Source organism: Gossypium raimondii, chromosome 9, assembly GCF_025698545.1.
Source record: "Gossypium raimondii isolate GPD5lz chromosome 9, ASM2569854v1, whole genome shotgun sequence".
In the NCBI taxonomy this organism is placed as follows: Eukaryota; Viridiplantae; Streptophyta; class Magnoliopsida; order Malvales; family Malvaceae; genus Gossypium; species Gossypium raimondii.
Genome location: NC_068573.1, coordinates 32,836,182 through 32,905,784, shown reverse-complemented (window position 1 = coordinate 32,905,784; position 69,603 = coordinate 32,836,182). Strand labels below are relative to the sequence as shown.

Sequence of the window (69,603 nt, the reverse complement as noted above, 5' to 3'; positions counted from 1 at the left end):
GAGGATCTTAAATTTTATAGTCTAAAAAGTACAATGATTGAATTCTTGAATTAGATGCCTCCAGCCTTTTGCCTTTTCTTTAAAGATTATATAACAATGGTTAAATTTTATTTAGTCTTTATACTACGCCCAAATTTAATACTTAATCTATATACTTCAATTTTGGTATAATTTTGTACATAAATGTCATTATTTAGTCTAAATATTTTATAAAATATTGACATAATTTTTAAAAATTGTTATTATTGTTAAAATTATCTGTTAAATTTAAACCCATTGCAATATCATCTTTTGTTTGCTATTGAATGGTTTTTTTTATATATTTCAAAATATCACACCAACTAATTTAATAGAATAATTTTAATCAAGTGAACAATTACACTTTTAAATTTTAAAATTACAGATATTAATTCTTTAAAATAAAAGTATAGGGACTCAAATTCAAATGTACGAAGAGCATATAGGCTTGAAGCATATTTTTAACTTCTAAATATATCTTATTAACCAAAAAGGTGAACAAGGGAAGTAGATGTGATAGAGAATGGAGGAGAGGAAAATGAAGGTTACAGAGTGATTTCAATTTTTAGGAGAGAGTTTTAAGATTAAGGAGAAGGGGTGTCAACGTGAATCTCTGTGTAAGTTGTTTGCATGGCTCTTTTATAGTGGTGGGACAAGTCTGGATATGTGTCCTGATGTCAATGATGTGGAAGTCTGATTTAGTACTCTTAGTAGCGACGGTGATTTAATGTCTTAGGATGAGATGTCTTAGAGCGATTGACAATCAATTTCTCTAATCTTCCACATGGTCGCTACATAGTCTTAGTGGAGACACCTTGTTTTGAAGTTCGCCAGGTTGGCAAACTAGCTTTGGGGTTCGCAGACTAACTCTGGATTTGCGGTGTCATTGGTTCTATTGGAGGACACGTGTCAAGCTCCTTTATAGGTACGTTGTGAGGTCCTCAAGGTTCACTATTCAAAGTATAACAATTACCCCCTCTAGGCAAGGGAAGATTATAAAGTGATCTTCGCGGGTCTGCTAGATATGTTTGCAGTAATATGTTGGAGTATTTTATATTGGATAAAAAATTTATTTTGTGAAGGGATATTCTTGAAACTTTGAAATTTGAATAATTGAAATTTACAAGCCTGATGAATTTAGGGCGGGATAAAAAGATTTGTATATATATTTAATTATGACACTTAATGAAACTTACGATATGTTGCGACGTATTTATTGGGTTCCAATGAAATTGTCATCACTATTACTATTTGTATACACATGTTGAGCTCTGGCTGGGGCATCTTTTTGTGTCTTGATAACAGAGCACACATGAGCACATGATGACTTACTTGATAAGTTTCGAAGTAGTTGAAGAGTCTTGTTTGAACTTATAAATAGGGATAAAAGTTTGAAATTTTATCATCTCTTTCTTATTTTTCTAAATTTTGCAGTTTGCATCTTTTATTGTTGCTGCCATTATTGACATAACTTCTTTTCTTGTATGTTTTCGTGGTGCAACTATTATTGGTAGGTTTCCATTGTCTTTATTTTCTCTACACTATTCTTAATTTTATTTTATCCTTATTAAAACATGGCTTTGAGATCGACTAGCGTTCTAGCTGAGAATGAAGAGTTTATGTGCTCTACATCATTAGAGGAGATGTGAAAACTATTAGCATGTAGGGGGATTACTTGTTTCAATAATTTCAAGTACAAATTTGAGATTGTGACGAGGAAACACTGGTTGAGTGAAATGGAATATCATAAAAGGTTGAATAGTTGAAATCTCCTACCTTTTTATGTATTTGAAGCAAGTTTTCACTTACCTCTACACCTCTTTTTTGTCAAAATGTTGAATTCCTATAGAGTGGTTCTCGGGCAGTCGATGGGTTCTTCTTGGTGGATCTTAAAGACGTATTTTTTGAACTACTACTTACATGGAGAAGAAGCCTTATGAACCTGTTTAAAAGGATATATATAGTAACCGCCGCTAGTCAGACAAATCAAATGGGATTCGTGATGTTTACTACTCGAATGGGAAATAAAGCCATTGTTGATAATACAACAAGTAATTTGTGTTCAATAAGGGATAAATACATCAAGATTGAACAGACCAACGGTGGAGAATGTAACACCCCTATACTTGGTTCGACTCAAGGAACTTAATATAAGAATATTGCATTTGGTGTCAAAGTGATTTTGGCTAAACACTAATAAATTTGAACATTAGAAATAAAAGTTTTCACTAAATTAATTCAATATTATCATTCTCAACGTTTAGGGACATTACCAGATTTTCCACTATGCCTGGAAATGTTTAAAAATATAATTTTTGCACAAAACAAGGGCAAAGTATCGATACTTTTCCTTCATTATCAATACCAATCTAAAAATCGATACTAAAAGTGCATTTTGTTTTGGAATATTTCAAAACCAAGTTTTAGGTATCAATACATTGCCCTTAGGTATCGATACCTTGGGTAAATTTTTGGACAAAACACTTGGAAAATTTGCTAAAAACCCCCTGCACTAATTTCAAGCCATTTCAAAGTTTAAAATCAATTCAAAATAATCCTAAATCAACCTTATTTAACATATATTCAATTAATTATGTATGTATGCATTTAGATTTTTATAATTCAATGCAAATATCACCAAAGTTCTTCTTTAGACCCTAAAATAAGTAAGTTTTTAATAACTTGCATTTTAGTCTCTACTACTTGAAACACACTTGATTTTCCTAAGTACATGTCATTCTATTCCAAATTATTAAACATACCCTCTTGACACTTGGAGATGTGATGAGATGGATGTCCACGACCTCAACTACGACTCTTCAAAATCACTTTAGTTACGCGTTGAAAATAAACGCGTTAAGTCGGTGAAGACTTAATAAGTACCCATGATATTTAAATCCTATTAAATTTCTTAATTTCCAATATCTCATTTCTTTGTTTTTTTATCATATTACATCTCAATTACTTATTATCATATTCATTTGTAACCTTTTTACTTATTTTACAATTTAGTCCTTAAATCCTCAAATCAATCTATAAAACTTCTTTTTTTTTAGTACATGTATCATATTTCATCATTTAGTGTAAATTTTCATAATTCCTCACAATTTCTTTCACAAATTATTTATTTATTATTTTACACATTTAACTTACTAGTCATTGTCTTTCTTATATTTCCTCAAATACATTCAATTACTTACATCTTCACTTTACTGATTCAATATTTTGAACATTAATCGGAGATAAACCTTTACCTTGTAACGGAAATTGTTTACCTTTTTAGCAGAGGCCCAATAGATTAAATAGAACACTTAGGATATATAGAACTGATACAGAGGTGCATTACTATGCACTATTGAACAGAGAACACTAATGTGCTAATAATCAGATAGCACTAACGTGCTAATAATCAGAGAGTGCGCTAAGGTTCCTTAATGGCATGCCACTAATATCTCAATAGTTCTAATTTCGTCTACTTGGACAAATTATATCATGCACACATATCACTTTTACACTTTCACATAATGCTTTTACATACTTTACGATTTAATCCTTATAACAATAATCCATATACTTATATCTTCACTATCTTTAATACATGTAATATATTTCTAAATTCAATATTCATCCATAATTCACTAATAATCCTTATCATGTATTTCACATTTCACTTTTATATATTTTGTAATTTAGTCATTAGCACAATATTTAGTCCAAAGAATATATGTTACTTTTAATAACACATATAATTTAATTCAATACTTATTAATATTCCAAAATTTACTACAACATCAATCTTTCACATTTTAAGTGTTATACACTTCACTTTTCTATTTCTAATATAAATTTTCCCAAATTTATGATTTAACCCTTAATTTCCACAACTTAGGAAATAATTGTAATTTGGATTACAATATTCACATTTCTTTTATATTCCATTATATGCTTTATTATCAATGTTTCTTTGTAAACTTTTTATAACTTTCCAATTTAGTAACTTTTTTAAGTCTTTATTCATTATTAAATAATTTTTCTTTCACAACTCACTTAATTCACTTAATTAATTCCACTATCTCATTTTCCAAATCAAATTTCTATGTATTTCACTTATATTATTTTCACCACATGTATTTCTCAAGTCTTTCAATTTAGTCATTGTTTCCATAAAATTTCACATTTTCCCATGATTTCACTTATCTAATCTTGTGTATATTTTTCACTAACACATAACTCAACTATTATACTTTTATTATAATTTCCTACTTCACATTGTATATCATTTCGACTATTTTTATTTTTATTTACTTAATTACCACTTAGTTTACAAAGATCACATTTTAATCCTTAAATAACAAGGAAGTTCATGGGTACTTGCCTCTTTTTTATCAAAATCTCTTGTTTTTCTCTTCTCCTACCACTTGATTCACTTACTCAACTTCTCTCTTCATCAGCATGTCAAAAACACAATATTTCCTCATGAGAAATCTTTACTTTAACAGCGTTTTTATGCTTTTCTATCACTACTAAACTTAAAAATAACATAAATCCTTAGCATCCATACCTTATTCTCTTAGAAACCAAACTTTAACTTAACTTTCTCTCTCCTCCAACTTCTATTTTCTTCAATCTAACTTGATATTCTAGCTCCCCAAAGTCTCCTTATTATTTTTCTCTCTTGGTGGCTATGAAAATTCTTTTGATTTCTAAGTGAAAATGGTAATTTTTTGGTGAAATGACCAAATTGTAAAGAAAATAATTTTTTTTTCTTTCTTCTTCTTCTCACATTGAGAACATGGAAAGATGAAGAGAATTCTTCATCTTTCTTTCCTTATATACTAAGTAAAATAATAATTAAATATAATTAAATATCAAATCAAAATATTGATAAACTAATATTTATTTATTTAATCTAAAATATCACCAACATTATCATTACTCTTCAAAATATCTTTCTTATTAGATGACCATTTTGCCCTTATGATCTTTCAAAATTCCTCTATTGAATCATCACTCATTTTAGTACTTATTCAATTTGCCCTTCATACTTTTTCCACTTATTCAATTTGGTCCTAATTCATCTATTTTCCTTAGTTTCTAGATCCTTTCACCCTTAAAATATTTTCACTATTGGTCCTTCAACTTTTTCATATTTACACTTTAACCCCCCAAATTTTGAGTATTTATTCTTGGACCATAAAACTTTTCTCACTTTTACAATTTAGTCCTTTTTTGAAAACTTTTCTCACTTTTACAATTTAGTCCTTTCTTGAATTAATACATCACAATATACTTCCTAACCAAATTTTGTTGACACAACTCAAATTTTCCCTTTTTATCACTTTATTTCTTTATTTTACTATATCAAAGATAATATCTCACTTTACAGAGAATTTCTTTTCCTTTTAGCTTGGGTGAAACCTTTCACTGAATGAGTACTTGGGATTCTTATTCATTAAGCAAAGCAGAGGAAGCCCAACTGAAAAGGTTGTGAACAAATCTGTTTATAAGAAATGTGTAGAGGTTTTGTTTGATGGAAAAGAGCCCTAATGGATTTGATGATGTGGACTTTGATACTCTTAACGAAAATCAAGTCACTGGAGTGAAGCTGTGTAATGAAGCTTGGCCATATGGGGATGACATTGTAACAATAGAGATTCTTTTGAGGTTATGCGAAGAGCCTAAGGATTGGTTGTCTTCCAATGCACTTTGTCCTAAGCAAAAATGGAACTATAGAAGTAACAAAAGGGAAAGCGGCAGTGCCACTTGAAGGTTTCTAAGGCTCCAAGGGCTCCAACATTATTCAATCTAAAAGGCATGGCTTTGTAACAAAACAAGTCATCTGCAATTAGGAAAGCCATTTTCTCTTGATCTTCTAGGGTCATCTGTATCTAATTATGTCTTAAAAAAGCATCCATAAAGCTCATATACTTGTGACCTACCAAAGTGTTGACTAATCTTTCGATGGATATAAGTGGAAAACTATCTTTAGGGCATGCATTGTTAAGATGGGTGAACTCAACGCACATTCTCCACTTCCCATTAGACTTGAGAACCATTACTACGTTAGGAACTCACTCAAGATATGAAACTTCTCTTATGAAGTTTGCAGCGATGAGTCTCTACATCTCCTCCCTAGTTGCTTGGAATTTTACTTCTAGGAACTTCCTTTTTCTCTACTTCACTGATTTTATTGTGGGATTGATGTTTATACAATGTTGTATCACTATAGGATGAATTCCTGGCATATCCGTTGCAAACCATGCAAAAATGTTCGCATTATTCCTCAAGAGACTCATCAACGATCTTTTTTCTTGCTTCAATAACATGGAGACAAATTTTGTAGTTTGCTCCCTATCTCTAGGGGAAAATTCAACACTTCTGTCTTTTCTTCCAATTCAGCTTTACTAAGCCTCTTTTCAGTCCTGACATCTAAACTTTCTAGATTCATCATTGACTTGCTCAAAAGATCAACCACTGACTTGCCCTTAAGAAATCTTGCTCATTTTTCAGTGTGCACGTGACCTTTTTCTTCCTCTACCATATGACACCTTATACCCGACCCAGTTGTTGGATTCGAATATAAAATGTCACATTTTGTTGCCGAAGCAACTCACTTTTCCATTTTTTTGAAAAGGAAACGTAGTGGTAAAATTATTTTATAAAAATTTTGGCAGCATTTCTGCCTATTTTACATAAAACCCCTATAAAATTTAGATTTTCACAAAATATTCACATTCAAATTATCTCCCAAATCAATTCCCAGCACTACGATTTCTCAAAACATATCAATAAACTAGATTTCTATGTTTTACTATTTTATCAAAACATTAGTTATAAAATACTAGTTAAGAAAACATAATGAAAATATTTAAATTAAGTTTACGATATAATATTGTATATTTATAAGCCTAGGTACATGCCATTTACATCAACTATAAAGTAAACTCTTCACCAATATTGTTTGAGCTGAACTTCGGTTCTTCGGATGCTGCTAAAACGATCTAACGAACCTAACTACCTGCGCACGAAAAAATAAACAAATCGTACATTGAGCAATTTTTATGCTCAGTGGTGCTAATATCATATAAATCATTACATAAGTATTAGACACAAATTAATTGATAGAAATAAACTAAAACATGATTATAAATATCATTAATAACATCACAATAAAAGAAAATTCTAATATTAATAAACTTTAATATTTTGATATTGACAAATTGAATAAAGAAAATAAATTTTTTAATTAAATTCAAAATCGCGTAATTAATTTAATTTGCACAATATGAAAATTCAAATAAATTCAAGTTTTAATTTTGCTTTTCTTTCAATTTAGACCTCGTACTAAAGTTTAGACTCATAACCAGATACACGAATCCGCCACCCTGAGTTGTTCAGCAACGATGGCTATCAGAGTAGTCCACGACCCTCTGAGAATTGGGGCTAACAATAATAACAACTGACTGACTTGGCCTTTTCTCCCTCGACCCTCTGGGAATTTGGGAGATCTAAATTCTCTGACATAAAGACTCTATGGCATGCCAACTATATCTGATTTAGTCTAACTTAGTGAAACGGGGTAAAAATCAAATTTCATGATCCATTTCAATTCTATTTTCATATAATTCTCATTTCAATTCTGTTTCATATTCAAATCACATATCGCCTAATGTAAAATAGGCTTCCAATTTGAAACATATTAAATATTTTCTTACTCAATCATCTAAAATCATAATACTCAAATCCAAATAATAATCATAAATTCGCTAATTTAGTCTTATGAAAACATAGTAATCATCTCAAACATAATTTATAAATATTAACTAAATTATTCAAGCTCATCCAAAACTCATAAAAATAAAATAAAATAAATATAACTAGTCATATTAAATTAAATATTCTAAAGCTTTATGTAATGAAAATAAGATATTAGCACAAACCGAAGTTTTAATCCTTTACTCCTTTTCTTCGCCTTTCTCCTTCAAGATGTTCACTTCGTTATTAGCTACAATAGGAGCAATTCAATACAAAATAACACAATTTATCCATTCTAAAATTAAAACTAATAAAAACAAACTTAAATATGCATGATTATTCATATTGGCAACTTAAGTTTTCTAGTCCGAAATTCGCAAATCTTTCGACTCGATTTTCTGTTTTCAATTTCGTCTTCACCAGACTACTCACTGCTTCACAAGCTATCATTTAGCACCAATATTACACAAAGTGGCTAATGTTCTCTACTTCCCTTTTAACATGGCCAAATATACCAAATAAACTTTTCATCCATTTTTGTTTCTTTTTCACACTTCTAACAAGCTAGAACTCATCTTCTAATAATTTCCTATCCAAAAATATATTTATTTCACTTATGTTTTCTAAGCTTCCATCACTTGTCCTTTAGTGGCAACTTTCAAAATACTTGATAAAATCAAAAACTATTGGTATATATATATATGTAAAGCAAGCTTTAAAGATTCAAAATCTAAAAAAGTTTGAAAAAAACCATACCTTACACTTGAATTTGAAGGAAAATGATGGAAGAAATTTCTTTCTTTCTTTCCCCTTATTTTGAAGTGAAAAAAGAAGAAAAGAAGATGAGTTATATTTCTCTCTTTTCTCTTTTTATGTTTTATAATATTAATTAATAAAATATTATTACTTATTAAAATATTATTACTTAATTTAAAAATTATTTAAAAGCCATCATGAAACCATTGATTTTTTAAAGTAATGGAAAATTTGCCATTAAGTTCTTTCCATCAAAATAAAAATAGGATAATTGCACTTTAGTCTCTATACTTTTCTAACTTATTCAATTTAGTCACTGAACTCGATACTAAATTTATAACTTAACCTTATACTCCTACTAATAATCATCTGTGTTTTCATGTCTGACAGTTTTCTCTAAAAACGATCACAATTTCTTATATTACTATTTATTTATAGATCATTTATTCAAGGACTTCTACCATAAATATTCTTCTTCTCTTTTTTTTTAAGCGGGGATGTTACATGCCAACTGTAAAGAAAGATTAATTGTTGATCAACGGCTAGGGTTGGTGGCGGTGGCTGATGGTGACCGAAGGCGGAGGTTGACGACGCGAAAATGGCGGTGGAAAGACGACGACGACAAAAACGTGAACCGGTACAATAATAGAAGCCCATGGTGACAAAATTGAAGTCCCAAAGTATGCTTTGGGTGAATTTTATAATTTTGCAATTTTACTTTTCTAGGATGGAATCATAGAAACTTTGGTTGGTCCAAATCATTTAAATTTTATACTTTTATTTATGAGACAAGCATGATGATATTTATATGACTGCAAATGTATGTTCATGCATATATATGATAAGCATGCCATATAGTTTAGAGAAGAATATCGCATGTACTTGTCATACATATATTGATCATTCATGATTGAAATTGAATATTAAAAAAATCTTGAATGTTTTTAAAAGATTGAGTGGGAGAAGGTAGTGGGAGGAGGTCCCTAAACAAGACCTGCAGTCTCCATTAATGGTCTCTTGTGATGGCATGACAATTTAACTACCCCTCGGTAGGATTGTTATGTGGATCTCACTGAAGAGATTTCTTAAAAGTAAGTAAAACTCTCTTGTGATCATATGATAGTTGGATCGGCCTTTGTGGCAAGTACTATCATGCGATATTTCAAGTTCTGTCTTTAAAGAGGACAGTTAGTCATAGCGTGCTCTTTGTGAGGTTATCTCACGATAACTCATTTGTGGTGCATGATGCAAAAGTTGTTGAGTAGATGGTTATACACCCAAGATCTTCTAGTTAAGTAACTCCTTATGAAACTGTAAGATCGTCAAAGCGATTCTAGACAAATTACAGTGTCGCTAGTTCTATTGGGGGCACGTGTCAAGCTCCTATGAGTACGTTGTGAGGTCCGCAAGATTTACTATTCAAGGTGTAACATATAACATATCTCTATAATTTAATCTAACAAATAATTAATGTAATGCGAAGCGCGAGTCAAAGACCATACTAGTTAGATAAATAATTAAAACCAATGATTGATTTTAATTATTTTCAAGAGTTTTCATTACGATAATAACGAAGTTTGCATTTTTTTGTTTTCGCCATTGAAAGTTGAAGTTCCCATCTTCAATTACATTTAAGATTTTTGTTTTAATTTTTCCTCATTAATAGAAAAAGAATATCATATTTCATTGATGTAATATAAAATATATTTTTAATTGGATATTTATGCTTTTAAATTGTTTAATATAATATTATTACTATATTTCAAATGATGAAATATTAAATTAATAGATTAATTTAGTCTTTATATTATTAAAAAGAATTAAATAAGATTAAATTTTAATAAAGTTAACATGTTTAATAGAATTAATACTTACAAAATTTTTATATTTCTACAAATGAAATTTTTGTTTGGAATTGAACTGCAATTAAAAATAATTTATCATTTTTAAGCAGTAGCGTTAATTTTATGAAATTTGTTCGGTTCTTTTACTAAAATAAGAATTAAATTAATCCATGTAATAGTATAGAGATTTATTTAAAGTAGTCCTGATATAACAAGTACTTTCACCGATTTAGTTGGAATTTGAAAAAGAAATTGAACTAATGAAATCTCTTCTTGAAATTACCCACAATTTTGAAATCCTCCAATATTTTTATCCAAACAAGTAAATTTATTTTTAAAATTTAAAACCTTGATATAAATAAAATATCTCATACAAATCTTTCATCTAAACATATCTTTAATATCATTTAATGATTTATTTAATCTTCAAACTCGAATGAATAAAAAATACAAAATATTGAACCTCATGTGATGGCCTAATGGTCAAGGATGTTCACCCTAATATGGTCTGGATTCGAGTCGCGCTAATCGCATTAATTGTTTGGATTTTACCCTGTTATTGTAATTCACCAAAAAAATATACAAAACATTGCTTTAATATATATATTAAATTAAATTTATTACTAATACATTGAACTAAAGGTATACAACCTAAAGCCTTTAAAAGACCCAAGGGAAACAACAAAAAGCAGGCTTTGCGTTTACCGAAAAATATCCGCCAAAACGGCAGCGGCAAACCAAATTCAACCCTTGGCAACGTTGATTGCAATATTTGTATCTACGTGATTAAAGAGAATAAATTCGAGTCTCTCAAAGGAGCAATTATAGTTGAAAATTTCTTTTATCACTTGCACATGCCTCAACGTCTTAATGGAATTTATTGAATTTTAGTTTAATTGGCATCAATATTGTCGTCAGAATAGAAAGACATGGGTTCAAGTGCGCTGAAACGTATTATTCTCTTATTCAAGAGTTGGAGAGGGGCTCTAAATAGTTTTAGACGTTGTTTTAAAAAGAGCAGATATGATAATAACCTATAATAAAATTAATGTTAAAGAAAAAAATACGAATGGAAATGGATAGTATAGATCTTTTTTGAGATCAAATTTTGTTATCAGTTAGGTAAGTACTCTAATTTGATCAATTTTAGTATTTGTATTTTTTAAAATTTGAAATTTCAATCCTAACTAAAACAGTAGTAGTTAAATATATTAGGTTCAAATTATGTTATGAGTATCGCATTATGCATTAGTTGTGGATTTAATTTCTATTCTCCAATTTGATCATAATTAGTCCTATACTTTTCAAATTTTAGATTTCATTCTTATCTCAAACAATAGTCGTTAAATCTATTTACTGAAACAAAATGGCTTTTTATGAGTATTACATAAAAACAATAAATTAACATGGTATTACACATGTACTAATATATTTGACACATAAGATTTTGGGAATAGATGGATTTAACAGCTAATGTTCGGTTATGACTAAAATTTCAATTTTTAAAAAGTATAATGACTAAAAATATCAACTTAAAGTATAAAGACTAAATCCTCAACCTATGCAAAATACAGGGACTAATTAAAATTTTAACTTTTTTAATTCTGTTCGGCAAACATTCAAGCATGCAAAAATATTGCCAACACCTACACCGGCCTACAAGAACCTAAAACAAAAAGAAAAAAACAGGTAAACTCAATGCACACTGTTCAATATATACGTCTATATGTGTGTAAATGCTTTGCATAATTAAGCACTTGATTAATCAAAGGAAGAAGTGAAATGGGTTCCGAAACTCCGACTCAACTTCCGGTGATAGATTTTTCGAATCAAAACCTAAAGCCAGGATCTTTAGAATGGGATTCAGTGAAAACCCAAGTTCGTCAAGCACTCGAAGAGTATGGTTGCTTCGAGGCATCGTACGATAAGGCTTCATCGGAGCTCCGGAAAGCAGTATTCGAAAGCTTGAAAGAGCTTTTCGAGTTACCGTTAGAAACCAAAATGAAGAATGTGTCGGAGAATCCCTCTCATGCCTATATTTCACCCCATCCTAGTGCACCACTTTATGAAAGCATAGGGATTGAAGATCCAGATATTGGTGAAAATGTCGAGTCCCTCGCTAATAGCTTTTGGCCCCATGGAAACACAAGTTTCAGGTTCGTTTTTCGATTTAAATCTATAGTTATGGACGTGGTTTTAGTTGTTTTATCGTAGCTATAGACAAAACTTGACACTTTTTCTTAAGTTGGTGCTTAAACTTTTTGAGGGTCTAATTTGATATATAAACTTGACTCTTTTTCCTAATTTGGTATTTTGTACTTGTCAAACATTTTACAATTTTTTTCAATATACTAACAATGTTATTTTATTTTTATGAGATAGCAAAATAATCAATGTATGGTGACATGTGACAGATGATATGATATTTTTTGTATTTTATATGTTCAATTACTTTCAGTTTTATTTAATTAATTAATTATTTTATTAATTTAAACAAATGAATTTCTTTTAATTTTGGGTTTTAAAAACCTTTTTTCTTATTTAATATAAATTTGTTAAGCATAGTTCAATACATATTTTTAACATAAATTTCCTCTAATACTAACAATAAATTTGTAGCATAACAAAAAAATTAATACTGTTAGTGTTTTATGTAATTTGTATAACATTTAATAAATTTAAGTACCAAATTGAACCTAAAAAAAAAGCTTAGGTACCAAATTAGGGAAAAAAATGTCAAGTTCAGGTACCAAATTGAGCCCAAAAAAAGTTTAGGTATCAAATTAGGAAAAAGTGTCAAATTCAAGTACCAAATTGGGCCAAAAAAAGTTTAAGTACCAAATTAAGAAAAAGTGTCAAATTCAGGTACTAAATATTATATTAAGCCTTATTATTATTTATTTCCTTGTCTAACCGGATTAGGTCAAGCAGAGTCATGTTAAAAGCTAATTTCACTATTTAAAATAATATTAATAATAAAATATTTCATATTTATATTCAAATAAAATGATATTAATTAAACAGTAAATCAATCATTCAAGCGGAAACTATCCCAATTTCTTTTGACACAATTTATTGTAAGTTTTAGTAATTAAAATTAAAATTATAAAAATCCTTTTACTTAATGATTTTTATGTTTTAATCTCTATGAATTTATTGTAAGTCACGGTTGTGAGTTTCGCGAGTCGGTTTCAAAAAATTTAAGGTTTATTGAGAATTTTCAACAAAAAAAATTAGGGATCTAATTAAAATATTTAAAAGTTTTGAGGAAACTAACGAATTTTTTAAAAAACTTGAGGTCCTAAGTAAAAGTTTTTGAAAGGGTTAATGACAAATTTTCAAATTCTTGCCCGCCTCGGGCTCCTCAAATATGGATGATTTAGATAATATATTTAAATCTATGATCACTAATTAAAGAATATTATATATATAGATTTATAGGATTGATGGTAGAGCAACTGTCAGAGTTGGACGGGGTGGTAAGGAGGATGATATTGGAAAGTTTTGGGATCGAAAAATACATGGAAGAACACATGAATTCAACTAAATATCTTTTGAGGGCCATGAAATACAAGCCACCAAATACAAGTGAGAAAAAGCTAGGGTCAAGAGATCACACTGATAAGAACATTGTCACTGTTTTATGCCAAGGCATTCAGGGATTGGAAATTCAACTCAAAAATGGTGAATGGATCACTGCTAAACCCCATTCTTTAACTGTCTTCATTGGGGATTCTCTCTTTGTAAGTTCTTTTTTTTGAATAACTTTAATATAAAAATCAGATGATAATGGAGTGGGATCGAGGCAGTTGGTATGGTCTGGTTTGTTCATTAATGGATCTTGGGATTAAGTTTTCGGGTTAATTAAAATTTTTAAAAATTTTAGGAGTTTAATGAATTTTTTAAAAAAATTGTGGGTCTAATTAAAGTTTTTAAAAAGAAAAATTAAAAGACATAATGAAAATCTTCAACAAATTTCAAAGGAAAAATGAAATTTTCAAAATATTTGGGGGGCTTCATTACGGTCCACCCTTGGTTTTGTTATTGTCTCGCTCTGTTATGAAGGTATAATTTTAAAAATAGGGCCAAAGTCGGAAAAATATTTGGAGAGACCGGAATTAAATTATATATTTTTATTTTTATAAGAGCTAAAATGTAATTTCATCATTATATTAGTTAATATCTTTATAGTTTTTAAATGATTAAATCAAACTTTATCATTTTTGGAGGGACCAAAGTGTAATTTTACTATATACAAATTTATACTTTTATATATTTTAGAGGGTAAAAACTAAAATTTTCCCATTTAAGGGAAGACCAATGCCCTTGCCTGTTTGCCTTAACGCCACCCCTGCTTGAAAATCATCACCATCTCTGAAGATTTGTGTAACGAGTTTAATGTTGATGCAGGCATGGTTAAATGGCAGGTTACACACTCCGTATCATCGAGTGATGATGAAGGGAAACGAACCGAGATACTCGTTCGGGTTATTTTCGAACCCGAAAAAAGGGTATATAATAAAGGCACCAGAAGAGTTGGTTGATGAAGAACATCCATTGATGTTTAAGCCCTTTGATTTCCATGATTTTTTGAGATTTTTCCACTCTGATGCTGCTCGTAAATCTCAATCTGCCTTCCACACTTTTTGTGCTCTCCACTCTAACACTTGACTTGGACATTATTGCAAATTTACCATTTTCCGGATACCTTTTCTTTTTCATGTAATAGAGTGATATTATGTGGGTGGAATAAATTATGATTAAATTTAAAATATATATATATGGAAATTTTAATATAATGAGGAGTTTTTGTTCCTTTTTATTTTGATATAATAATGCTAGAATCAGGTGCAATCGAGTCGAGCTTGACTAGAAATTTAGAGCTTAATACTCGATTCGAATTTTATTGAACATCTATTTTTAAATTGGAATTTGATTAAGCTTGTTTATCAATTATTTTACTTAGCCTTGAACTCAAACTCGATCAGATAATCAATCTTAGGATTAACATATATATTAAGGGTAATAATTTAATTTAATAATATAAAAACATGAGTTGAATATTGCTAAATTTGAATTAAGTTCAAATTTTTTTCAAGCCAAAAGATTGTGAGTTCCAGCATCTCTTCTGCACTCCTAGTAGTCCACAAGGAAGTCAACCCGAAGCTACTATGACAATGTGATTCTAAGACCCTCAAGCACTCTCTTGGTGACATGGTTTAATCAAGGCTTGACTTTTATGATGCCTCATTGTCACGACACTGGAGGGTAATCACAATCAGCTTCATTACACTAACAAACTATAAATTAGTTTGCTACAGAATGAACTGCAGTGTTGAATCCATGATCGGTGAAATTCTACAAGGTTTCTAATGCAGAGGACCCATCGGGATGACAATTACAAAGCATACGACTCATTGCTTACTATAAGATCAACAAAATATTAGCCAAGAAGTGAGGAAGAAAGTAACCAATACAAGGGTTTTTTCTGGAAGGAACTTAGAATCTAGAAAGAAACGAAGAGTAGTATGCTGCAAATACAAACTTGTTAAAACGTAAGACTCGAAAATACTGAAATTAAAAATAAAAACCGCCGTTGCCGGGGATCGAACCCGGGTCGCCCGCGTGACAGGCGGGAATACTCACCACTATACTACAACGACTTGTTTGCTTAAAATCATCATAATTACAAATCAAATCTATATTAAAAAATTCGTAAGATTATTCGAATTATTCTTGGATTCCATTGTCGCATACTTTAAAATCTTGGATTTTTTTAAATTGACTTTTATAGATTTTATACAATATATAAAAAGATAAAACACCATTAAAATAATATATATTGCTTTGTAAAAGAAAGAAATTTTGTTATTTCCTGATTAAATTGATATCCGAGCTACTGTAATTTAATTAAATTACAACTGGAATTAAAACATTTGGCAATTTCAATGTCTTACTCAAATTCAAATAATAGTACTCAAGCTTAATATAAATAATAAATATATAGGATTTCACTGAAGGAAACAGTTTACTGATAAAATTTGATAACAATGATAAGGTTTCCGCGACAAAGATTAAACAAACAAATCGCACAACACTGTAATAACTTTCTTGAACACTAAAATTACAACCAATCAACCATTTTTTAAGGAACAAATCAAATGCCGAGAAAACTAAGAAATAACAATGAATTGGAACACCCTTTCTTCCGATGCATGTATATCACAAAACCAAACAAAAACAATATATTGTTCTCGAGAAAGAAAAATCAAAGGGTTTAGGAATTTGTTTATGCAGATCCGAATTCCGAAAACCATTTTTCGTGTTTCTCAATATCGGCTTGTGAAACACTTCGCTGGACTTTCGCCAAGGCTTCTTCGAAGTCACACATTGCAACAGGGTCTTTTGAAATCTCATCTTTCGACATGTTCTTGATCTCATCTCGTGTCTTTCCTGCTATTTTTCGTCTCATGCCATTCAAGGAAGCGTCGCGACAAACATTTGTGAGATCATCCCCACTGTATCCCTCTGTTCGACGAGCCACTTCATCAATATCCACATCAGCAGCCACCTGCCCAATTTACTACTAGTATCATCACATAGAACACAACATACATACATACATATATATATATACACAGACTTTATTTGGCTCCAAGAGGCAACCAAAAGCTGGATTTTTATTCCATCATATCATGTGAATAACTTATAGCTAACATACAAACAAATGAAATGCGGCATAACAAAAGTCACAAAAGCCTCAAAAAATAACAAAAGATGATTCATAGATTAGTGAAGAGTAAATTACCTCGACTGTTTTTAAATTGATCCGAATAAGCTCCTTACGACTCTCAAAATTAGGCAGAGGAATGTAAATACGCTTTTCCAGTCGCCTCCTACATTGCACGAAGAAGTACAATGAGACTTTGACCTTGTAACTTGACTGATCCAATCATTGAGAAGAACCAAAAAGACAAAACCTAAACACATCAAACATAAAAAGACCTACCTGAGAGCCTCATCTATGTCCCATGGGAAGTTAGTTGCAGCCAAAACCATCACAATCTTACGGCTACCATCTTCGTTTGTGCCAGTATTATTTACACCATCTACCTGAACAAGAAGTTCGGATTTAACCCTCCTAGATGACTCATGCTCACCAGAAGCCCTAAACGAGAATATTGCATCAAAGTCAAGTTTCAGAGAACATTTAGCGAAGAATAAATCTGTGGGCACAGAACCATGACTTCATTTAACAGTATAGAGAAACTAATGCCGTAAAGCAGGAGGAAGAGAGTGTGTTCGTTAATGCATAAGTAAATGAACGAATGAATATCTAGAGAAAAAGGAAGAATGTCTATCAATCATGAATTATCAAGATAAAATTAAAATATCAGCACATACACGTCCCCCTTCTCCTTTCATGCTAGAAAGAATATGCATATGCATATATGACTTCTAATTGTCAAGAATAAATCAAAGCTAACGGCCAAACTCTACAGCAACAGGCAGCAAACTTACCCACGGGCATTGCAAAGAGAGTCAATCTCATCAATAAAAATTGTACTGGGTGCATAAGCTCTTGCAAGATCAAACAAGCACCGAACCATGCGTTCACTCTCCCCACGCCACTTTGAGGCTAAAGTAGCAGAAGAAACATTGAAAAAAGTTGTTCCGCACTCAGTGGCAACTGCTTTAGCCAGGAGCGTTTTGCCAGTTCCAGGAGGGCCAAACATAAGAACACCTTTCCATGGTCTCCTAATTCCCTAAAGACAAAAAGATACTATATAACACATCTGGTCTGACAACTCACATTAATAAACATATTTTGATGTGGCAGGAAAATATGCAGAAAGTTACTTCTTCTAATTTTCTAGAATTGTGGAAACAGAACTCTACTAATGACTTTGCCATTTCCCCTAGAAACATATGAATAGAACTTACACTAGATTGCTGTTTTTACATTCCTTTATTGAATGCAAAATCAAACTGATAGATTCATTAGTAACATATTTAGTATTTACAATACGCTGTAATATGTGACAGAAACAAGAAAACATCTGGCAATATCATATGCCCTCTACAAAACCAAACTTCATGGTAATTCAGCTGCAACTATGGCAAGTACCTGAAAATACTCAGGCATCCATAGAGGAAGAACAACAGCTTCCTCTAAAAGCCTTTTTGCTTCAGTCAAACCAGCAACATCATCCCACCGCACTCCAGGAGTGGTTTCTAAGACATCCCTTTCCAGCATTTCAGCTAAATCTGGATCAGGCCCCTCATACTGTGACCTCTTCAACTTTCCATCTTCAGCATCACCATTCTAAAAAAATGCACAAACAAGTCAAACACCAAAACTTTGAGAATATCAAACTAAAATAATTTAACTTCAGATTAGCAAAAATATTTTATGTCACTACAAGTATTTAGAATTACATTTAAGATATTAATAGTACATGGGGATGTGAATGACAAGTGAACTTAAATATGTTAAGAACTTAAGCTTTATATTGAAATTTCCAACTCAAAAGATAGCAGTAAGTCAAATATAGCATAGATAAGAATTGGGTCTTTTTTTCCAACTAGAACTTACTGCCGAATCGCCTTTGCTAGATTTCCCAGAACCAGTACCCTTTTTTCCAGTGGTAGATCCTCTGACCCCCGTGTTAGTTCTACTTGAAGCACCAGCCTTAGCACCACGTCCAGTTGCAGCTGTTCTAGTATTACCACGACCCGAAATCCCATCTTGGGGAGACTTTCTCATTCCCGCTTGACCACCCCTAGCAGGTCTTCTAGTTGATGTGTCCCGACTTGGAGGCCTCCACACATCAGGATCATCCATTGGAGCACCCGATGAAGTTGGGTACTCATCAAGAGGTTGAAACACAAAAGATGATTTTGCATGAATCGGTGGTGAAGAAGGACGCCGCCCATTTGGAGCTTCCTTAAATGACCTTCTCTCAGCATCCAATTGCTTCACAACTTCTGTCTCCTCAGACAGTGCTTTCTTCACATTCATCCATTTGGATCGAATTAACGGGTCATCAAGTGTGTTTAGATGCCTAAACGCATAAAAAAATGAATAATTTTAGAGTAATAACTCAAAAGAATAGCTAAAAAGCTAATTTCTTTTAATTCAGTAACAAACATATAACAATGCTTATTCTGATTCATGTTAATTGCGTTTTCCATTTATTTCGTGTATAACACTGACATGATGCAACATAAATCATAAAGATAAAAAAAGTACTCAAAAGAATAAAAAATTATATTACATAGAATTCAAGATTTTGAAAGCGATAAAGAAGTAAGCCCCAATAAAATGAAGATTAATAAATATATATATATATATAAGTGTTTTGCTATAACAGGCAACATATATATATAAAAAAAAAAAGAAACTCAGCTGATTAAGTTAACAACTATTTTTCTTAGAATACTTAATATTAAAAAGATATATACATGAATCAAATTAAACAAACAGTTTTTCTAGAACTAATCAACAGTCTAAGTGTCTAACTAACTTAATTGTGAATCAAATCAATGAACAAAAATTCAAACATTAAGTGCCGAAAGAAGTAAAGGAGAAAGTTTTGTGAATCAAATCACAGAAAACGAAAGCGAAGTAACAATAGGAAGGAAAATACTTGTTGATCTGAGCAATGGCGCCATCGAAGAAAATAATTGAAGTGTCGTAGAGGCCTTCAAGAGCGTATTCTCGAGCCAATTTCAAGTGATCTTGTAATCCAGCAAGCGAATTTCCTACCATTTCGAATTCAGCATCAAATCCCCAAAAAAAGAATTCCCAAATTCTAGGGTTTTAATTTAAAAAACAAAAACTTTTGCTTTAAACTTTTTTTTTCTGGCCCTGTTTTCTGGTTAGATTGGTGGAATAGAGTGCCTTGACGGCGACGTTTAAACTGTGGAAGGAAATTACGTCTTAGCCCTTGTTGTTTTGGGCTTTTCATTGCTTTTGAAGTTTTAACTTTTAAGCCGTTGCTAACGGTTTACACAAATTGAAGCTTTCAATTTTTCGCAGCTGACATGACATTTTTCTTTTAAATTTTGATATTATTTTATTCTTTTTTTCCTTTTTCTTTTTTTCTTTTTAGTTATCTCTTTTCCTTTTCCTTTTCTTTTTCTTCTTCGAACCCTGGCCGCCACCGGTTGGAGAGTTCCACCACCGTGCTCCGACGGGCACAAAACCACCACCACACAATAGGTTTCCACACCCTCTATCCATCATTTGGTTTAGATTTTCCCAAAAAGCAACCAAAACCTACAAAACCCCAAGCAAAGGTTTGACGTTAAAAACCTCGATTGCCGGCGTCCACCGTTGGATCGCCACAAGCCCCAAAAGATAAGTAAGTTCTCTTCTCTATGCTTTTTTTTTCCCTTTTTATTTTTTCTCTAATTTTTTGCTTGATTTTTTTCATTCTTCCTCTGCTGCGGAGGCTTTTTGATTTTTTATTTGCTCTTTTCAGTTAGTGTTTGATGTTTGCCGGTGTATGTGGGGTGAGGATTGCTCGCGATTTGGGTTTTTAGTTCTTCTCAAGTCGGTCGTGCTTTGATTCTCCGAGCCTTATTTTACTTTCTAGAAAATTTGCTTCTTAATGGAGGATTGCTCGCAAGGCTATGAATTTTAATGAAATCGGAGATAGTGAGCACTCAATTCCAAGTGCTTATAGGACCATCACCACCGCCCTTAACGTTTTGCGATTTAATTTGATGTATGTTTTCGGCGAAGTGAAGGAATTAATGGAGTTGGTAGAGAAGCAAGCACGGAAGGCAAGAATCGAAAACGACCCCAACAATGAACAAGCCATGAGACGAGCTCTTTGGGTTTTGGACTAAAATGAGAATTTATTACATAATTTTTGTAGGGTTATATATACCTCATTTAAATTAATTTAAAAGTTCGAGGACTAAAATGATAATTTTTTAATGAATAACAAATACATGAATTTTACTTTAATTACTGAAAAATTAAATTTTCAATTTTAATGAGAGTGACCAAAATAATTAAATTATGTAACTAGTTGTTTAAATTGTAAATTTTTATTTTGAATACCTAAAATGATTTTTTTATGATTTAGGAATATCTGTGTAGTTTATCTTTTAAGATTTTATTTTTAATATGATTAAAATTTATTGTTAGTCCTGTACTTTTCTAAAATTTAAGATTTTGTCCTTATACTTTAAAAGTTAAATTTCAATCCTTCTATTTTTTTATTTTAAAAATCTTAGTCCAATTATTATCGTTATTGGTAGTTTCTATCGAAACTTATACAATTTTGTTTTTCAATCATATGTCATGCCACACGAAGATAACTTGATCAAAATTTCAAGTTGACAAATTTTGAGAGAAAATACGTACAATTTTAATGACTGAATTGAAATTTTAAATAAAAAGAGAACTTAAAATTTAACTTCTTAAATAATGGACTAAATTTTAAATTTGATCAAATTACTCGAACTAATAGTATATTTTAACATTTTTAATACACTAGAACTTGATATACTCTATTATTTTTAGCAAAACTTAGTAAATGATGACACACTAATAAAGTTATATGATAAATATATTTATTAAAAATTTCATAATAAATAAAGCTTTGTTTATAATAAAGTTCAATATTTAAAATTTTATAATATTTTTATTCAAATTTTATTATAAATAATTTTGATTGATTTATAAAAGATAAAACATACTCATAATAATATAATTTATTTTACAAAATAAATATTTCTTTTAATTATTTTTAACCGAATTGATATCTAATTAACTCGTGACACCAATTCAATCAGATGCTTTATAAATGAATGGCTTATATAAAAAATTTCACAACATTACAAAAATCTAGAATAAACTTATTTGAAATAACACCAAATTATAAAGAGAGAAAAGGTGGGAGCGAAAAGGAGAGTAATGGTGAGTTTAGATGGGTGATACTTTTACCGACAGTTAGTAAAAACAACAATAGTGGTAAAATTAAATACTATAACGATATTGTAGTGTGAGATAAAAAGTAAGCTAAACACACTACATCGCACAGCACCCTACCGCCCATTTAAACTCACCCTAAATTTTACATTTTTAAAGGAAATACAGTAAAGCTTTTCTCTTTTCAATCTGTATACAAGTGGTGGGTGATAAGAATTCTATTAGACCAGGCGTCCATGGTAATTGATTCACTGCTCTATTACATATAATCTTGCATGGTTATGTACTGATTGTTGGTGATTTTTTAAGTTTATGCCAAATCATACATTGTTTTACATCTAGTCTTGTCACTTGTGGCCCAGCCTGAACGTTTTGAGAAGGTTTAGATAAAAATATAAGTTTAGAAAATGAGTTTGGGTAAAAAAAATTCTATTAGAAAACAGGTCGAATTTCAGATAAATTATTTTGCTCAGGTTTGGTTCGGGCCAAATACCTTAATAAAGTATTGGTACCTTTTACAAAAGTATTGATACCCTGCTTGGTATCGATATCTTTTTAAGGTTCGATATTTTGAAAATTAAAGAAAAATTATTTGAGTATCGATACCTCATATCAAGTATCGATATATTTCTTTTTGCATCGATACTATAAGTTTTAATATAGGTCTAAATTTACCAGACATAGTTTAGACCGGGCTTGAACAAAAGTTCAGATCAGAAAAGATAAAGAAATTAGAAATGAAATTGAAGAAATTAATAAAAGAAAAATAGATGAGGAAAATTGAAATTGAAATGTTGCAATATTGGAAGCTTTTGTTTGGGGAAACAAATACGTGTGTGTTATTATTAATATTGTTCTTTTTTGTTATTTTATACGATTTAACACGATTGAAAGTATAATTGCGTGTAGGTCTGGATGGATGGTGTGCTTATTTATAATTAATGTAAAAATAGTGATGGTGATAAGATTAGATCTTCGTAACATGAGACAAAAAATAAATTAAACGCATTATTGATCTAAACCCATAAATATGAAAGACAGGTAAATCTTATTTGAAAAATCTTCATATTCTATTTCATTCTCTAATACTTGATTTCAACATGAAGGAGGTAATTACATCTTATTGATTTATGTTTAGAAATTATGTAGTAAAAATTAAATATTCAAATTAATATTTTATTTAAATATAAACTAAGAATTAACTTTTAATTATTATAAGAGTTGAACATTGATTGTGAATTTTGTCATAAATTTTAAAAATTCATTTAATTAATAATTTCAATTTTTTGAAAATTGAAAAGAAAGATTCATTTTTTTCTTTACAGTAAATAGATTAAAGAGAGAGAGTCAAAAGGCCAAGAGCTAAAAAGATTATGTTGTTTCGTCCCATCATGTGCTGTCTAAATCAGGTAATAATTTAATATGTAATAAAAGTTGCAATTTTTGTTTTCATTTAAATTTTCAAATATTACATTCTTATTCAATAAATAAAATTGATTTTTTATGTTGTATTTAAAAAAATCAAATATTTACATTATTGGTTAATAATTTAAAATTAGATTCATTAATGTTCTAAATTATTATTTATAATAACATTTTTTATAAAATTTATAATAACATATTTTGTTTGCTCTTTTATTACTATAAATTTTTTCCATATTTTATTTGTTTATTATACTTTTTTAATTGATGTTGAAGAAAATTAGAAAAATATTTTGAACCACCCGGCAACAATGCTTGTTACGCCACCCTGGTTTTTGGTACATACTATTAAAGTAAAATCAATGCGCAATTCAAAATCATGTGCCCGACCCAACTGTCCATATTTATCACCATTTCTCTATTTGAAAAAAAAAAGCCTTTAATCTTATAACATAGATCTAATCATTTTAATGTAAATGTTGTTATCTTAAGTTTTTAATATGATTTTTTTTTACTTTAAAATTTTTAATTTATGAGAATTTTATTTTGTAAAACAATAATTCTTGAGAAAGATGAACATTCGATAAATAAGTCGCAACTTAAATTTTTACTTAGATTTTATACTATAATATGAACATATAATAACTTATAGATATATGGATAGTTAGTGTTTGGTTCACGGGATATAGTATTACTTTTGGTAATAAAATTATGTTGTTTGATTGGCGAAATGTAATATTATCTAAAGAAATATTTTACTAAATCCTCATTGAAACATGTAATATTTTATTGTACCGAAAATTCTTATGTTTAGGTTTCAAATACTACTTTGGGATTAATTTCAAAATTATACATGAATTTTGATTCAATGTGTAATTGTATACATGAACTTTAATTTGGTGCAATTGTATCGTGAAACTCTAATTATGGTTCAAATATATACTTGAAACTTCAATTTTGATTTAATCATACACGTTTAAAGTAATAAATACATCAATTTATTTTTATATTGAATAAATATAATTATTTATGTACGCCATATATAAACATAAAATGATGTTATATCAATAATTGTGTTAATAATTTAAAAGAATTTGATCAAATTTCATTTTACATTTTAACTAAATGAATCAAACAAAATAGTGTAAGATATCCAGTAATGTGTTAAAAATATTATATTTAGGTATTTTTATTACAATAGGTAATTTTATTTTTATGAACAAACGCCGAATAATAAAATTACAAAAATACAAAATTACTTAAACAGTTACATTTCTCGATTTGATTCATCCATTTGGACATGAAGTTTTTCTATTTGACCAAATGAATGTAAAATTATCTAAAAACTCAATTTACTTAATTATTTTCTTCACAATTTTTGTTGTTGTGTAATGTGTACTACACAAATGTTTAAACTTATTGAAATTTATTTTACGCATTTCTCTAGTTTCTCGAATAAAAAAGTTAGTTTACTTTGTAAAAATAAAAAAATATTCTTAATATTTATATTTATATTTATAATTAAATTAAATAAATATATTTTTTATTGTCTTTTGACAAACAAGACATGCCATTAGGACGGGCTGAACTTAGGCACATAGCTTTTTTGGAATCCCATCAGCGCCTCTATTTATTATGTTTATGGGTAAATTTAATGATAAAAAAAAAGTAGAACTACAATAAAATTAATATTTCAATATTTTAAATGAACTGTGATAAACCAAATTTAATCTAATAGATTAAGGGTGGGTTTAGATAGACGGTGCGTTTATTTGTGGTTAGTGTAAAAAATAGCGGTGACGGTGAAATTAAATATTGTAACATGAGATAAAAAGTAAACTAAATGCACTGCACCCCACTGTCCATCCAAACCTACCTAAAGGGTTTGAAAAGTATTTACTAAAAGTGTTTTCGAAAAGTTTGATTTAATATTTCAGTATTGTTATTAAAAAATGCTTTTAAGAATTAAAATGTTAATTTTAAATATGATGTTATGAAGTAAAAATATGCATTTAAAGCAGGGACGAAGTCAGAATTTTTTTTAGGGGCTGAAATTGAATGATATATCCGTAAAAATATAATTTCACTATGTTAATAGCCTATATATTTATAAATTTTAAAGGATTAAATCTATTTTTATCATTTTAGGGACCAAAGTGTAATTTTACTATCATAAATTTAAAATTTTATAAATTCTATAGAGGGCTAAATGAAAATTTTTCTATTTTAGGGATCCGGGACCCCTACCAACCCTTAGCTCTACCATTGATTTAAAGAATGTTCAAATTCATTAACATTATGATATTGTAGCAAGAATATAAAAATTAATTTATTATAATATATGAAATATAAATTTTAAATATATTAAACAATCAATATTAATTTTTGTAAGATTTAATTTGAATATATAAATTATATTTTTAAATATTAAAACATAACCTTTATAAATGTAAATATATAATGTTATATAAAACTTTCAATAGGTAAATAATTGTATACCTAATATAAACATTAAATAAAATCCATTACATTATAGATAAAGGTTAAAATGTCATTTGACTCTAAAAATATTTTTCCTAAACGTAAAAGTTAAAATGTGTTTTTTGGTTTAAAAATTAGAATTTGGGCACTTTTTATACTTTGATCTCTGAATTTGAATTTTATTAAAATTTGATAACATAACATTGTGGCAAATAAGAAAATATTCGTTAAAACCTCGAAAAGTTATAGCTCATTAAACACTTTTTCGTAAATGATAAAACAAAATTTGAGTTATCTATTTAATTTAATATTTTATTAATTACATGGTGATCAAATTTTGAGTTATCTCCTCTATTAATTAAGTTTATTTTTGTCGTCTCTAGCATCAAAATTGAAATAATAAAACAAAATCGATATGGTGGTTACGATTAACCCCCTGCAATTCAATTCTAGTCCGTGGGTTTCCCATAAGATAAAACGAAACATCATCTTCCCCAAAAGACAAATATTTGAAAATTAAGTTATAACTTATTTTTTAGAAAATTTAAAGAAACTCGTTACTAGAAACCCCTTCTGAAACAAAATTTGATCATTGCAAGAACAGAAACCAAACAAAATTAAACTTGAAAAGAAAAATCTGCTAACCTGAAAGTGTATTGTTGTGATAAAAGCAACTTTGAACGCGTTTGGTAAAGGAGATTCTACAAAGAATTTTCTTTATTTTTATTCGGCAATGGTCGGAATGGCTATTCAAAGCCCTCACCATTAAATCCTTATTACGCATTTGAGAGAATAGGAAGGCTTTAAGTAATTCGGCCGAATGAAGAGATCGGTGAACCAACCAACAACATCACTATTCATCCAATAATAAGGAGGGAATGACTATTCCATTCTCCCTAACCAAACGTGACATTATAGAATATTTGTCAACCCCGATCCTATTTTACTCTACTTATGAAATTTAAAAACTCTATTGGCAATACTATACATGTATATAAAACCATATATTGAGATAAATAATTTATAACATCTAAATCCGTATATATCATACTCATACAAATAAAATAGATTTAAATAAATAATATTGGTGGCACTCGTAAAAATCATGAAATTTGTTGATGATTTTTTTAGTCGATCATAACTATAATTATTATGCATTAATCATATGTCATCCACGTGTTATTGAGATGATGTCAGCCAAAAAATAAATGGTTTCGTGAAGGAAGGATCAAAGAAGGACGATTTAGAATAATTAAAATTAACACATACAATCTAAACAATATATAACAAAAGAATACATTAAGTACGGTAGAAGTTGTTGCATCTTTGTTCACAATTGACTTTGTTATTTATTTTATTTTTATTAAAATATGTTACAAAGTCCTTATATTTTAAAAATTTAAGATTTAGTTCCTACACTTTTATTTTTAAGAATTGAGTCTCTCTAATTTTTCAAATTTTAAAACTCAGATATTTTGTTAATTTTTTTGGTTAAATTGGGTAGTCAAACATTTTGAAATAAAAAAAATAAAGTACCCACTTGATAACCGTGTAATTAAAAAATGATGTTGTAATGAATTTAAATTTTAACAAAGAAATTTAATAATATTAACAGTTGGATCTAAATTTTAAAATTTAAAAACAAAGATTATGAAATTATAACTATGTATTGATATTTTCATGAATCTATGTTTCGGTCAATTATTTAGAAATTGTACATGTAAAACCTATTCATGTTTAAATTATATTTTGTGTTGTTTTTTAATTATTATTATCTTTTGGTTGTGTTAATTATGTATTAATTTTTAATAATGGAATAATATTCGATACATTATTTGTGGAGTTTTTAGATTCTACAAGCAGAGACAATAGTTGACAAGTGTTTTATAAGAGTATAGTAAGATATTAAAAATATATATATTTAAAAAAGAGAGACACTATCAATGGCGAAGCAGAGGGGTTAGCAGGGGCCCAGCCTCTTAAAATGGAAAAGTTTTTATTTAAGCCCTTTTAATTTATAAAATTCTAAATTAGTAATGGTAAAATTTCACTTTGTCTCTAAAAATGATAAAATTTTGATTTATTCCTTTAAAAATTATAAACATATAGGCTATTAAAATGGTAAATTTACATTTTTACAAATGTAAAAATATACAACTTAATTCTAGCCACCTAAAGAAATTTTCTGACTTCACGCCTGGGCACAATAAAAAAATTTTACTCTGTTAGTGTACTAAATACTGGCTCTTTAATAATTGGTATAATTTAATATTGCAATTTAATTTTTAAAATATTTTATTATATTTGTATGCACTAATTCGTGACATATTTATTACAATGATTCAAAATTTATTTTTAAACCCGTTTATTTAAGATATTTAAATATAAAAGTAATGAAATAAATTCACATAATTATCAAAATTAGAGAAAATATATTGGTTAATTAATTATTTTAATGTATTTTAAAATAATGTATTATTATTGTTATTGGGCAACACGTTAACTCACATGTTGATTTAGTATAAAATATAATATATATATATATATATATATATATATGTTTAGTGCTCAATAGATGTGCTACCTTGAAACAAGACAGGTGTATTTTTCTTTATTTTATTATATTCATAGGGTCAGTATTAAGTATATTGTTAATATGTTTTTTAATTTTATAAATAGTTTTAAAAATTGGTATGTAACTTTTTTAATATTTATTTTTAATAAATATATTGATACATTCATGTGTTGGTGTTTTGTTCATACTATTTTTATATTACTTTTTGATTTTTTTATGTTATGTGTTCTGTTTATTAATTAAATAAATTGTTTATAAAAGAATAAATTTTATTTAAATTTAAATGGTATATTCAAAATGTTGATCCACACATTCACTCACATGTTGATTTGAGATCCACACTTTTTTTTTTAAATGATGAACTTGCGCGTTGAATATTTGAGCAGTGAGAAAAATATTAATTTCTTGAATTTCCATTTTAAACGTTTTATTTAAATGATTTTTCTAAGTGAGTCATCTAAGATAATTGATCTGTGTATTAACTCATAGGTTAATTTTAAATTTATACCTTTAACATTTATCATAAATTCAATTTACATAATTAATAAAATAAAATAAAAATTTATTACATATAGAAAATAAAAAAATCAATCAAATTTATTTAATAAAATTCCATTCAGAATTAATTTTAATATTAATTAATTAATTTTTTTATTTAAAAAATTAGAAGAACCCTGCGTAGATGTTAAGGGTCACGGATCAAAGCCCGTGACTATTACAGAATCACCCATGGAGGCCAATTTATCAAATGAAGCTCATTTAACCTACTTGACTGGTCCGATTCGTGGAACATATAGAGAAACCCATCTACTTGAAGTCTTGGTGGTCCAGTTAAACACTTCAATAAAGCTAGAGTTATTGTGGTGAATATTTGTAAACTTAAAGGATCTTGTAAAGTGTCTAAATCCTTTAGGATTCTCGAACTTGTAGATAGGTTTAATCTCCACCATCAGTGTAATTTAAAATGCACCGTCGGATTTGGGAGAACTTAATTATAAATAGAAGTCAACCCCCATTTATAATCATTCCATTATTAAGTAATAAAATACTTTTGAGAGCATATATTCAAACACCTTGTGTGCATTGTTTTTTTATGGTTTTTTGTTCATTTGTTGCTTCTTTGTCTTTGAGTTTGCTTCTGTTAAATTCAGTGTCTTAGAGATTTTTTTTGTGTGAATTCTCACTTTTTGAGAGTTAAGTTGACTTAGGCGGATTAGAAGCAAATAAATCACTTAAGGTCGCACAGTTTGCTAGACTAAAGTTCTAGTCCTGTGACAGTTGGTATCAAAGCTAAGGTTTGAAGGTGCCGAGAGAAATGACAAAAGAAGTAGATGAGCATGTTGATTCAAAGGAGAGCCGTAAGGGGCCATGAAAGCAAGCAGACCAAAAAGTATGTTGTCGGCTTTGGAAAGTCGTGTGACCAATCTTGAGGAATCCGTAGGTGGTATTAAGGAAACGTTCGAGGTAGTTGAGGGATGCATGGTAGAGCTGGCCTTAGTGGAAGAACAAGTCAAAAGATAAGTAGTGGAGGCTCTTAGTTCTAATGAAGATATGTTACAAGCGCTTTTCAATACTTTTGTGGGTAAGCTAACAAAGAAGAATGATGCTCTTGAAGCCATGTTGATGACTTCAAAAGGATGAGTCCGAAGCCACAATGAGTGCTTTGAATAAACAGGTTGAGAAGCTCAAGGAAGAGCTCATTGTTTGTAGAGTTTCCATGGATAAAGAGGTGTTGAGGGTGACACTGAACCATCAAATGGATGCCCCCGAATTAGAAAAGTTTAAGGGGCAAGCTGACCACAATTAGTAAGGAGGAAGCAGAGCTAGAGAGTGACGCTTTAATGCTTGGGCCCATGATACTTAATTATGCAAAAGCGAAGAGGGGGTCATAATAAAAAATGGTTGATAGCTTCAAATCGGTGAGTGGAAAGGCAAAGAAGACTTTGAGGTAATTCATTTAGATGATTACAACTTCGTGCTTGGCTTGAATTTCCTAGACTGGATTAATGCTTTTTTGGTTTCTTTTGTTGATTGTATGTATATTTTGGATACTCGACAAGATCAATGTGTTGTGTCGATAAGTTGAGACATGCGAGGTGAATCCAAGACACATTTGACAATCTTACTAGCCAAGGGTGTTTCGTGGGGTAAGAACATTGATTTGGTAGATTGGAGTGCTAAGGAAACCCCATTGGAAATACTAAGGGTGCAAAATACCGACATAAAACTTGTTGAGTTATCAGTGGGGCTACCACCTATGAGAAATGTGGGTTGTGCATCAAAGTTTGTGGGAAAAATAGTGATGCAAACTAGCTAGTCAAAACGAGTAAATGCTATAAGTAAGGTACATTTCAAACACTTTCCTAGTGTTTTGCATTATAACTTACCATTGACTTAGGAAAGACACATGGCCTGTTTCAAAGTTCTGGAGCCAGTAAGTCGAAGGGCTTACAAACCAGAATTAGCGACAAAACTCAAGGTTAACCAATGTTCAATGTGGGTGTGCCAAAGCCTATTTGCGAGGATCAAGGAGAGTGAGTCGCAATAGGGCAAGTAAGAGCTATAGCTTCTCACACTCAAGATGCACAAGAGAGAAATACAATTTGAGTTAGGCGATGGCAGAGACATAAGCCGAGGTAAATATTTCGAAGGGTAGAACTACCCTATAGAAAGACTAGTTGGGAATCAGCCAAGGCATTAAGGTAGTTTCGGGATGAGTTAAACTAGCGTCATTTCGAGGACACAACAAAGGCATCGCAAGATGGGTGGGGGAGAATGTCATGAGTTACGAATCAAAGCCCGTGACCTGAAACGACCCGAAGGTCAGTGTCGGAAAGTATGGTTTTAGAATCTCAATTCTGTAAATCAAAATCGTAAATATTTTTATTAAATATTTACAGAGTTATATTATAATTGAATTGAATTTCATCCAAGTACTTTTGGCGAATTATATATTAATTAAAGTACAGGGACTAAATCGTAAAAGTTTCAAAAGTTTAATTCTTAAAGAATCTTTAATTTAAACATGACTAGGGGATTTAAGAAACAATTAAACCACTACCTTAAGTATAATGGACGGTTGTAACAAGGATTAATTATTTTGTTTTAATAAAAAATAGTTGTTTTGTTAAAACTTAAAATAAAAAGAAAATGCATATTATATGTTATTTTTTAAGTTAGTGGAGGAAGAAAGAAACATATTATCTTCCTCCTCCCAACCAAATATTAAGAAAGATGAGAAGTTAAACGACACATAGGATTTGGAAGCTTTAACATCAAAATTCAAGTAAATATTTGGTCTTTTTAAAAAAAAATTATATTTTTGAAATCACGAGAGCTCAAGCTAGTTGACCTATGCCTTATTTTTTGATATTTTTAAAGTTTGTGGATGTTTCCATTGTTAGATAGTTGAAATTTTAAGGCTTAATTTGATCGGTTTTAAGTTTAGTATTGAAAAAGGACTAAATTGTAAAGTCAATTGATGATTTTTGTTTAATAGGACTAAATTGAATAAAATTTGAAATTTGTGGTATAAAAATAAATAAGAAGTTCAATTGGGCTTAGAGGGAAATCAACATGAAAATTTGTGGCTAAAATTGAAAGTTAAGTTAGTCTCGATTTTTTAGACTAAATTGAATGAAATACAAAAGTTATATAAATTAGAAATTGAATGTGAAAATGATTGTGTTTGGTGTATTTATGTTAATCCATAGCTAACATCGACCCGAATTCCTCAAAATAGAAAGGAAAAAAATGAAGTCATCAACAAATAGCTCGGAGTTTACAATTTGCATTTTTATAACTCGAACATTTTTAATTGTTGCATTTATGAACTTCGTTGCATGGTAATAACATAAGGTAAGCTGGAAATGATAGAACGAGTTGAATTGAATCGATTTGAATTAGTTGCTTGTGTTAATGACTAAATTGAATAGTTTTGAAAATATAATTTATTGTTATAATTATGCAATTGAATTAAAATTATGATGATTTATGTCGTCACATATGTAAACATATGATTGGATGATGAAATTATGTTGTGAATTGAGAATTTGATTATTTTAAATTGAAATAAGGTTAAATAGTGGATTTTGGATTATAGATTCGAAAATATAAAATTTGATTGTATAAACAAGTTATATATTTTGGTATGCAGATAGTCATATTAATTTTCATTTTCATTTGAATTTTTTGATTTATGCATTACATAATTTATATTATGATTTAAAGTTCGGATATAGAAATTCCACAGAGTTATACTCAACGTATGATTTTGTTCTCGTGCGCAGGTTAGGTACTTTTTGTTTCGATTGTTGACTTAGCATCCAACAACGATCCCAAACTCAAGAGTTGGTGATTATTTTGGTTTGGTCATGACATGTACCTAGGAAAGTTATGTGGTTCTATATGTTATGTCTTGGACTAATTTGGCATTTTGAATGTCTTGTGAATATGTATATAGTTATAAGTTTGTAATGATCCTTGAAATTGGTAATCTTTGTGGATTATTAGGTATGTATGCTATAAGTCTATATGGTGATAAGGTAACATGTTTTGAAATGAATGGTATGCATATGCTCGGGTTGAATGGTCTTGGTAAGGATTTGTGCATGTTTTTATGGTTAATAGTGAATCATTATAGGTTGTTATAAATGGTTAAAAGTTGTATGCCATGTAAATGGAATTGCGGTGCCTTGGAAGGTATATTGGATTGGTTTGAATATGGTGTTATGTTTGAACTTAAATTGTTGGATTAAGGTGCCAAATGTGGCATATTAGTTAGGCACTTAGATTGATTGTTATAATGGTATTTTTGACATGATATTGATACCTTTGAATTGGGTAAGAATTGGTATAATGTGTTGCTTATGGCATAAGTGAATTGGGTTTTAAAAGCTTGTTGCGGAAGGTTTCTACAGGTAGACACAGTCTAACACAAGGTTGTGTGCCATGTATAGGCATATGGCATGACCGTGTGGTTTATGCATTTTGGGTGTTAATAGATGCACATAGGTACATTCTCTCACATGGCTTGACAACGCGACCATGTGACTGTTTGCAAGTTTTACAATTTAGTACACAAATAGTCACAGTTTGTTACACGGTCTGGAGACACGACCGTGTGACCTGTATTACACGGTTTGACTTCTTGCACACGATTTGCCCATACGACCATGTGGTCAACCCCACATGACCTCAATCTTTCCACACGGCCAGGGTGCAAGTCGTGTGACCCCTGTTTACTGATTTTTCGTATCTTTTTGTTTTTGTTTTGATTTGATCCCTGTTTGATACCAAGTTGGTTTTAAGCTTTCGTAAGCTCGATATAGACCCGAATTTGGTTGTATTGCATGTTGTACTTGATTATATATGAATAAATTGATATTGAATGGAGATTTTGGACTATGAAATATAATTAAATGTTCTGTATTTGCTTGTAGCACCTTATTGCTTGGGTCCGACGATCGGACTGGGTATGGGGTGTTACATGACCATTGCACACAAAATCGCCTAAGGAAATCAACTAATCAAATGTGGCTCATTTAACCCATTTGAACTAGTCCAATTCGTGGAACACATGGAGAAGCACCTCTACTTGGAGCCTTGGTGGCTTAGTGAAACATTTTAGAAAAACTAAAGTTACCATGATGAATATTTGTAATCTTAAAGGATATTGTAAAGTGTTTAAATCCCTTAGTATTCTCAAACTTGTAGATAGACTTAATCTTGACCGTCGATGTAATTTAAACTATGCTATTGGATTTGGGGAAATTTAACTATATATAGAGGTTTTCTCATTATTTGTAATCATCCCATCATTGAGTAATCAAAATACTTTTGAGAGCATTTACTCAAGCACCTTGTGTGAATTGCTTTCTTGTGGCTTCTCTGTTCGTTCATTGCTTCATTGCCGCTTTCCGCTAAGTTCTGTGCCTTAGAGAATTTTCTTTGTGAATTCTCACTTTTCGAGAGTTAAGCTAACTTAGGTGGATTTGAAGCAAAAAAATCATCTAAGACCGCATAGTTTGCTAGACTAAAGTTCTAAACCCGTAACATAAGCGGGTTGTTAATTATAGTTCTTATCAAATTAGAGATCCAATTATGCACCCAAAAAGAAATTAAAATAAAATTTATTCCATTTATAAACTTGTCCATGGCAGGTCGATTTTAATATCATTTTCATGGCTCTTCTTGAAAAAACATATTAAAAAATATTAATAATATTTATTTAATTTGAATTCGGTCTAATTCAAAAGTTTTATGAGATATGGAATTCATATTTCAAGTTACATTGCATTGAACAAATACATGATGAAAATACCATATATAGTCCGATCCTAATCAATTCTAACCTTTTGAAGAACACCACTAATTGCAATTTATTAAAAGTTTAATGGGATCCAACTCTAAATTACATCTCATTCATGAATTTCGCAGGATTGGGATGAATTTGTCAATTTTATAAAGTATGGGAACCAAATTCTTTCAATTTTCATAAAGGAAAGAGATAAAATTTATAATTTAATCAATTACTATTTAAACAAAATTGTTTATAATTAAAATCAAATTAAAAACATTTTAGAATAATTAGAACTCGTACCGAATGGATCTAAATTTAATAATTTTGGTAATTGAACTTGGCTTCAATTTCAAATTGGTACTTAAGAGTTTTTTTTGTGTCTAATTAGGTACCTAAACTTGACTCTTTGGTTTAAATTGGTATAGTTCAAATAAGTTATTTAACGTAAGAACTAATTTGGACAAAAAAAAAGCCAAGTTCATACCAATATGAATCAAAAGTCAAGTTTAGATATCAAATTGGACCGTAAAGTCAAGTTCAAGTACCTGAACAAAAGAAACCCCTGAGGTGCCAGTTTGAACCATGAAGCCAAATTCAGGGCCAAAATGAATATTTACCCATTTTTAATAATATCATATCGGAAACTTGACCCGAACTAAAAACTATAAAAATCAAAAACCAAATTAATGGGAGCGTGAACTGTCTTCCCACTAGTTTTAGTCAAACGATCAGATAAAGAAACCCTTAATCCACCAGTTATAATATTCCCTTTTATTTATTTATTTATTTATTATTATTTTTTAAACCCACACTCTATCCCGCTCACTCCACTGACTCTCTCTTCCTTTTTCTCGAGAAAATCAGAAAAAAAAAACCATAGCAAAAAAGAAAGAATTTAAAGACCAAACATTTCCTTCATTTCTTCTTTCTAAGCTCTAAGGGATGTTTCTTCTTTGAGCTTAGAAAAAGAATCAGGTCAATGTTTCAATCTTTATTACACATTTTAATTAATTCTTCAAAATGCCCATTGGCTAAAGCTTCTTTTTCTTTCTTCTTTTTTGTTTTCTTCTTTTTATTGTTTGAATTTCAATGTATAATGCTTCATTAATCTCCAGATCGATTTGGGTTTACTTCAATTTTTTTTGACTCTTTTAGGGAAATGGGTGTTTTAACAAAATGTGGGTTTTTGTTCTTTTTTTGTTTCTTGGTTTTGAGGATGAACTTCATATTTGGAAACATTATTTAGAAATAAAATTTGTTTCCTTTTTATTTGTCAAATTTTCTTGTACATTGTTGTTGATTATTATTTGTTTCAAATGGTTTTGAATTTTCACGTGTTACCCTTGATTTCTCTTTGTTTTAGAAACTAAAACCAAAAGAAATGTGGAAACATTTCAGATCTATGTTTTGTTTTAGATTTCATATTGTTCTTAAAGATTTCATATTCAATGTTAGATTTGTTTCCTTTTATCAAACTTCTTTTTTTTTGAAAAAAATTTGGCGTTTGATTTGTCTGTTCTGTTCTTTCTTTGAGAGGAACAAGACATTTTTTTAAATGTGTTCATATTTCTAGTTTTTAAACTTATGTTCTATAAATGATAGGTGAAATGGGGATTTCTTTAGAGCAAAACATGACAAATTTGTCTAAAAAAAACCTGAATGGAGAACAAGTATGTGGTTTACTAAAGTTACGGTAATTTCATATTCAAATCTGATAGAACAACCTAGAAGAGTCTAAGAAAACATGGTTTGAAAGACATTATTTTGAACAATGTACCAATGTATGTTCTTGTTTTGATTTTGAAGCATCAAATGTTCTTCTTTGTTGTCACAATGTTACCTTATCTACCTTATAGGTTTAGTTTAAGACATTGCCATATGTTTAACCAAACCAATCTATGTTTTAATAAGACCTTGTTGTTTGATCTCCTAATTATGATATTCATTTGGTATGGTTTTCACCATGGATGCAGGTTTCATTTTTGTAGATTCATTTTACTGCTCTGTGTTGTGATTTTCCGGAACTTGTAAATATGAGGAAAGAAAATGGAGTTTCCGCTAATGTTGGTGCACTTAATGGTCGAATCACACGTGCTCGAGCGGCTACATTGCGTGCTTCTGGACAGTTGCTGCCTCTCAATGCACCTAAGCAACCAGATCAGAAACGGGTTTCACGAGCCAACACAAAAAGATCGGCCTTGGATGAAAACCACAATGCTGGTCTTCAGCATAAGAAGAGAGCTGTTCTTCAAGATGTCACAAATGTTTGCTGCAATAATTCATATAAGAGTTGCATTAATGCAACCAAAATCCAGGTTGACATTCCATCCTTGATTAGACTATCACTTTAGCTGTGGTCTTATATATGTATAGCTCTTTAGAAATGTTACGATATCCGTATTTGATCCGTATCTGCTTGGATACTATTTATAGTTTCACCTATTACTTGAGATTTACAACTTCAACACTGCCAGGCTAAGAGCAACAAGCAGGCTAGGAAAGGGGCGGCCAATTCATCTAAAGTGGCACCGGATGTGGCAGCACAAGTCCAGCCAACTCGAGCCAACTTACAAAAAGAAGACACTCAAGAGCTTGCAAAGATTGAACCTAAATTAGAAGTTACATGCTCGGTTAATTTGAAAGAAGATGCTACTCTTCCGTTAAATAGCATAAATGAAGGTGTGTTTTACCGTTGGCTTTCAAATCGAAGTTCAGCAATGCCTTCACAATCCCAAAGTCGTCCTCGAAGAAATGGTTAGCTTTCTCCTTCACCCTTACATCCAAAGTTAATGGTAAAGATCATATGCAAAGATGCATACACATTAAGTTCTGTTAGCATGGGAGAAAGTACATCTATAATGCCAAGCAATACACAAAAGCTAGCCTTATAAATCAAGTGTTTTATTTCATTGTATTATCTATAGCTTTAAAGATTAGGAAGGGCAGAGTTAGAAATGTAGATGTTCATCTCCTAGATAAGAGAAAACCATTTTCCGGTGGTTTGTCCACAATTAAGTAAATCGACATTGTATAGGGTAAAATGTTGAAGGAGATACCTGAAAAGCCATGGTTGAAGGAGGATTCGTTTACCTGATGTAAATGTATCTGCGGCTTTGTTCTGTCAGCCAACCCCTAATATCCATTTCTAGCAATTTGTACATTGCATTTCTTGCTTTGTGGCTGCAAATGCTGACATTTTTGAAATGGTTACTGCAGGGAAATTTAGCTTTTCCGGGACCACGATAACACCTAGCGACCCGGACTTTGTCGACATTGATTCGGATAAGAAGGATCCTCAACTGTGCAGCCTCTATTCCCCTGAAATCTATAATAACTTGCGTGTTGCCGAGGTATGTGGTATGCATGTCATTCTTATCTTTGTTTCACTTTGATGTTCCCATTTCCCTCTCAGTTCTACTAAAGAACTAATGGATTTCATTCCCTTGATCAGAAAAATTACTAACATGATTGCTGTCTCAATCTATGTCTAAATTGTGAGACTTGGGAGCTAAGTTACTATGATTATTATTCTTGAAGTACCAATGTCCAACACTTGCATCAAACTCATCTATATGGGGATTTGACCTCCAAATACATGTATCCAACACTCATACCCGAACCTGTGTAACTTACTTGGGGTGCATACAGTATATGCATCCCATCTCATGGTGCATATTGCAATTCTTGGTCATATTATGACTTCATTTGTACCTGAATCCTTAGGTTGAACTTTTGATCTTTGCATTTGGTTAAATCACTTTTGTTCTTCAGCTCGCCCGCAGGCAATATCCTAATTTTATGGAGACGATACAGCGGGATATCACTCAAAGCATGCGGGGAATTTTGGTTGATTGGCTTGTGGAGGTTAGTTTTAAAACTGTTTAATCACTTAAAAAACAGATTATGTTGTTCCGACTCTTCATTTTTCTTAACATGCTCGTGTTTGACATTTATGCGAGTACATACTTGTATATCATGCTCACATCGTGATCAATGGTTTCAGGTATCTGAAGAATATAAGTTGGTGACTGACACACTTTACCTCACAGTGCATCTCATTGATTGGTTTCTCTCAAAAAATTACATTGAAAGACAAAGACTTCAACTTCTTGGGATCACTTGCATGCTAATAGCCTCGTAAGCTTTTGCATCTACATTGTTTCGAATCTTCATTTTTTTTATCGGACACATATTTGGATGTGGATTTCGGGATATATGACTCTCCATACACCCAAAAACCAACACTTAGACCCAAATCTGCATTTGCTTTCCTATCGTGATTCTAACATCGATATTCCCTTTAAACTTGAAGCAAATACGAAGAAATATGTGCACCTCGTGTCGAGGAGTTCTGCTTCATCACAGACAACACTTACACTAAGGAGGAGGTATTGTTTTGCATATAGTTTTTTAAGTGCCTTGCTCTTCAAGTTTCCTTATCCGACATTTATATCAACGTATATCCAAACACGGGTCACATGTAACTGTATACCCGACAGTCCGAATTCAAGTAACATAGAGAAAACACGAGCCTACTGAAGTTAAAGATATGGACTACTACATTATTCTTACTATTTCTGGTCATTGTTTGCAGGTGCTAAAAATGGAGACTAAAGTATTGAAGTATTTTGGTTTTCAAATATTTGCACCTACTGCAAAAACGTTTCTCAGGTAATTTATTTCAGTTCAATCCAGATATATCCCAATGTATTCTTGAAATACAGACATATTTGGTTTCTCTCAATTTCGATATTCATCAATTAATCCCTTTCGAAAAAAACAGAACAATTTAATCCCTGTTAATTTCAAAAGTGAGCAACTAACGACAATTAATCATAAGGCTAATACTCGTGGCCAGTTATACAAATTTAACCTGCTAAGTTTACACGTTTACGGGATTAATTGTTCTTAATGTTTACTTTTAAAATTAACGGGATTAAATTGCTTCAATTTCTTAATAGGGATCAATTTGGTCAATACAAAATTAGAAGGGACCGAAAAGGTGTTTTTACCTTTAATTTTTCCTAATTCTTATTTTCTTGAATAAATTTCTGGGTTTCTTCAGGAGATTCTTAAGAGCAGCACAAGCCTCTTACAAGGTAATACCAACTAGGAAATAGAACACGTCTCAATTCAGGGTAGAGCCAAGTTCAAGCTTGAATTTGACTCGCTCGATAACTCGAGTTATATTATCAATTTTTCTTTTTTGAAACATATGACCTGAGTTTAATTTATCAAATGCAGAGCCCCAGCATAGAAATGGAGTACTTGGCAAATTATCTAGCGGAACTCACATTAATTGACTATGAATTCTTGAATTTTGTTCCTTCAATCGTGGCTGCCTCTGCTGTATTTCTTGCCAGATGGACTTTGGATCAGTCATCTCACCCATGGGTCAGCCATTCTTTTCCTCTTCATTTGCTGTGATTACAAAACCGTATCAGATAAGTCGGTTCAATTCTTTTGAAGAAAACACTGAAAATTTTTTGTTATGTTTTGGGCATAATCTGTCCAACACGGTCCGCTTGGGTCAACAATTTAATTTAAATGATTTAACATATATTTTTATTTAAATTTAAGGTTAAAATGTCAAAATAGTCACATTTGTTTCCCTCAAGTTATATTTTAGTCACTTATGCTTGAAATATTACATTTTAGTCACTGAGTGTTAATTACCGTTAACGTTGTAATAATAAGCTGACGTGACACGTTAAATCTTTGTTTCAAACAAAAATTTTAAGTTAAATTATACAATTGGTCCCCATATTTTTTTGTTTTGAGTATTTTTTTTTCTTTTACTTTAAAAGAGATGGAGAAGAGAGTAAAATAGAGGGAACCAATTGTATAATTTAATCTAAATTTTTGTTTGAAATGATGATTTAACGTGTCACGTCATTTTATCATTACACCGTTAACGACAATTAACGCTTAGTGGCTAAAATGTTACAACACGATAATGTATGTAACTAAAACGTAACATTTCAAACATAAGTGACTAAAATGCCTGGGGTAAAAAAAAGAGACTATTTTGATAGTTTACCCTTGAATTTAATTATAAAAACGTATTAATACATTTTTAAATATTTTATTGTGTTTAAGTAGTAAAGTGAATTAATCATAAAAAGTTCTATTTTGGCCTTTTAACCTAATTTTAGAGTAACTTCATTCATATTAGTTTTTCATTTTTGTGCAGAATTCAACTCTTGAACACTATACGGCTTATAATCAATCAGATCTGAAAACCACAGTTATTGCATTGCAAGATTTACAGTTGAACACCAAAGGTTGTCCTCTAAGTGCTATTCGCATGAAATATAGGCAACAAAAGGTAATTCTTCCATTTTTCTAGATAATCGTATCTCTCTCAAAATACCCATATTTGAATCCGAGTAGCATAGTTGATAAGAGAGCTGTAAACAAAATTTGATTCTCCTATATGTTAACTAATGAGGTTTGTTGTTGATACCAGTTTAAATCCGTGGCAGCCTTAACATCTCCGAAACTGCTTGAAACACTGTTTTGAAGACCAAAACAAAAGGGCGACTGACAAGGGGGGACTAACAGATAAAAAGAAAACACAATTTTCAGGTGGTTTGAATTCTAACATAATTTTAGAGCTTCAAAATCTTTGTTTAGGGTTCTTCCAATAACTGTAATTTTTTTTTTCCGTGACAGACTAACTGTGTTTAATTGTAATGTTTGTAAGAGAATGAGAAATTTGTAAAACGGCTTAAATGTAAGGTCAACTTCTTGCTATAATGTTCTTGTCATTATTATTTGGTTATTTTTTAAAAATAATTATATTTAAAAGTATAACAATACATATGTTGGGGATAAATTCAGTTTAAGCAACGAACAAGTAAAATAGCGAAGAAATTAAAAAGATTAAATATAAATATTTTACATGAAAAAGTTCTTCCAAAGAGAATAAAAACTATTGGCAAAAATAAAAAATTGCAAAAGAGTCAACAGTTATGTTTATATTATTTCAATCATTAATGTACCAAATCTGAAAATATTTTATAACAAAATAAAATTCAATGAAAATCAGTAGGTAAAACAATGTGCAAAAAAATAAAAATAAAAATTCAAGATCCAGAAAAGAAATTGAGAGTTGAAATACACAACAAACAGATTGAAGCTATTAGTGTGAAGGAAGGTGAATTTATTTGAAGGATTGCCTCTCGAGAACAAACTGCGAGCTTCTTGGACTTGGATTGGATGATATATAGTTCTAACCACAGCAACAACAGCATTCGCATGTCTCGTAACAGCAGCAGCAACAAAAAAGTGCAAACAAACTGCACCAGATTCACCCATTTCAAACTCCATTATTTTATAAACATAAAAAAAAAAAAAAAAAACCATCTCAAGCATACTCCTTGTAAGGTATCTGTCTCAAAAGATAAGTCTCGAGGGAGATTAACTTTTTGGGAGAAAACTTTGAAGGATTAGACATCCCACTGATTCCCCTATAATTAAAGATATTATTTTTTTTAGGAGGTTTTGTCTCTTCTGGTTTGGCGAGAGTCAATGTGTCGTGAGTAGCTGCTCTGAAAGCTTGGGTCATAGAGTTGAGGAGCGCCTTGGTTGGTGGACCTATAAATAATTATGGAACTCACTCGAACAAATGAGGACTCGATTATTTATAACCCTCGGTTTGGTGGTTTGAGTATTGTAAGTTTATCAATCGAAGTGCTCCTGGCTTTGTGAACTAGACCCTAACTTCTCAAGCACACTAGCTCTTAGCAAAGAACGGGAAACAAAACCACCCACCAAAATACAATACCTTCGATTGTTGGGGGATTAATTCATTTCCTAGCATATTACACTTTAAAGATTTCTCCCGAAAGAATCAACCTCTTTCAAGAGACGATTTTTACTTTCAAAATGAATAATTCGAGTACATAACGATATTTTTAGTATAAACAAGATTAAAATTTTAAAAAATAAAAATAAAACGCAAACCAGGCATAGAGGAAGCCTTTGTCGTCGTGGCGTTTTTTAACTTCTTCATAATATGAAATCTGTTGTGGAGATGGTGCTTCCATTTTTTTTCTTTTTCTCTGTATGATTTATTTCATACAAATGCGGCGAAATATGGATGGAAAACAGTTGCCTGTAGAAATTTATAGGGGAAAATAGAGAGGGAGGGAACTTTAATGTTAGCTTTTAGTTAGAGACCTTTTTCCCACGTAAATTTTTTTACGAGGCCTAAAATTGAATTGTGTATATTTCTAAATAATATGTAATTTTGTTATTAAATTAATTAAAAATATCTATTTATTAATATAAATGTATTTCTTTTGGGTTAACTACAATTGTTACGATTTAAGATTAATTTTACGAGTCGAAAATGATATTCAGATAAAACTATATATTCATCTGTTTAAGAAATGGTATTAATTCACAAATATACCCAAAAAAGAAAAAAGAAAATGGTATTAATTAAGGAGGTAGTTAGTACTTATGGTAGTTAGAAGCTCAACTTCAAACCTCTTTCATTAAAACATTCATTTAATTTTGGGTTTTAACTCGCTTTAAAGAAAATAAAGTAATTCCAAGCCTGAGTTCTTAAAAATAATAAAATATTTAAAACTGTTATTTTATGATTAAATTTAAATAATTTAAAATTAATTTAAATTGAATTATATCACGCCGTGATAAAAAAGGTCTTTATTTAAATTCGACCGTCGACAGATCTAAACATTTATTAGCGGATTTAATAAAAATGTTGGTTTTAAAAATATATTTAGGGTTTTAGGTCAATTTTAAAATATTTAGAAAAATAGATCGATTTTGTAATAATTATTTGATTTTATAAATAAAATATTTATTAATTAAAAATATGAGTTGAAAATAAAAAAACTTAAACAATATATTTATTAATTAAAATAAAAAGCTTTGAAACAACATAAAATAAAATAAAATACAAATTTACTTAAAATCACTCATCTAACCAAAGGAGTTAATAGATTAAAATTAGTAATTAAAAATAAAAGTAAAGCTTGAACAACATGAAATAAAAATAGAAATATGAATATGAATGGAATTAAACCAGGAATTAAAAGACAAAACTACTAACATTTAACTATCTAACCAAAGAGGTTGATATGTTAAAAAGTTAGAAAGTGCGATGTGTAAGACATGTTTTTAGCAGAAAACGCTTCTTGAGGAGCACATTTTTTATTTTTCTCTCCAAAATCAATCTATTTCTCTAAATATCCCAGAAGTCGATATTTTTTTTCAAATTTGACCACATTTATTGATTCCTTTAAAAATAGTTTACTTTGAAAAAAAAATTAAATAAAAATCGAATTCAGTTATAAATTTTGTTTACTTTTTACTTTTTTATACGAAATATTTAGATTGAATGGGAGCCTAAGGAAGATTCATTTATAAATATTTTTACCATTCAATCTATGATATATATATTTTTTATAATTTTAATTTTGTTATGAAATAAATATTAAAAATAAAAAATAAAAAATTTGAGAGAACAAAAGAGAACGTATGAATTTTATTGATGAATGAGATTTTACAATAATTTTTCAAAGTGTATATTTATAGATATAAGTATATTTATATATTTACTAGTCTAGCCATGATTCTCAAAAGTATTTTTGGGAAATAAAATTTTAGGAAAAATTAAAATTTTCAGTTTCTTTAAAAATTAGGTTAATTTTTGGCTTAGAACAAACATTTTTCTTTTAAAAAATAACTTATTTAAAAATATTTTTGTCTTAAAAGTATTTTTGAGATAAAAATATTTTTTAGAAACAATATTAAACGTTTTCTGGAGAATTGGCGAAAAATGAAGTTTTGACTGGAGTAGGTTTTAAGGCAGCAATAGTACAGTACAACAAACAGAGACCATTAAGAGATACAACATACACGAAGCAGTTTTAAAGCAAAACCAAGCGGATTTAAGCAATTCTAAAATAGTTTATTACATTATTAAATATAAATAATTAATATGCATGTTAAATGAGAAATTATTTAGTACATTGCTAGACTATTAGTGGAGTTTTTAAACTTCATAAATAAGATTAAGAGATTGACAAGTGTCATATAAATATATAATAAAATATTTAAAAAGAGACATATGTCAATTTTTAAAGATGTTTATGAAATAAAAAATTACACTGTCGATGCACTCGTCCATGTTAAATAATCCTAAACATTATAATATTTTTAACAATTAAAATTAAAAATTCATTATAATGTAATAATGTTAACCTTCATTCAAATTAATTTTTATAAAAATAAAATTATTCATAAATGTATTTTTTTAAATTTTGGCTTATGATTTTTAAAATAATAAATTAATTTATAGGAAAATAGCATATTTTTCGTTGATTAACTTGTTTCTCATAAAACAAAACATTTTCCATGAAACAACAAAACTAGAAGGAAGAAAAAACAAGGACCAATACGTAAATAAAATAAATAAATATAAAGGAAACGTCGAATCAAGGAAATTTGATATTTGAAGTGAATGTGGATAACAATTTTGAAGTCATTATGTCGGCGGTGACTTACAGTTAGTTATCCAGAAAAGGAGTGGGTGCAATTAATGCTGCTAAGGTCAGTGGATAAGGAAGCTCGTGATGTTTCACTCATCTCGCATAATAAAAATTCCCCTTTTCTAGAAAAAAAAATAAACTTAATTTGATATTTTCTATATTCGTATTACAATGTAAAATATATTTGAGATTTGTGGTTGTCCTATATGATAATATCGTTTTTAAATTTAAACTTCGTTCGTCTATGAAAGGGTGATGCGTATTTAAAAATAATATAAATAAATGATAAAATATATAATTTAAAACTAATAATAATAACAACATATGTAAGAAATTATAATAAAATAAAATAATTTAAATTAACCATATTTATTTATAATTTTATATATCTCTCTACTTATATTAAACTTTTACTAAATTTGATGTCACAAGTCAAACAGATATCAACTCAATTGAGTAATGATAAAATATCTTTACTTTATAGAGTAAGTTATATTATATATACTAATATTGAACCCTTTATAGAGTTTGGTGTCATGAGTCAATTGAACACTAACTCAGTTGATAATGATGAAAATCTCCTACTTTATAGTAAACCATATTATTTTAAAGGTGTTTTTTGTCATTTCATACATTTTATGTGGAAAAATAGAAATATAAAAATACTTAATAAAATTTGAACCAAGTTATGTGTCTGATAAATTAAAAAAGTAAGTAGTGAAAAATTAAAATTAAATTTTAGTATTTAATTTATATTATAAAATTGACTGATATATTAGTAAAATTAACAACCGCATATAATTATTTGGATATTAGTAAATTTTGATTTTTGAAAATTCATTATTTCATAACTTAATATGGTATTGATTATTTTATTTTGAATTGATTTGGATAAATGTTAAAAATAATAATTTCATTATTTTATTTTATTAAAATGAGAAATAATTTATTTTATAAGATTTTATAAATCAACTTAATATTTTAACCGTGTTTGAAAAATCACTTAGCAATTAGATTTAAGTGTAATTACTTATAATTGAAAGGTCACATATTTGGATAACCATCGTCATTGGTGAGTCCCACCAAATTGGGTGTAATCGAAGCACTCCAATTACACTTTTCATTTCTTTGGGGAAGATAAGAGTTTAAGTAGTTACGTAGGTAATTACACTCAAATTCAATTTTAAACAAATATTTTTATATAAGTTATAAGAATTATATTATAAGTATGAATTTGTATGAGTGTTTAAGATAATTATGGCGAAAAAATTCTTATGTTATAAATCTTAAAAATTATATTATAAAAATAATCTACGTATTTTATAAAGTTATAAAAATTATATTATAGCTTATTATAAATCTTAAATTATTTTTAAAGTTACGGTCAAAAAGTTTTTATAAAATAATTTATATATTATAATAGTGTTATAATATATTTATTTATAAAAGTTATGACCAAGTATGGACATAACTTATTTATGTGTACATGCTATATATTATAAAAATAATATACTTATTCATACAAAATGTTATAGTTTTTTATATATTAATTTATTTATAAAAAAATTCTAAAGTTATTGTAAAAATTATATTATTTATAAGAAGTATTATGAAAATTTTGGACAATTTATAAAATCTTATTTATAAAGGTTATATATTATAAAATTTATATTATTTTTTACTTAATTTACGTATTACAAAAAGATATATAACCTAGTATAAATCTTTGTCCAAATTAAGTTTATATAAGTTTTTATGATTAAAACTACAGAGCAATTGACATGTGAATCCAAATATTATAAGGTCAATGCTAATTGTGCAAATAGAAAAGTTTATTGCACCATTTGAGAGAACGTACCAGACTCAAGCTCCATAGACATCTTCTGAACTCTTTAGGCTTTAATTTGAAACATTTAAAGCTTCAAAATGTGGTTGAGAATATATTTGTTGTTCTAAAAAATATTTCTCATATTAACAACATCACCTTAATATAGTATAAAAAAACAATGTTAGATTGTACTAGTATGTTGCATGTTTCACAACTTCAATCATAGGTGGAACTAAGATGATTGATACTTCGTAGAGTACATGGAAGAAAGAAGTTATGATAATCTTAATGATGTAAATTCAAACGATGATGAACTTGGCCAAGAACCAACAAATAATGATAACGAGCATATGTTAAATATTAAAAATGGAATGCCCCAACAAATATACACTACAAAAATTAGATAAATTTGCCCATGAAGTTTATTTTTCTTGCTATTTTTATTAGTAGTCGTGTTATCAACTACTTTTTTAGATTAACATAATATACATGATGATTTAATTTAATTTTTGTTATTTGCTTAATTTTTTGTAGTAAATAATATTTTAAAAAATATAAACTATGTAAATGTGTAATTACAATTTATACTATATAAGAATTTCAAAATAATTATACTCTTCTTTCAGTCAAACACTTAAAAGGTTTATATTATTTAAAAGGTTAATATATTTACCAAACACAATAAAAAAATGAATACTTTTAATGGTTTATCAAACATACCTCACAAATCTCTATAGTGTTGAATCAAAACTTCATTTATAAATCATATCATTTTTTATAAATATATTTGTTATATAATTATGTTTTTATCCACATAATGACTTGCCATTATTTAATGTATATAATATTCAAAGCGGTATCCAACCGAAAGTGTTTTAGATCAACCATGAAAACGTGGCTCAATTAATAGACCAAACACAATTATACATTAGGGATGAATCTCAAAATTATACATGAATTTTGATAAAGTGTGCAACGTTATACATTGACTTTGATTTTGTGCAATTTTATACATGAAATTTTAATTTGATTCAATTTTCAGAAATCGATAACATCATTGACAATATAATATCATTTTAACTTTACATATTGTATACACAAATAAATATATTTATGAAATATAAAAATAAATCGATGTATTTATTTATTTAAATGTGTACAATTGGATAAAAAATAAAGTTTTATAAATATATTTATACCATATAAATTAAAGTTTATATATTTTGAAAATTTTTCCTAAAAGATACCCTATATTGATCTATTTTGTTTGGAGTTAGGGAAAACAATGGGCGAGTCACACCGAACTAAATATTTGGACAATATTTTATTTTATTGAAAAATTGTATAAAAAAATATTATTCATATTTTAATTTGGGCAAAATTTAAATAAACATAAAAATAGGAATATTTTAGAGTTAAATAATTTTTTCATTTTGGTAATTACTCATATATTGAGGTTTCAACTTTTTCTTGGGTCCTATTTAGTCTTTGAATTTAGTAATTGTTTCTGTATTGGGTTTGATTTTTTGGTTAAAGTTAACTTTTAAATTTGGTAATTGTTTTCACATTGAATTTGAATTTTTGGGTCAAAGTATATCTTTGATATTTCTTTGAAAATCCTAAAGTTCAAACTCTAATATAAGAATAATTGTCAAGTTCAAGGACTAATTTAAATACAAAAGAGTTCAAGTTTCAAAATAAAAATAATTATTTAGTTCAAATCTGAGAGCAATTACCAAATTTAAGAAGTAATTTAGAAAAAAAATTCAACCCAATATCTTATCTTAAATCCCACTTAATCAAACCGGTCTATTGGCTACCCTAATCCGATGGCCCCTATTTCATTGGTTGTCGGCCCATAGCCCTAAGCTCATCTCCACCGTACGTGCCATTGTGCTTAGCACTTGGGTCGTAGGCAATCTTAGCCGCACATCACACATCATGTTTAACATATGGGAATTCAATTTTTGGTTAAAATATGTCCCTGAATATTTTATAAATTTTAAATTTACTTCCTATATTCTTATTTTCAAGAATCTACTATTTAACTTTTAAAATTTAAGTTTAATCATTAATATTGTTAAAATTATTCTTTTAAATTCAAGTTTATTACAATATTATTTTTAGCTACATTACTATTAATGAATTTTTTATTTTAAAATATCACACCATAAATTTAACAGTGTTAATAATTATACTTAAAATCTAAAAATAAAAAATTAAATTTCTAAAAATAAAAATATAAGGACTAAATTTTAAATTTGTAAAAATACAGAATATTTTAACCTCAAGTATATATATTCTAATAATTTAAATAAAAATAATGTCCATTCACTCCATTCATGATTCATTCAAGTGAAAGAAAAATATTTTCTACGGAATCAGCAGCGTGTTGAAAATTTCATAGTTCATCTTAAATAGATCTTCATGCCCCCAGAATAATAATAATAATAATAATAATAATAAATAGATCAAAACCAGTAGGTCGCGAAAAGATCAACGACTTTGATCTCAATTCTCTCAATCGAACGGTCCACGAATTTTATCACTTTCTTACCAACCAAGACCACGCTTGCTTATTCTCTCTCTCTTGTTTTGGAGTTAGCAATGGAGCAGAAATGCTGTCGCTGTATTTTCTCGAGAAAATGAAAGAAAAGTAAAAGTTTTGTGCTTTGAAAGCTATTTCAGTGTAATTATTCACACTTTTTTTTTCCTTTAATTTACTTTCCTATACTCTAAGATGTTTTGATTGAAAATATTAGGTAATATTCTAACCTTTGTATTCCAATGTAAATATCTTTTTCCCTTTCTCATTTTCATGTTATTTTAACTTGATTCTGCAAACTTGATAATGGGTTTTCAGTTTCCTTCTAGTTAATTAATGGGTCGATTCCAATTTGCGTAAAAGACATAGATTAAATATATAGAAGATTGAACTTTGTTTTATTTTCAGTTGAACTCAAGTTATTGTGAAAATTTATGCTTATAGAGTTATGGGTTATCAAAATTATAACTGGAAATTTAATATTTAGTTTACTTCAATCATGTTCTGTTGAAAAAGGTCTAATTTCTTTTTTTTTTGCTTGGGTTTTATTTATGAGTAGTTTTAATTTAGTTTTATATGTATTTTCTGTAGAAATACCAGATATTTAAAGCCTTGTTGATGCTTAATGTCACCACTATACTGTGTTTTTTAGTAGTTTAGGTTGCATTTTTGCAAATTTAATGCATAGAATTTTTTTATCTTTTGAAAAATTCCATTTTTTTGCTTGGATTTTTATTTATGATTAGTTCATATTTAGTATTGTATGAATTTTGTGTGAATTTATCAGATATTTTAGGTTGTTAGGGTTTGATTGCTGATCATCGTATGTTGGCTGTTATGATCGCCGAGTGATTTGAACTGATTTATTAATGTATTTGTAGCGAATGCAATCCTCAATATGTTGTAGTCGCATTGTCGGCTGACTATGCTGTTTATGCATCACTTTGGTGAACTTGAGCTGCTCGATTTTAGTTTCCAGTTTTGCATTGTTGTTATTGTGTTATAACGACATACACACACATATGCTCTCTGAAATTTTAAGACATGGTTTTTGTTAGCATGATTAGTATAAAATTGATTCTATGTTCTATTCATGGCAGCTTTTGTATATGGATGGAATAAAGTTGTTGGTTCTGTCGATGTTGTGTTGTCGAGTGTTAAGTTGAGTGGTACCAGTTGTGAACTTTGGGTGGAAAGTAGATATCTGGAAAGTCGATAAGCAACCTATGCTTCCACACTATGTAATTTGGTCGCCGGATTTAAATGGACAGTTCCTCTCCGGAAGATAACAGCAAGCAAACTGACCAATACCCGTTGCTAATGGAACGTGTGGAAAGCCATAGCGATCAAGAGCACATCATTAACGTAACATGGCATGACGAGCTTGACGATGCTTCTTCGAGCTCGGCTCTGGATGAATTATCCTCTAGAGTGAACTTAGCACGGAATGAACATAGATCTTCAAGCAGCACACAAGCTTCCGGATATCAGACTTCTTCCTCGAACGGGTTGAACTCTCGGAATTCTTCATTCACGAGGCATCGCAGGAGCCCTTTAAACTCTGCATTATGGATTTTGTTCGAGTTACTGTTTATTGTCAGTCAGATTACAGCATCTGTGGTGGTTCTATCGTTGTCGAGAAACGAAAAGCCAGAAGCTCCCTTGTTCACATGGATCGTTGGTTATGCATCTGGTTGTGTTGCAAAACTTCCTATTCTTTATTGGCGCTACCGTAACCGCAACGGTGGTATTGAGCAAGATTCGTTGCACTCAAGTCAAGGTTCTTCTTACGGCAATCCTAGTGAGTCTACACCATTTACAGCTATTGCAATTATTCAAGCTTTGGATGAGGATAATGATCACATCACTGAATCAACAAGGGACGGTCATATTTCCGGAACCTTAAGTACCAGGTGTGTTTGCAATTTGCATTTGTTTGTCAGTCATTACTTTTATATGATAAAGTTGGATAGAATGGAAAGGAAAATAATTTGTACATCACAAACATATATAGGGACATGGGTATGGATACCATATCCAATACTCACATCAGAGTCCGAGTAACATAGGCTAAACAGCTAGAATATGGGAAAAAAAAATACAGTACACTCTTTGGTTGATACATGTATGCTTATATAATATAAGCAATTATTATAATATCTCGCAAATTTCTTTCGATTCCTATGTTATCATATCAATGGTGTCATTGAGTGAAGAATCGGCATTGGATTTGCAGGTTTGATGTATTAGTAGACCGTTTCAAGATGGTGCTAGATTGTTTCTTCGCAGTGTGGTTTATCATAGGCAATATGTGGATATTTGGTGGTCATTCATCTCCTTCTGATGCTCCTAAAATGTACAGGTACGATGAGGACTTATGATATCGATTACTCCTTTTGACTGAGAGTTGCAGTTCTGTTGCGGTTTAAGAACTGTTCATCGGTTTCATTGCAGGTTATGTGTAGTGTTCCTTACTTTTAGCTTTATTGGATATGCCATGCCATTCATACTATGTGCAGCAATTTGTTGCTGCTTGCCCTGCATAATTTCTGTCCTCGGTTTTCGGGAGCACTTTTCGCCAACTAGAGGAGCTACCATGGAATCTATAAGCGCATTGCCGACCTACAGGTTCAAATCTAAGAAAATTGGAAATGTTGATGATCTGGACGTTTCATGTGCAGTTCTGGCTTCCGGTACTGCAAAAGAACGTGTGATATCGGGAGAAGATGCAGTAAGTTCAATTCAATTCAATGCTATTGCTATCAGTTTATCGGTCTTTAGATGTAAAATGCAACCCACTCGAACTTAATTCTGTGTACTTGCTAGGATCGAACTAGATGAAACCAAACAAATTTAAAGCATTCCATGTTACTTCGACCCTTCATTTTTATTGAAGTATCCGTGTTGGCACTCTTTTCTGACGCATACCCATCTGATATGGGAATGTGACCCTTCAAGGACCTTTCAAATATACGAAAAACCTGAACATGCTCATGTTAGCTCTATACTTGTATCCGACACATAGATCCAAGTCTGAGTAATGTAGATAATAATCGAACTTACGGACCGGAGGTGTTGCAGGTTTGTTGTATTTGCTTGGCAGCATATGCAGACAATGACGAACTGAGGGAGCTGCCATGCATCCATGTCTTCCATGTAAAGTGTGTAGATAAATGGTTAAGAATCAATGCATGTTGTCCCCTTTGTAAAACCGAGGTTGGCAACACCAGTGACTGTACTTCGCCATCAACCGGAGATTCAAATTAACAGCAGACCTGAAAAATGACAGTTGAAAGACGAAGCAATGTCTTAAACAATTCGACCTTCATATCTTGTATTCGTAGCTATTTTTATGTATTTTGTTATATCATAATCGTATTTATATTATTTTATGTGTCAAAAAGTTTTTGAGATATTCGTACATTCATGTGATCATGTTTTTTTTTTTCAGTATCGTTTTTTGATTGCAACTGTTGGTGTAAACAAATTTGTTTATATTAAATAAAAATGGATAATATAATTTTTACCCTGAATTTGGTAATTGATTCACTTTAGTATCTATAATTCTTTTATTCACTTTGGCATTTAAATTTGAGAATTAGGTTTATTTGTCTTTAAATTTGGAAAATATAAAAGTTTAATGATGTGAAATTATAAGATTGTCTCACACCATTACTTGAAAATTAATATATATATATATTTTTAGGTGATGAGATGGTATAATTTCATAATGTTATATTTAGTGTTATAATAATATGACCAGTGGTTGAACAAGCTAGATCATCACTTCTCTATTCAACCAGTTTGATCGGTTTAATCATCGGACCGACAATACATAAATACAATTTTAAGTGTAGGGACTAAAATGGATATTGTTGCTAAGTTCAATGATCAAAGTAAACTTAATTGCGAAAGCCAAAGGATAAAAAAAATATTATCCTATAAAAGATAATCAAGCTAAATATTTTATTCAAATTTTTATACAAACTCGATTAAAGTTCACCCAATTATTTTTTCATCAATTAATATCCAATATAATGACATCATCAATCAAAATTTTAAGCTCATTTTTAGGCTCATCTCAAAAAATGGGTTTAAAATTTTGTCCAAGCTCAGCCCGAATTATAGAAGCCAAACTTGAGCTTGACTAGACCTGTTCATGGGTCGGGCCACCCGGCCCAGCCCGAAGGCCTGTCCGAAATGTGGGAGGACTTGGGCAAAAATATAGGCCAGAAAAATAGGCTTGGACAAAAAATAAGCCCCGTTTAAAAATGGGCCGGGCCTCAGGTAAGGCATTTTTGGCCTAGGCCTGGCCCAACCTGAATTCACTAAAGGACAAAAAAATATGTTTTTTTTTAAATCTTATTTTCTTATTGTTTTCTCCTTATTTTGCTACCATTTTACTATTATGTTACTATTATTTTGTTGTTATTGTTTGGATATTGTATAAAACTTATTTTATTGTTAATTTTGTTATTATTTTTAAGACATTTGTTAATTTTGTTATTATTTTAAAGGCATTTGCTTGTTAAGTTGCATCTATCTTAGTGTTATTTAATTATACATATTTTTAAAATTTATTTTCAATTTGTTGGGAAATATTTATTTTGATATTTTTAGTATTTTTGATGTATTATATATATTTTAGAATCATATAAAAATTAGTATAGGTGGGCCGGGCCCAAGTTTTAACATTTTTATTCGGGTCGAGTTTGGGCAAAATTTTAGGCCCATACACACCTCTAGGCTTGACCCATATTAATTTTTTAATTATTTTATTATACACAATAAATTTTTAAATATAATATATCAAATACACTTAAACATTAAAACAAATATTAAAACAACAAACAAATTAAAATAGTAACAAAATTAATAATAAAACATAAGTTCTACAATATCCAAATAATATTAAAAACGACAATGAAAAAACATCAAAAACAGTAGCAAAAAACAACTGCCAAACAACAAAAACAACAATAAAAATAACAACAAAAATAGTTGCAAAAATAACACCAAAACACCAATAACAACAACAAAACAACAAGATAATTTTATTAAAACATAATTAATTTACTCGGGTTGGGCCCGGGTCAGAAAACTCTTATTCGAGGCCTGACCCATTTAGAAAATGAGCCTCATTTTTTGTCCAAACCTATTTTTCGACCTTATATTTTTATTCAAACTCTCTTATTTTTCGAACAAACCTTCGGAATGAGTTAGGAGACTCGAACATGATGAGTTCTAATTATAGCGAAACCCATTTTAACTTATTCTTTCCCTTTTTCTTGGATTAGAATTTGAGGCTCTACATAATTACATACAAATACAGTAAAAAAATAATATTTTAATAAATTTATTCATATATTAAAATTTATAAAAAAATAAACAGTAAAATATTTTAAATGCATTTATACCATGATAAAAGTACAAGATTCCAAATGAACTAAATTATGTTATACCCATAAGTGAGAAAAATTATGTAAAAGTAATTTTATTAAAAAATTATGTAAAAAAAATATCATTTAAATGAATGTGAATTAAAATTAGTAACTCTTTTAACAGAGTGATTTTTAATTAATGTTTAAATTATTTTATTTAAATATATTATATAAAATATCTAAAAATAAAAGTACCTTTATAATACTATTTATTATTTTATACAACATTAGAAGTAGAGGAATGCCACATATTCAAATGTAAAAAGTTAAAATATGCTATTAGCCCTTATACTTCAACAAAATTTAAAATTTATTCCCTATACTTAAAGAATTAAAATAAAGTCTTTTTATTTAAAAATCTTAGTCCTATTATTAAAATCGTAAGTATTTTTAATCAAAATTTGTTAGTTTGGCATGTTGATGCTGCTCCCATGTAACGTGACATATGATTGACGGAAAATAAATATGTTAAATTGATAAATTTTAACAAAAATTACCAATGACAATAATGATTGGACTAGGATTTTTAAATTAAAAGAAACATATTAAGTTGATAAATTTTAACAAAATCTACCAACAACGATAATGATTGGAGTATGATTTTTAAATTGAAAAAGTAGGAGAATTGAGTTTTTAAAATTTAAAGAATAAGGACAAAATCTAAACTTTTATAAAAAATACAGGGACTAACAGCATATTTTAACTTAATGAAAAAACACCTATTAATGGGAGACAAGTTGGTAGATTAAATGTTAAAAGTCTGAAGAATATAGGGACTAAGAGAAGAATTAAACCATTGACAACAATTTCACTTGAATTGCCGATTGCCGATTGCCGATTGCCGATTGCGATTACTCTCTGTCTCGATTCATATTAAAGCCTACTGTTACTTTGGTTCGGTTAATTTGTTTATTTATTCCAGCCATTGCCAAGTCGTTCTAAACTTCTAGGGCAAGCTAAAGCACTTTGTCGATACCAATTCAGAAATCGTGTAACCTCCATATGTCAATCTCCGATGCCGAAGAGGTTATGGAAAATCCTCGAGAGCGAAGACCGGCTTTAGGCCGCAAACGAGCTCGGTTTTCTTTGAAACATAATTCAAGGTTAAGATTATTCTAAATTGCTCGGTTCATTTTAATTCTTTTTTTGTTCTTCTGATTAATGTTATTATAGTTAATTTAATTTTACTTCTTTAAACTTTTGTAGTCAGCCAACTGTGAGTTTAGAACCAAGTTTAGATATCGATAAATTGAACGATCCGGAGGAATTCTTTATGGCTTTTGATAGGATTGAAAGTAAGCTCGCTGCTCATTTGCTTTATTTAATCTGCAATTATTTATATGATTTTAGCTTTTCGATATGCTAAGTTTGCTGCTCAATTGCTCTTCTTCTTCTTCTTTTTTTTTTTTTTATCATTGTGGGAAAATCTTTTCTGTAAATATTTTTATGAACCTAGCTTTTCGATGTGCAAACTGTAAAGCAAGTTTGCTGCTTAATAGCGGCTTTTTTAAAAATCGTTTTTGGGAAATCTAATCTGCAATCTTTTTTATGAACTTAGCGGTTCGGTGTGCAAAGCAAGTTTGCTGCTCAATTGCCTTTTTATGTATTTGTTTATTATGATTGTTGGAAAATCTAATTTGCAATTATTTGTATGAACTTAGTGTTTTGATGTGCGAAGTAAGTTTGCTGCTCAATTTTGTTTTATGATTGTTATTATTGTTGTTGGAAAATTTAATCTGCAACTATTCACATGAACTCAGCTTTTCGATGTATGTTTGTGTTGTTATAGAAGCCAAAAAAGAAATACAGAAACAAACAGGTGGTGTTCCATCAAATTTGGATGAAAATGCTCAATCCATGGATGCACGCCCTCGTCGCCCTGGAATAGCGAGGTCTGATCAAAATTTTTCTGTAGCCGAATTTCTGTTGTATTCAGTTTTGTTACTTCTTTTATCTTTTGTATATTTGTATATAACATAGCCTTGTGATTTTATTTTCAGGAGATCAGTTAAGTACAAACATCGCTATTCTACTTCTATGTCCCCGGTGGAAAGCTTTGATGAGGAACGTTGTAGTCCACTTTGTGGTTCACAACAAGAAAAATCTGACCCGGTCCTCGAACTAGCAGAGAAGTTGGCTGGTGAGTCATGAAAGGTTGATTTGTCATTTCTTAATTGTGTTACTTTATACCCCCTTGGCTTCCCATTCTTGATATCTTCTAAAACTAACCTGCAATATGACTAGGTTTTCGTTTGTGTTTGGTTTTATAATGCTACTAAATTTTCCCTTCTTTGCGTATATGATAAATTGGTGTTATATACTCCTTAGGTTCGGTGGCCAAAGCAGAGAACAATATTAATCAACTTCTGGATCATTTGCTTTCCAGTAATTATGATGGGGACGAGGCAGTCAGTCTTTTAAAGGAGCGGTTGCAGATCAAGCCTGTTGATCTGGACAAAATATGCCTTCCTGATTTGCAAGATATACGAAGGATTGATTTGAAGGCTTCTAAAGAAAACTTGACAAAGCCTAGAAATTCAATATCAGATTTGATGAAAGGGATTAGTAAAAGGACATCAAACCGACTGGCTGAATGTTCAGTTCATTGTTCAGGTTCTCCAACTCCGCCAAGTTCATTGGCTTCGGTATCATTGCTGAAGAAACAAAGTTCGCGATTCAATGTACTAAATGATCAGTTTTCAAATGATGATATTGACCGATCACCTGTGAGAAATGCATCTCCAATGGAAAATACTAGTAAACAATCTGATCAGGTTGGTATAGAAAAAGAACCAAGTGTGTCACACTGCACTGATAGAAGATCACCAAAGCAACAGTCTGAAAGTTTTGTTCATCATTTAGCTTCTCCTACTCCTCCAAGAAATCCATTAGCTTCAATGTCATTGCAGAATAAATATGTGTTGCAGTTGGATCCTCTTAGTCATCCTTTTCCAACTGACAATATTGAGAAATCACCTGGGGGAAGTGCATCTGCTGTTGAAAGTATCAAAAAACAATCTAGTCAGGTTGATACAGAAAAGGAACGGAATGTGTCTCAACTCTTAAGGTCTCCAATATTAGAATCAAATCAAACTACGACTGCTAATGCAAATACTGAGCTCGATGGGAGAGATTTTGCTGGTCTTTTTGACAAATTTGTTAATGATAATGATAGGAGACTTGATTGTGGTATTAGTGCTGTCTCAAGTGGATCTCAGGCTGGCTTAGAGAATAATGGTTTAAGTAGGCCTGAAGTTGATACAGATAGTCAAACAAGAAAACCAACTGAATTTGGTGGAAGGGTGAGTATTCATATTGACTTTTCAAGAGTTAGTCATTTGCAGTTTGGTGCTAACCTTTGTTACTAAATGTTAATTAACTCTGAGGTATTGTGACAAAACACAGGTAGAAGATATACCATTGGAAGCAGTGGTTTCTGCTCATGTCCAACTTAATGTGGAGGGCACAACCATTGTTAATTCACATACCATTCAGATAGAGTCAGGTATGATTAAGACCAGTACTTAGTGGTGCACAAATAAATGGAGGCAAACTACTTCTCAGCTTATCCAAATTCCTAGCTAGACGCTTATGATCCTTCAAAAAGTCTAAAGATTTTTTCTTGCATGATTATGATGAATGGATGATAGTTAGCTTATTATATAAGATTTTTGTGAGTGGTACAAATTTGTCTCCACCCTCTCTATCTCTAAGGAAAACCTCCTTTCCACCAAAATATTTCCTGGTTGATATGTTGAGTTACACATAACTTGCCACATGTTATATAGTTCTCACACTATTATAATCAGAAACCAAGTCTATTTTATGCTCGTATCTGACGCTATAGGATTTTCTGCTCATTCCTTGCCCTCTCTCTCCCTCTATCATATCGTGGATTTATCTAATATTATGCTTTAAATAAATTGTCCTTAAAATTTCTTTCTAAATCTTATATTACTAGATTTATTTACATTTTAAATTATACTTTTCCACCTTTGTTTGCATTGGACCTAGCACATCATGAGCCTAATTTACCGTGGTCGTTGATATAGTTTTGATGGTTTCAATTTATTAGTTTCATTTGTGTACATTTCTGTTCCCTAGATCAAGCAAATCCTGCTATGGATGAGGACCATGGAATGGATGGATCTTCAAGAGCTGTAGAAAGTGGTCAGGAGTTGCATGAGGTTTGTAATTTCCACAATTATTTATCTTATTGATTATTTTATATAGTTATGTTCTGCTTTTCTGGGCTTATATATAGAAATTATACTATTACCTTTCCATTTTCCAAAATTTATTTTTGTCTGATTCTGCTTAATTTTCTCAAACTCGTATACCTTCCCTTTTGAAAATTTCTCAATTCAACTTTCTTTTCCCAACTTTTCTAATTTTCAATTCATTTCTTGAGCAACAGAATAAGAAGGGCAAAACAAAACGAAGTGCACACCGTGTACTTAAGAGGGAAGAAGTTTCTCGGAGACAAAGCCTTGCAGGTGTCTCTAATACCAAAACTTCAACTTGCATCTTTGGAGTGTTTTTGTAGTTGCATTGCAATGACTCTGCTTTCTTCCTTTCTAGGTGCTGGTACTACATTCGATACAGAAGGGAGGAGACGAAGCACGAGGATCAGATCAAGACCGTTGGAATTCTGGAAAGGTGAAAGATTCTTATACGGACGTGTACATTCAAGTGAGTACCTTCAATTATGTTTTTTTCCCTTTCTATGCAAGGATTTTATTGTCCCGTTCTAAATTTATAATTTAAAATTAACTGCCTTTTGGAATGAACTTTAAATTTCACCCAAAGTTGTTCTCTAAGGATGACATATAATATCTTGATGACAAGTATGTCAGTTTGTTATAATTCCAGTGTGGCTCATTACTACTGTAGTTTTTACTCAGCTATCTCTACTTGATTTGCCTTCTTGATGTTTGAAACCAAATATATCGTGTTCATGTAATCCTGCTTTTAGTTAATATTATTATTTGGGCACAACCAAAGTGCAATAAGGGTCGAACCTGAGATCTTTACGTGACATCCATCATCATATTTTTTTGCTTTAGAAATGTCGAACACGTTTTCAATTTGATCTACATGAGACACTTTATGTGGTTGGATTTGTGAGTACATTGTTTTTGTACAGGTTTGTCAACTGTAATCGGGATAAAGTACGAGTCTCCAGAGAAGGCTGATGGTGAAAACCCTACCCTGAAAGTGAAGTCTTTTGTTAGCGATGAGTACAAAGATCTAGTTGAATTGGCTGCCAGGTTCTGAGATAACCTTGATTGGTGGATTGTGGAGTAAGTTCCGCATACATTAATGACATTAAAATTAATTGTTGAGTGCTTTTTCTTTTTTCTTTTCCTGATATAGGGTTGTCCGATTACTTGTTTTGTAGTTCAAGGATTTCTGTTGCAAATATAATCTTATTCCCTTATAATTTTATGATGATCATTAAGAAGCATAAGCTTGACGTGTATGGCACTATGGTATTTTTGCTCCGAAATTTTCTTTGCAGTAACATGCCAGACAAATGAAGGCTTGTCTCCTATGGATCCTGGAGATATGCAATGGGTTTCGACTTTCGAGCCTGTACTTAAGCTAACCATGCTAGGCTGCCGCAAGACATCCAATTTAGACATTCATTTGGTAATTCTTTTCACCCAATTTCCTGAATGTAATGTGAGTTCATAACTTCATTTCTTGTCACAGAGAACAAAAAGAAAATTCTATACTTCAGTTGGTATCTCTAATAGTTAAAGTTTCCGATTGAAACTACGGAGATCGTAAGAGTTTTATTGTCATTTCTCTTAGTTTGATCCTCATTTTCCTTTTTCTACTAAGGCTTGGTCTAAAGTAAAGGCAGTTAATTTCTTTTAAAAAAAAATTAAATTATAATTTTCTTCCCGAAATCCGATTTTTGTGGGGAATCCGGTTTTGGATAGGCCCAGAGACATAGAAAGTAGTGTACCTACGAAAGAGAGATTCTTTGTCACAGAGCTTAAAGCTTCATAAACATTTATTTTCCCTTGCAATATTAATTGATTGTAGAAAGTTTGGACTCCCGTCCATTTATACCAGCTTAGTAATTATTAAAAATATAAAATTCAAATAAGCGGCAGCAAGAAAGAGCTCTGAACAGAATAAAAGCTTTAAAGCCACTAAATCATCAGATCCAACTTATTAAATTAAAGAATCCCTTTCACAATAGCAGAGTCCAACTGTCAAATATCTCAATAAAATACTCCCAAAATATGACATATATTTACTCTAAAAACCAGGCTTCTTAACTCATCAACCAAGCAAGTTTTCTAGACAAAGATGGAAGAAAGGGAAAATAAACGTCAAAGCCCACCATTTTTGCACAACTTATCATATACTAAAGCAAACTGCTGCTGCTGCCAAGATAATCTTTGTTCCATACTTTCATGGAGAAGCCTCTGCCTAAATTTCTCACAACCTTCATTTACAAAATTCACGCCACAAGCAAAAGCCTGTAAGGAACAATAATTGTGGTGGTTTCAGGGAATTTTCAAGCTGTAAATTTGAGGAAAGAATATTATCTTTTTATCTGAATTCATACCATATATTTAAACGAGGGAGATCCACCCGTCAAGCCACGATAATATTCTTGAAACTCGATGTAGCATGAGCAGGTGTTTGTCATTTATAACTCTGCCATGACAACATAGATGAAAGAGAGAGATTTAAGGTTATAGGATGATGAAATAACGAGGCCGCCATCGATTACTAAGAGAAAAAAAAGGTGCTGCCGATGTATGGATTTTCAACTCATTAAGCAAAAATGTTTATAAAACTATAAAACTACACAACAGGCCAGATTGAAATTTGAATCAGTGCCACAGTGCCATTAGTTAGAAAAGATCTTTTAACATTTTTCACATGTGGCAGTAGTTGCATAAGAAATTTCCAATTTCTCATCGTAGGAGAGGAGAGGCACGGAAATAGAAACTGCATTGTTATTTTGTGCATTTTTTTGGACACGAAATAAAGCCGCAGAAGTTATAAGTTTCTTCTAGGAAAAAAAAAACCTCAAACTTCAAACAGATTAAGAAGGCATTAACTAGGGACGAAGCATGATTTACCTACAATATCCAGAAACAAATTGCAGCCAAAGTGGTCCGGGTCAAAAGCTGGAGATCGCCAAAGGCCTTGAAGAAAAGGCCTGCACTCACCACCCAGTACATAAATAAGAAACGTCAAACATCCACAAAAATAATAAAAACTTTCATAGCCAAACCATCACCTTTATCAGTTTATTGGGACAGGCTCCATCTATAGTAAATCACTTGCTAAAGCTCATCTCTGAATATCTGTATGGAAATCAAGGATAACAAATCAGAACACATATAATAAATGATGTATCTGAAAAATATTTTCCACTCATTCACAGAATCCACACTTGCCTGCGAGGTTGCTTATTTGGGTTATTTTGTCGTTCACCATAGTCATCATTCACAAGCTCTACATAGGAGACAGCTAGTTAACTACTAAAACATAAAAAGTATGGCAGAGTGCTAACTGCCTATGTTCCAAAGTCCACAAATTTAAGACCAGGATAGATCGTTGCTTACCAGGTTCCTGAGAAGGCTTCCATTCATTAATGGGTTTGCTAGAAGTATTTTCTTTGCTGCAAAGGGCGATTAAATAGTAATAAAAAATTAGTAAGCAACCATAATAACCATTTTTGCAACTTATGAATGGGAGAAATTTTAACCAGCTACACACCTTGAGGATCCTGTTGAAGACGTCTGTCCTGAAGAACGGGCATGATAAGCCCCGTCAACAGGAATATAAGGTGGACAAAATGTTGCGCCTAAAGCCCCAGCACCACCCGTCAATACTGGTAGCCTAATCATGAAAACGAAAATCATTAATGCTCTTCGATTAAACAGATTAACAAGAATGAAAATAAGCAATCAAGAGAGATTTAGCACTGCATTGATAGTCAAATCGATATCCCCACTCAAAAGGATTCCTACCTTACCCTTCTACTACTGTCAAAATCTGTAGCAAATTGGAGATTTTTTTTTACAAAAAACTTATTTTGAAAATATGGGGAGTCTTAAAAGCAGATTGATAAGTATGAGTCATTATGGAGAGGAACTTCCTCCATAAGAAAATTGTGGCCAGTTATGGACCTGACCAAGACATAACTTTTATTTGCCAAAGGAAGCCTTGTGTCATCAACAGAAAAAAAGTTTCTACAGGCAAAGAATTACTGTACCATGTCATTTCTGAACTTCCCAAACCATTTTGGGACTGGGCAACATATCCAGGAAATGCCATGCCAACTGCAGGAACACTAAGGCCACTGGGGTGCTGACCTCCAAATTGCATAACTGCATGCCAATCATTCAGGGGGAAAAAAGACATTGAGCTTATAAAAAAGTTCAATACAAGGAAAGCATAGAACTGTAAAACAAAAGGCATAGAATGATATAAATGAATCTAAGCAACCAAGCACACAAAAGCCATTGCCCTGCACAAACTCAAGCAAGCTTGAATCTTTAGTCAACTCATAAAAAGCATATCCCTACTAAAACCACCACATTCCAGGAATTAAAACTCAATCTGACCTTAGCCAAAGGAAATTAAAAATATTCAGATGAAAACTACATCTAATATTTAATAAATTTGATTTAATTCATAATTCAAAAGGTGCAGCCAGGGATTTTGTATGCACGGTTCCAGGTAAGACAGTGTCCACATGTTACGGTTACCTTTTCAGGTAGATTCCAGAAAAATTAAAAGATTAAAGTATAAACTAAATAATTAGTAGTATAAAAAGCTTTACCTGGCAAAAAGGCAGGAAAGTTTTGATCACCATTGTGGACAGCAATATTCCCTGTAGCCCCCATGATCTGAGCTCCACCGTACATAAAAGAGCCCCTTCCAGCTCCTTGAACACTGTTTTTCCCTTTGCTCACCAATGCATCCTTGGATCTACTTGTTTCTGAAGAGTCAACCTCTCCAGATTCATTTGAATTGACTGACATAGCTGTTTTTGGTGGAGAGGAAGCTTGAGACCCAATACCAGGATGCTGGCCCAATTGCTGAATAGCCGCTTGTACAGAAGACTGAGCCCAGCCTTGAACAGGACTTCTCTGAACAGCATTGACCTGCATTTGTGGAGAAACTTTGTTGACTTGGTTCTGCCGTGGAGCAGACTGATAAGACTTCTGTCCTGGGATAGGTGTGCCTCTAACCTGAACCCTGGATTGAGAGTGTTGACCAGTATTACCCAATGAAGATCCAGAAGGTAGCATTTGCACATTGTTCAAAGGCTTCACAGAAGTTGACCAACGGGAATCATCTATACAAAGCTTTGCCATGTTGACAGAATCAAGTGCATTCTTCCCTCTTAATGACTTGGATTGTGACACAGAATAATTCCCATCTGTAACAGAAGGGCGAAGATTCCTGCTCATGCTTCCAGCTTGCATGTCCTTCTGAGTCACAGTAACGTCTTTGTTGGAAGACCCAGATGGATAAAAAGGTGGGGAAGCAGAACTCAAGCTTGATGCAAAAACATGTTTCCTAGAAGGAACCGATGCAGCATCTGCATTTGTTGCATGCGTGAAAACTCCACTTGAAGGGGCCTGTGAAGTTCTCTCAAGAGGTTTTCCAGATCTGAAATGTTTTAACTCATTCAATGTCATGCAGATTTAATCATGGTAAGCGTGTATGACAATATAGAAAATTGAAGAAAACAAATGCATGTCAATACTCACGATCTGTTCCGTGTTGGAGGTGCCTGATTGCTGTTTTTCATAGTAGGTTCATACTTCCTGGGTCCTCTCCCTCTCACAGACTTCGGAGGCTGGTTCTGATTGTTTTTCTTCCCAAATGCTTTGGACCTACTTCCCCTAGGATAACCATGATCTGGACCCTGATTTTTACTCCGAGCTCGATATCTACCTCTAGAAGATCTTCCCTGAAAGTGGAAGGGAAAACATATCAGTAGGGAAACAAAATCAGATCAAATAACATTAAGGAAAATAGAACACTAATCATGCAAGTTGAATGCATGCCAACCCTTACCTCTTGATAATGTTTTTCTTGCAGAGTCATTTCCTCAAACTTGTCATGTCCCCATTTCCTATCATCTTTGGATTCCCACAGTTTTCTTCCACCACGTGTTCGCCTAAAGTGGCAAACGATATTGATAAAAAACTTAAAACATAATATTAACTAGTGTAAAAGAAAAAAAAACAAAAACAAAATACTGAGGATTGAAATCATGTCTGGACCAAAAGTTAAGCAATGATAGTACATTATCATCAGGTAAGTGGTTTGTCCCTGAGGATAAGCCCCAGTGGTTAGAGCTGAAGCCTTCATCTAGGAAGTCTTGAGCTCAAATCCTAGGATGTGAGGGTTGAGATTTATGCTATGGAAAAGGGCCATCCCATTGTATAGATCAATATAACATGTATCAAAAATATCAAGTTATTGGTTTCAAATGCCCCATTAATAAGGTAAAAAGTTGGATTATATAACAAACCTTTACAAAATATGGACACAGTTACAAAACAATTAGTCTTGCAAACACACATATATTAGTGATAAATTGATAATGATTTAGAAAATAGAGATCTAAATAAAGATTCAGACCATAAAGAGCCTATGGTTAATAAAATTTCATATAGCTGTCATAGTATTCGTATAGATGAAAAGTATGTTGATAATTAAATCCTACTTTCCCTTACACATAAGCAAACGAGTGAAAGAAATTATTATCACTAATAATGTCATCAAATACCAAATCAATCTAGGCCTAACTTTTGATCAAATAAGGTCAAATTTGCCCTTATATTTGGGCACTATTTGTTTTATAACAAAGGTCTTATTCAAACCAGGTACCTTTTAATCTCCCAAATGAAAGAAAAACAACCACCAGAAAAAAGGAAAACGCCTCAAGTATGAGAGCACCCAGTATGTAGCCCTACTTGTGTAGCATTATGCTAGAGTAGATTATGGCATCTTATGTCCTTAGTCCTCATTCCAACTGTTAAAATTTTGTAATCAAATTGTGTCAGCAATCATACTTGTCTAGAAGAGAAAGTACGCCGAACTCTCATGACAACCTTACATTTCCTTAAAACCTACTACCAGACCGATGACAAAAGGTAAAACAGCTGCACACAGAGCATGAATATCATAGGTGCCAAACCTACCCAAACACATTTGTTGTCCAACTGTAACATTGCTTAAAAGTATGAAAGACTTATTTGCTATTAATTTCTATTGTCTGCATATGGAGTTACGTAGCAAGGCAAGTAAGCATTCCAACTTCAATCCTTAAGAAAACTAAAATAAGCATAACAAAACCCTTAGGTAAACACACCATATACTAGAAAACAGTCGATTAATAGCTTAAATAGTTAAATTAAAACATATTATGCAATTTAACCAGAAAAGCAAACAAATTTTTTTTGAATACCTACGACGACCGCCAACATTCTCTCGAAAGCGATCATCATGCATATAGAATGCACCAGCAGTTGGCACAGCAAATGGCTCATTCTCCTTTTCCTTTTCATCCTTCTCTTCAACATGATTATCATTGTTATCATTAATCTCCACATCCACGTCTTCCTCATCCGTATAACTCCAATTCACATCACTCACCACGGCTTCCTTCAAATCTTCTCCAATTTCATCCAAATTCCTTTGCAACACTGTTTTCCCTACTTTCTCTACCCCCTCTTCATAAATTTCTTCTTCCTCTTCCTCTTCTTCATCATAAGATTCTTCTAAGTCCAATTCTTCTTCGCCATCATCATAATCTGCAGCACCTCCCTGGCCGTCGGATTCATCGGAATGAACCACAGTCTTTCGATCCATCCTCGGTTCAGTATTATTATCCTCATCATCACTCGCCGCCTCTCTCCTCCGCATTGCCAGTGAACGCTTTACCTCCTCTGGATCACTCTCGTACTCCACTTCTTCTCCGGTCGTAGCCATAACTTTCTCGTTAACCAAACACCAATCGCTAAAACTTACTAATTATTCAAAAACACAAAACAAAGCAAAAAAATCCAATTCGAAGAAAATCAAAACCCTGAAAACCCTTAAAATGAAAGGAAAATTAGGATATTTATAGGAAATATAGGGGATAGCGTTACTTAGGTAAACCCTAGATTTTTATAAAGAAAGATGGATATTTGGGGGGGGGGGGATTTTTGGGTGTAATTGAAAGGAGATAGGTCTTTGTTTTCTTGTGTTTTCCTTTTTCTGGTTTTGGCCTTTCGGTAATTAAGTAGAATAGAAAGGGTATTTTAGGAAATGTGGAGTTATAAAAATGGAGCCTTTGAGATCACATGAGTTCTTTGGATTCTGTTGGGTAAATCTTAAAAGGAGTTTTAAGACTGGCGACCAATAGTGTCTTGCCACGTTTTCCACATGTAATTAATGTATCAATCAATTACACTATTGAGGTCAACTAATAATTGGGATATCAAAATAAACCATAATTCGGTTTTTCACCACATATGAATAATATTTAACTTTTGCAATTAGTTCTTCTTTATTCTAGTTGGGGAGTTAACTACCGCAAACATGAACCTTAGCGTCTTTGTCGATGCCGCTAACCGCCTTTTACTTGTAGTTTTTTTGTTGTGTGTTTTTAAATGAAGAATTTGTTCCTTCCGTTTTTAATTCTAAGGCTTTCATGAATTTTTTTGTCCATATATAAACGTTTTTCCATTAAAGTTTTCTTAAAATGGTTTTATCTGCTTTTATGGCATGGTTATGTCTACTTCTACAGCACGATTATGTTTGCTTCTGTAGCATAGTAGTTTGAGTTTCTGTTTAGCTTTTTCAATTTTCTAAGTGTTTGGGAGAAAGAGGGTATAGTTGCGGTTCAACGATTTGTTAAGTGGTTAAGGTGGTGGTTTTGGCGGCACTGTCCATAGAGTGTAGGGAAGTTGACGAGTGGCATATCAATTCCGATGAGGGGAAGAGGAAATCGAGTGATAGGTAGGCAAGCCAGAGGGAGCGACGGATGACAAGGGGATGGGTTATAGGAGAAGCATTATCGTTAAGCGACGTGGTGGGTCGAGTGAGCTTCAAATCGTCGAGGATGTTGCCACTAGATCGAGGAGTGGGCATGGATTGGATATTATCGTCTTGAAACGTAACAAGGGGAGATTGAGGGTGAACAGATGGTAGTGGATCTTATCAAAGTTGGGGTCTTTCATCATTCATTTATCATGGGAGACGTGTGGTATCAAGAGAGCTATGTAAGTATCAATGTGAAAATGTTAGTTTGCACAAGGGGCAGCTCAAATAGTGGTTAAATGCACATGGATCTTTCCTTTGATAGAATGCTAGTTAGCGAATGGGCCCCAATCGTTATCTTCTTGTAGAAGACGAACGACGAAAAGTGTCCATGGAGGTGGTGTGGTGGAGGGTCAAGCCTCAGGGCGATGTTGGCTGGAGACGGAGGATTGGAATGGATTTCAACGGTCAGGATACTTACCATCGACTTGTTTATTACCAGATGCTTCTGCCACCGTCTATAACTAGCAAAGGATGTAGACAAAGGCAAATTTGAGAGCTTTTCAGTTTCTTGGTATTCTGATTTTTAGACGAGAAAAGCTTAAGTACGACTAAAATCTATGTTTTTCTTTTAATTTTTTTTTTGTAAATCTTAGGGTTTATATTTTATTTAATTTTTTTAATTCCAATCTCTAAAATGTTGCCTTATTGCTTCATAAAAGATGTTTAGCCTTTGTTTCAAAAAACTTTTGGAATAAAAGGTATTGTCATAACTGTTTTTTCTTCTATACAAAATTGAGATTTAAATGTTTTATATTTTTATATTTGAAAGTAAAATTTATTACAATATAAAATATTTTATTTATATTAATTATTTAAAATGTATATAAAAAGTAGATTAATTTATGTTTTATTTATCATTATATTAAATTATTTAAATATAATATATTATTATATTAATTTATTTAAATTTCATATAATTTAATTAATTGTGGTAAAACACCTATTTGGTCCCTTTCAATTTCGATATTAAGCAAATTGATCATTTTTAAAAAAGAGCAATTTAATTTTTATCAATTTTGAAAGTAAGCAACTAAGAATAATTAATCATGGTGTTAATGTTCCACGTCAATTTTGC

General features: G+C 30.8%; 6 protein-coding genes, 1 long non-coding RNA gene and 2 other non-coding genes across 17 annotated transcripts; 5 read left to right on the top strand and 4 right to left on the bottom strand.

The window, feature by feature from the left end:
* Positions 1 to 12,150: 12,150 nt before the first annotated feature.
* LOC105797909 (probable 2-oxoglutarate-dependent dioxygenase AOP1) lies at positions 12,151 to 15,112 on the top strand. Its single transcript, XM_012627786.2, has 3 exons — positions 12,151 to 12,529; positions 13,807 to 14,116; positions 14,784 to 15,112. Exons 1-3 carry the CDS (start codon positions 12,156 to 12,158, stop codon positions 15,042 to 15,044), a joined length of 945 nt encoding a protein of 314 aa, XP_012483240.1. The 5' UTR covers positions 12,151 to 12,155; the 3' UTR covers positions 15,045 to 15,112.
* An 852-nt stretch (positions 15,113 to 15,964) lies between these two features.
* On the bottom strand, positions 15,965 to 16,036 carry TRNAD-GUC (transfer RNA aspartic acid (anticodon GUC)). The gene has a single exon. It is a non-coding gene; the product is annotated as a tRNA-Asp (tRNA).
* A 346-nt stretch (positions 16,037 to 16,382) lies between these two features.
* Positions 16,383 to 20,260, bottom strand: LOC105799100 (katanin p60 ATPase-containing subunit A1). The gene is made up of 7 exons (XM_012629471.2): positions 20,024 to 20,260; positions 18,970 to 19,438; positions 18,502 to 18,699; positions 17,895 to 18,139; positions 17,383 to 17,541; positions 17,182 to 17,269; positions 16,383 to 16,944 (listed from the first exon to the last, which is right to left on the bottom strand). Exons 1-7 carry the CDS (start codon positions 20,143 to 20,145, stop codon positions 16,663 to 16,665), a joined length of 1,563 nt encoding a protein of 520 aa, XP_012484925.1. The 5' UTR covers positions 20,146 to 20,260; the 3' UTR covers positions 16,383 to 16,662.
* Positions 20,261 to 20,420: 160 nt separating this feature from the next.
* LOC128032525 (uncharacterized) lies at positions 20,421 to 21,307 on the top strand. The gene is made up of 2 exons (XR_008188862.1): positions 20,421 to 20,740; positions 20,861 to 21,307. It is a non-coding gene; the product is annotated as an uncharacterized LOC128032525 (long non-coding RNA).
* A 14,598-nt stretch (positions 21,308 to 35,905) lies between these two features.
* Positions 35,906 to 41,858, top strand: LOC105799099 (cyclin-A2-4). Its single transcript, XM_012629469.2, has 12 exons — positions 35,906 to 36,074; positions 37,073 to 37,414; positions 37,574 to 37,853; positions 38,316 to 38,449; positions 38,871 to 38,963; positions 39,103 to 39,236; positions 39,412 to 39,487; positions 39,694 to 39,770; positions 40,165 to 40,198; positions 40,344 to 40,493; positions 41,293 to 41,427; positions 41,569 to 41,858. The coding sequence occupies exons 2-12, from the start codon at positions 37,133 to 37,135 to the stop codon at positions 41,620 to 41,622; spliced, it is 1,449 nt and encodes a 482-aa protein (XP_012484923.1). The 5' UTR covers positions 35,906 to 36,074; positions 37,073 to 37,132; the 3' UTR covers positions 41,623 to 41,858.
* A 195-nt stretch (positions 41,859 to 42,053) lies between these two features.
* On the bottom strand, positions 42,054 to 43,251 carry LOC105799097 (uncharacterized). The gene is made up of 2 exons (XR_008188521.1): positions 43,068 to 43,251; positions 42,054 to 42,400 (listed from the first exon to the last, which is right to left on the bottom strand). It is a non-coding gene; the product is annotated as an uncharacterized LOC105799097 (transcript).
* A 6,689-nt stretch (positions 43,252 to 49,940) lies between these two features.
* Positions 49,941 to 53,421, top strand: LOC105799096 (E3 ubiquitin-protein ligase At4g11680). Of its 3 annotated transcripts, none has more exons than XM_052621110.1 (5): positions 49,941 to 50,109; positions 51,099 to 51,911; positions 52,235 to 52,360; positions 52,453 to 52,729; positions 53,080 to 53,421. In XM_052621110.1, exons 2-5 carry the CDS (start codon positions 51,262 to 51,264, stop codon positions 53,263 to 53,265), a joined length of 1,239 nt encoding a protein of 412 aa, XP_052477070.1. In that variant the 5' UTR covers positions 49,941 to 50,109; positions 51,099 to 51,261; the 3' UTR covers positions 53,266 to 53,421. The 3 variants fall into 3 exon arrangements, with proteins under 3 accessions (XP_052477070.1, XP_012484920.1, XP_012484921.1); XM_012629466.2 differs by having other exon boundaries at positions 49,941 to 50,142; XM_012629467.2 differs by having other exon boundaries at positions 49,941 to 50,215.
* Positions 53,422 to 56,212: 2,791 nt separating this feature from the next.
* On the top strand, positions 56,213 to 61,246 carry LOC105799095 (centromere protein C). Of its 3 annotated transcripts, none has more exons than XM_012629462.2 (11): positions 56,213 to 56,542; positions 56,646 to 56,734; positions 57,229 to 57,331; positions 57,440 to 57,579; positions 57,768 to 58,741; positions 58,845 to 58,944; positions 59,544 to 59,626; positions 59,851 to 59,935; positions 60,021 to 60,131; positions 60,586 to 60,742; positions 60,841 to 61,246. In XM_012629462.2, the coding sequence occupies exons 1-10, from the start codon at positions 56,442 to 56,444 to the stop codon at positions 60,714 to 60,716; spliced, it is 1,917 nt and encodes a 638-aa protein (XP_012484916.1). In that variant the 5' UTR covers positions 56,213 to 56,441; the 3' UTR covers positions 60,717 to 60,742; positions 60,841 to 61,246. The 3 variants fall into 3 exon arrangements, with proteins under 3 accessions (XP_012484916.1, XP_012484915.1, XP_012484918.1); XM_012629461.2 differs by having other exon boundaries at positions 56,215 to 56,542; positions 60,961 to 61,246; XM_012629464.2 differs by having other exon boundaries at positions 56,217 to 56,542; positions 59,857 to 59,935; positions 60,961 to 61,246.
* A 331-nt stretch (positions 61,247 to 61,577) lies between these two features.
* LOC105799094 (protein MLN51 homolog) lies at positions 61,578 to 67,662 on the bottom strand. Of its 5 annotated transcripts, XM_012629458.2 has the most exons (13): positions 66,907 to 67,662; positions 65,508 to 65,610; positions 65,198 to 65,400; positions 64,673 to 65,096; positions 64,261 to 64,585; positions 63,691 to 63,805; positions 63,192 to 63,314; positions 63,038 to 63,093; positions 62,870 to 62,927; positions 62,710 to 62,776; positions 62,549 to 62,628; positions 62,026 to 62,117; positions 61,578 to 61,936 (listed from the first exon to the last, which is right to left on the bottom strand). In XM_012629458.2, the coding sequence occupies exons 1-10, from the start codon at positions 67,428 to 67,430 to the stop codon at positions 62,749 to 62,751; spliced, it is 1,959 nt and encodes a 652-aa protein (XP_012484912.1). In that variant the 5' UTR covers positions 67,431 to 67,662; the 3' UTR covers positions 61,578 to 61,936; positions 62,026 to 62,117; positions 62,549 to 62,628; positions 62,710 to 62,748. The 5 variants fall into 5 exon arrangements, with proteins under 5 accessions (XP_012484912.1, XP_012484910.1, XP_052476387.1 ...); XM_012629456.2 differs by having other exon boundaries at positions 64,261 to 65,096; XM_052620427.1 differs by having other exon boundaries at positions 61,578 to 61,902; positions 64,261 to 65,096.
* Positions 67,663 to 69,603: the final 1,941 nt, after the last annotated feature.

Coding starts and splice junctions, on each gene's coding strand:
- LOC105799099 (XM_012629469.2), top strand. CDS start 37,133: ATGAGGAAAGAAAATGGAGTTTCCGCTAATGTTGGTGCACTTAATGGT. Junction 39,237..39,411: donor ACTTGCATGCTAATAGCCTC/GTAAGCTTTTGC, acceptor TTAAACTTGAAG/CAAATACGAAGAAATATGTG. Junction 39,488..39,693: donor ACACTTACACTAAGGAGGAG/GTATTGTTTTGC, acceptor CATTGTTTGCAG/GTGCTAAAAATGGAGACTAA.
- LOC105799095 (XM_012629462.2), top strand. CDS start 56,442: ATGTCAATCTCCGATGCCGAAGAGGTTATGGAAAATCCTCGAGAGCGA. Junction 56,543..56,645: donor TCTTTGAAACATAATTCAAG/GTTAAGATTATT, acceptor AAACTTTTGTAG/TCAGCCAACTGTGAGTTTAG. Junction 57,332..57,439: donor CGTCGCCCTGGAATAGCGAG/GTCTGATCAAAA, acceptor TTTTATTTTCAG/GAGATCAGTTAAGTACAAAC.
- LOC105799094 (XM_012629456.2), bottom strand. CDS start 67,430: ATGGCTACGACCGGAGAAGAAGTGGAGTACGAGAGTGATCCAGAGGAG. Junction 63,315..63,690: donor GGAAGTTCAGAAATGACATG/GTACAGTAATTC, acceptor TTTCATGATTAG/GCTACCAGTATTGACGGGTG. Junction 62,777..62,869: donor CCAAATAAGCAACCTCGCAG/GCAAGTGTGGAT, acceptor ATTTCCATACAG/ATATTCAGAGATGAGCTTTA.
- LOC105799096 (XM_052621110.1), top strand. CDS start 51,262: ATGGACAGTTCCTCTCCGGAAGATAACAGCAAGCAAACTGACCAATAC. Junction 51,912..52,234: donor TCCGGAACCTTAAGTACCAG/GTGTGTTTGCAA, acceptor TTGGATTTGCAG/GTTTGATGTATTAGTAGACC. Junction 52,361..52,452: donor GATGCTCCTAAAATGTACAG/GTACGATGAGGA, acceptor GTTTCATTGCAG/GTTATGTGTAGTGTTCCTTA.
- LOC105799100 (XM_012629471.2), bottom strand. CDS start 20,145: ATGGTAGGAAATTCGCTTGCTGGATTACAAGATCACTTGAAATTGGCT. Junction 18,140..18,501: donor GGATGCCTGAGTATTTTCAG/GTACTTGCCATA, acceptor TTTTGTCTTTAG/GGAATTAGGAGACCATGGAA. Junction 17,270..17,382: donor GACATAGATGAGGCTCTCAG/GTAGGTCTTTTT, acceptor CGTGCAATGTAG/GAGGCGACTGGAAAAGCGTA.
- LOC105797909 (XM_012627786.2), top strand. CDS start 12,156: ATGGGTTCCGAAACTCCGACTCAACTTCCGGTGATAGATTTTTCGAAT. Junction 12,530..13,806: donor CATGGAAACACAAGTTTCAG/GTTCGTTTTTCG, acceptor TTATATATATAG/ATTTATAGGATTGATGGTAG. Junction 14,117..14,783: donor TCATTGGGGATTCTCTCTTT/GTAAGTTCTTTT, acceptor ATGTTGATGCAG/GCATGGTTAAATGGCAGGTT.